At 41.5% G+C, this 53,025-nt stretch overlaps 3 protein-coding genes and 1 long non-coding RNA gene across 10 annotated transcripts; 1 reads left to right on the top strand and 3 right to left on the bottom strand.

Moving 5' to 3' along the window:
- Window positions 1–1,958: 1,958 nt before the first annotated feature.
- Window positions 1,959–12,025, bottom strand: ZNF502 (zinc finger protein 502). 2 transcript variants are annotated; one of them, XM_015102292.3, is made up of 3 exons: window positions 11,928–12,025; window positions 5,687–5,798; window positions 1,959–5,201 (listed from the first exon to the last, which is right to left on the bottom strand). In XM_015102292.3, exons 2-3 carry the CDS (start codon window positions 5,739–5,741, stop codon window positions 3,637–3,639), a joined length of 1,620 nt encoding a protein of 539 aa, XP_014957778.3. In that variant the 5' UTR covers window positions 5,742–5,798; window positions 11,928–12,025; the 3' UTR covers window positions 1,959–3,636. The 2 variants fall into 2 exon arrangements, with proteins under 2 accessions (XP_014957778.3, XP_060258128.1); XM_060402145.1 differs by having other exon boundaries at window positions 5,687–12,025.
- Window positions 12,026–12,059: 34 nt separating this feature from the next.
- LOC132658174 (uncharacterized) lies at window positions 12,060–21,730 on the top strand. Its single transcript, XR_009597398.1, has 4 exons — window positions 12,060–12,268; window positions 12,384–12,470; window positions 13,428–13,512; window positions 13,886–21,730. It is a non-coding gene; the product is annotated as an uncharacterized LOC132658174 (long non-coding RNA).
- Window positions 18,563–31,825, bottom strand: ZNF35 (zinc finger protein 35). Of its 3 annotated transcripts, none has more exons than XM_060402146.1 (4): window positions 31,719–31,825; window positions 29,187–30,360; window positions 28,065–28,209; window positions 18,563–24,785 (listed from the first exon to the last, which is right to left on the bottom strand). In XM_060402146.1, exons 2-4 carry the CDS (start codon window positions 29,376–29,378, stop codon window positions 23,533–23,535), a joined length of 1,590 nt encoding a protein of 529 aa, XP_060258129.1. In that variant the 5' UTR covers window positions 29,379–30,360; window positions 31,719–31,825; the 3' UTR covers window positions 18,563–23,532. The 3 variants fall into 3 exon arrangements, with proteins under 3 accessions (XP_060258129.1, XP_014957780.2, XP_042092486.1); XM_015102294.4 differs by having other exon boundaries at window positions 29,187–29,502; XM_042236552.2 differs by having other exon boundaries at window positions 29,187–29,499.
- A 3,422-nt stretch (window positions 31,826–35,247) lies between these two features.
- On the bottom strand, window positions 35,248–52,513 carry ZNF197 (zinc finger protein 197). 4 transcript variants are annotated; one of them, XM_027958081.3, is made up of 6 exons: window positions 52,389–52,513; window positions 46,978–47,455; window positions 45,623–45,785; window positions 45,165–45,256; window positions 44,756–44,882; window positions 35,248–38,290 (listed from the first exon to the last, which is right to left on the bottom strand). In XM_027958081.3, exons 2-6 carry the CDS (start codon window positions 47,374–47,376, stop codon window positions 35,946–35,948), a joined length of 3,126 nt encoding a protein of 1,041 aa, XP_027813882.2. In that variant the 5' UTR covers window positions 47,377–47,455; window positions 52,389–52,513; the 3' UTR covers window positions 35,248–35,945. The 4 variants fall into 4 exon arrangements, with proteins under 4 accessions (XP_027813882.2, XP_042092483.1, XP_042092484.1 ...); XM_042236549.2 differs by lacking the exon at window positions 52,389–52,513 and adding an exon at window positions 50,107–51,481; XM_042236550.2 differs by lacking the exon at window positions 52,389–52,513 and adding an exon at window positions 45,908–46,040 and having other exon boundaries at window positions 46,978–47,075.
- Between the last annotated feature and the right edge of the window lie 512 nt (window positions 52,514–53,025).

Genomic DNA, 53,025 nt, shown 5'->3' with positions numbered 1-53,025 from the left:
ACATTTAAATGTCTAATTTGTAACAGAACCTTCCCCCCCCCCCCCAGATTTTTTTGCTACATATTACTTTTGCTTACAAGATCCTCTCTGTATCAGAATGGACCACACACTCTGTACCTTGGGGGAAGCTTCAGAATTCTTACTTCTGGCAAACACTTCATGACATACTCTTGTATTCACTGTACCTTTCTGCTAGTAACTGTGGACTTAAGTCACAACCTGCATCTGGGCATGGAGAATTGTTTGACTCAATTTTAGTTGAGCTCAACAGGTATTTACTGAGCACCTACTAAAGGCCAGAGACTGTGGATACAAAGATGAATAAATTTCACATGGCTCCTGCCCTGATGGAGCTGACAGTGGGAAGAGAGATTTGTAAACTAGCCATTATAAACTGAAGTGAAAGTCCCTCAGTCGTGTCTGACTCTTTGCAACCCCATGGACTGTCCAGTCCATGGAATTCTCCAGGCCAGAATATTGAAGTGGGTAGCCAATCCCTTCTCCAGGGGATCTTCCCAACCCAGGAATCGAATGCAAATCTCTTGCACTGCAAGCAGTCTTTGCCAGCTGAGCCACAAGGGAAGCCCAATAATACTGGAGTGGGTAGCCTATCCCTTCTCCAGTGGATCTTCCTGACCCAGGAATTGAACCGGGGTCTCCTGCATTGCAGGTGGATTCTTTACCAACTGAGCTACCAGCTATTATAACCTGATACATAAAATGATGAAGTCAAAAAATACAGAAATACAAACATATGACATCAGGGACAGCTTTGAAGAGTTGTTGCCTGAGTACATTCACAAGTGACAAATGAGAGCCTCCCAAGCAAGCAGAAGCAGGGAAGGGAAGCAGGTGATAGGAAGAGAATGTGCAAAGGTGCCAACCTAGAGTCCAGGAATTTGCACTATGGAATAGAACATGCAAGGAATGCCCTCTGAAATGACGAAGCAGGCACGGGCCAGATGGGGAGACTCAGCTACCCCTGGAGGCTAACACTTTATTCAGAGAGAGAACCACAGAGCTGCCACAGTTGTGTCTTGCAAAGACCATCCAGAAGACATGTGAAAGATGGCCCAGTCGTACAAGAAACTGCAAGACTGGTTGGGAAAATGGGAAAAAAGCCTAGGAAATAAATCAGGGAGCTTGGATAAAGCACTATCAGTGGTGGTGGCTTCCTAGTTTAGGAGTTATAAGTCAACTGGATATGGTGGTTGATTGGATATGATGAGGGAAGGCTGAGGAAGAAGCTAGCTTGAGGCCAAGCTAGAATGACTTGACACATGGTGGGCCAGCAACTGACACAAAGTCAGGAGTAAATATCTGCGTGTGTGAGAATACGGGATGGGGGTAAAGCTGATGAGTTCCTTTTCTTTCTGCTTCTCCAGGAAGTAAAAATGGAACCAGATTCTCTTAGCCTGAGGATTAAAACCTCGGTTTGTCCATTCCATTTTAGAAAATCTTTCTAACAACTGAGGCATCTTTCACCCTTAAGGTTTTCTGACTTCTTCCTCAAGAAAACTCTCCCTTTCCTCTCTAACCTCCAGTCAAGACTCCAAAGACAGTAGCATATAAATATCACTCTAAATGTCAAGAAGTTCCTAAAGTTTTTGGTAAGCAGAGTTTGATTAAAATATATTAACTCAACAAATAAACATTTACTGAGCATTTACTATGTGCTAGCAATGAATTCTTTAGTGTTTGAAAAAATACAGACATTTGCTTTCCATGAGCATAAAATAGTTTTCATAGTGTTATTTTCCCCCCTAAGACATTAATGTACTCAATTATGAACTGCCCTATGGCAGGTTTGAGAACATTATCTTTATAGCTGGAGAGGGAAAAGTATGTTATTTCTGTCATATTCCCATTATTGGTAATTAATAGCTCAAACTAATGCTTGTAAGACAGTTGCTCTGGAAAAAAATATCAATGCTGAATTCCAAATAACCATTCCAGAATTAACTTACTTTAGTTGTGTTTAATGGTCATATTTTTTAAAACTATATGAACTTCAGAGCATAGAAAACTATTTCAAATACCAGTCAAAGGCTATCCTCATATAATCTTCCACAGCTGACTCTCTGGGCAGCAGTTAAGTACAAGAAAGAAAATGGAGACATAAAGGGGAAACATGCCCTTCTTTTCACTCAAAAAATAAAATGCCATCAGTCATGGGAAACCATACTATCTTGATTTTCAGCGTAGAAAAAGAGGTAATTCTCTTCAGAATTCTTTCCAAATGCATCCCATGAGAAGGGTTTCCTTAGATAGCTCTAGTTCACAAAGAATGATAAACATCCTGGAATAAGAAAGTCCCAATAAAAACAAACATCCGACTCTCATGAATCTATGGTTATCTCCAGTGCCGGGACTTCCTGATGGTCCAGTGGTTAAGACTCCACGCTTCCGCTGCAATGGGCACGGGTTCAGTCTTGGTAAGGAAACTCAGATTCCTTGTGCCAAGTGGCACAGTCAAAACAAAGCAAAAAACAAACCTTCAATGCCATGATTACACAAAACCTAGCCTTCTCCAGTACAGTGACTTCATCACTGAAGCTTTCTCTCTTAAGGACTGTCCACCAGTGCCCAAATCCAGCCAACCTGAAAGGGGCTGCCTTCCTTTATCACTAATGCTTTCTCACCCTAAGGGCTAACAAACCCAAGTCCCAAGCTGATCCTAGCGGGCTCCTATCCCCTGGTCCCTGTGAACTAGTCGCCCAGTCAAACTGATAAGGGACAGGAAAATGCCCTAGTCCAGGTCAGGAATATGTGGGTGGCTTGCTCAGTCATGGGCAGACTTTCTGCTCTGAGGGCTCTTACCACTGGTAACCCAGCAAAAACCACTTCCTTTCTGGGTAAGCCAATAATTCCGCAGGGACAGAAGATAGGTCTCCTTCTCTGTGACACTCTGAGCAGATCTGACTTCCTTCCCACAAACTGACAGCATTTGAGAAAAGCTTTGACTTATTTCCTTCTTAGCCCCAAGTGACCCTCCTGCTTTAAAGGATTGGGAAAGATCTCCCTCACCCTGATAAAAAGTCTTCTTCACCATTCCTGTAGCAATCAGCCCAGTTCTTGCCATATATCCCAATACTTGTTGAATAAATAAATGAGTAAGGATTCTGTTTTCATTTGTTTCTGTCTAACCTTCATGGGACCACGTCTACAGATGGGCAGCCTTCCCACAATAGCCACCTCAGTCATTTGGCGGTTATTCAGCACCACCTCAGAAGAGCCGCCACTTTCACATTGAGCATCAGTTTGGAAAAGCAACCCAGCCTAGTGAGCAGTGAACACAGGTGACAAGTTGGGGAGGTAAGGCAGGAGTGTAATAAGGGAAACAGTGTTAACTTAATAAATGGTACCTCCAGCTATTAGAGTGCCCTAGGGAGAGGAATGGCAAGGAGCCAAGATTTCTCTGAAAAGTAGGAACTTCCTTCCTATCCTGTATTCCCAGATGCCCACCTGGAGTAGGCTCTGCATTCTCCAAATTCCCACCTCCATTTCTGGAAATATTCTTCTGAGTATGGTGTCCAAGTCTCCTTTATCCTTCCCTCTAGGAACTGCTCCTGTGCCTCTATCCTGGGCCAGATTCCTAGCACTCTCCCTCGAGAAACCATCACATGAATGCCAGATTTATTCAGCACTGTGAAGTTTCTGATGTCTGAAAAGGACTGAACTATGTCTAAAGAATTTCCCACAGTCAACACACTCATAAGGCTTCTCACCAGTGTGAATCCTGTAATGTTCACTAAGGTGTGCATACTTCCGGAAGGTTTTCTCACACTCACTACATTTATAGAGCTTCTCACCAGTGTGAGTTCTGTGATGTTCAGTAAGAGATGTGTTGTGAGCAAAGGCTTTCCCACATTCTTGACATTTATAAGGCTTCTCTCCAGTATGAATTCTCATATGCTGAGTGAGGCAGGTATTCTGGTTAAAGCCCTTTCCACATTCATTGCATTTATAGGGTTTTTCTCCAGTGTGACTTCTCTGATGCCGAATAAGGCAAATGCTCTGAATGAAAGCTTTACCACATTCACTGCATTTGTAGGGTCTTTCTCCTGTATGAATTCTCTGATGTTTAGTGAGTGGGGTGCTCTGAGCAAAAGCTTTGCCACATTCCTTACATTTATACGGTTTTTCTCCAGTATGAATTCGCTGGTGTTTAATAAGGGATGGGCTCTGACAAAAGGCTTTCCCACATTCCTTACATTTATAGGGTTTCTCTCCAGTATGAATTCTCTGATGCTGAGAGAGGTTTGCCTTTGTATGGAAAGTTTTCCCACACTCATCACATTTATATGGTTTCTCCCCAGTGTGAATTCTCTGATGTTGTGTAAGATTTGAGTGTTTGCGAAAAGAAGAGCCACATTCATTGCATAAATAAGGTTTCTCACCAGTGTGAATTCTCTGATGATGAATGAGGTGTGTGTTCTGACTGAAGGCCTTCCCACATCTATTACATTTGTAAGGTTTTTCTCCAGTATGAGTTCTCTGGTGTTCAGTGAGATGTGAATGATTGCGGAAGGAATTCCCACATTCATTACATTTATACGGTTTCTCTCCAGTGTGGATTCTCTGATGCTGAGTAAGAAATGATCGACATCTAAATGTTTTCCCACACTGCTCACACTCATACGGTTTCACTCCAGTATGAATTCTTTGATGTCGAATAAGGAATGAGCTACGACTAAAAGTTTTCCCACATTCCTCACATGTGTAGGGTCTTGTATGAGTTCTCTGATGCTGGGTAAAGGATGAGCGCTGAGTAAAGGTTTTTCCACATTCACCACATTTCCAAGATTTTTTCTGTGTAGAGAGGGTCAAACATTTACTTTGGCCTGAAATCTCATTGCTGTGTATGCTATTTGTCTCCCATTTATGTAGGCTCTCTTCTGTAGAAACCCTGAGATGCGTAACAAGACTTGAGGTCAAAAGCAAGCTTCTCTCTAAATGATATTGCTGGCTAATCATTTCTGGAGGTGCTTCCTTATGGATAAACGTTATTGCTCCAAAACCTTCTCGGAAAAACCGTGGTCCAGGAGCCTCTCTGGGAGGGTTTTCCTTCATGTTCTCACATATATGTTTTTCTTCAAATGTAGAATCCTGGTATTCATCCTCTTGGGATCTCTTTGATGCTACCCCTGGCGACTCAATATCAGTGCCATCCTGCTCTGAAGCAGACTTGTTCATCCAACCTGAAAAAAACCACTGCAGTGAGTGTCTCTTGTGTAGGGCAGAGTGGAAGTCCCTTAACTTAGAGGGACCTCATTTTGACAGGTCTTAATACTGGCCTATAAGTAAGGGTCAATAAGAGCAAGTGAGCAAGTAATTCAGAATTATAAGCGGTGGAAGAGATCTGCACCAGGGTAAGGCGATCATCATTAATGAGAAATGGGCAGCTGCAGACACCAAGGAAGTGAGGCAATCAGAGGGAGACAAGGGAGATAAAAGGAAAAAGACAAATAACAGACTAAGATTAGGGCAAAACAGTGAGAGAATGTAAACGAGCCAAACAGTAGAAATGTACCAGGGAAAAGCTGGCCCCAAGAGGTGCTCACTCACATTCATCCCAACATCCTAAAAGAGAGAGCAATTTTCTGTTCTGAGCTTCACTGAGTTTCTCTTGTAAAATTTCCAAAGCCCTCCTATTTCTTCCACTGGTGAACACTTGCTCACTCACCTGGACAAATCTCTCTTCCAATCTCTCTCTCTTCAGCTCCTTGCATATTCAACATCCACAAATCTTCTCTTTGCTTTGATTTGTAGAAGACTTCAAGGCTGGAAGTGGAGCCCTGCTCATAGAGGAAAAAAAGGTGGGGGAGGGGATATCACTGTCCCAGTAAACAGAAAAATGAGAAAGAGCGCTTGTCTGAGGACACTATCTGATAACTCACACAAAATCTGTCAGGATAGCAATGTACCTGCATCACCAAGTGTTACGATGGCTTCCAGCTTTCTGGATTCACAAACTCCATCTGTCAGCTGTTCAAGTGACAGCCAGACAGACTAACATATTAGGAAATACTCAAGCACTTGATAAACACATCAGAATGTTATTTATAAAGATAAAAATAACTATGAATGGGAATATCCATGTTAATGAGTCCACTCTTTCCATTATACAATAATCTAAAGAAAAGGCAATTAATATAATCAAAATTTACATGGGGGAAATGGCCTCATAACAAGGCTAATGCATTACGTCTGATCCACCCACCTCCCCTATATGTCAAGGAGCTGGACAGTAGTTAGGGATTCCTCTCTATTTGATACAACCTAGAGATACACTGATTGTCCTTTCTTCAAGGTGTCTTATCAGTGAAAAATTTTTTCTTCGGGCACAGCTCAATATAAAACTGCAGGCTGCAGTTAAAAAAAAACATTCTGTGAAATAATCTTTGACTTACAAAGAGTTGCAAAAATAGTAGAGAGTTTCCGGTTTTTGGAAAGTCAAAATTGTAACTGTTCATCAAAAAATATCTCTCCCTATAAGCCTGAAGTGAGAAGTAAAACTGGAAACATCTCAAGAAAAACAGAAGGCAGAGAGATGGTTTATCATAATCAAGACCTCAGAGAACATGAAAGAATAGGATGTCCGGTGAAGTAATTAATAATAAGACCAGCTCTGTGGCTGTCTCATTAAGGTCTGTGCCTCAGTGTTGAGTTTCAGAGGTTTAGGAGGATTCTAGGTGGGATTTCCTGATCCTCTTCCATAACAGGGACATAAAGTGGACCCACTGCAGAATCCTACAGATATTCATGAGGTAGAGTGGGGTCTGCGTATAATCAGAACTAGACAGCCCTATATATATATAGGGCTTCCCTGGTGGCTCAGAGGTTAAAGCATCTGCCTGGAATGCTGGAGACCCGGGTTCGATCCCTGGGTCGGGAAGATCCCCTGGAGAAGGAAATGGCAGCCCACTCCAGTACTCTTGCCGGAGAATCCCATGGAGGGAGGAGCCTGGTAGGCTACAGTCTGCGGGGTTGCAGAGTCGGACACGACTGAGCGACTTCACTTCACTTCACTTCAGACAGTGGAGAAAAAGTCAGACATGACCCTGCCCACCCAGAGCTTACATCACAGCTCAACAAAGAAATTACACCAGTAGTTATAAATAAGGGAATTAAAAAAGCAGAAATATTGGGCACTGTGGAATGTAGAGCAGAGGGGACTTAATCTAACCTGGGAAAGAAAGCCTCGCTGAAGAAGAGATAAGTAAGGATTAGATGGGTGAAGAGGGAAAAGAAGATATCAAGAGAAATGAAATGGAATATATAAAAGGAATCAAGCCCCATGCTTCAGAAGAATGAACGAGCTCTAGTAGGGCCAAAGTAGGAAATGCTAGAAATAAGCAATGAAGCCTGAGGCAAGCAAATACAATCCTGCAGGTCATTTTAAGGAATTAACCCTAAACTGAGCAGAAGGCCACAAAAAGGACTGGAAAATGTTTGAAAAAAAGATGTGACATGATTAGATCTGCTATTACACACACACATCCTTTTGTCCATAGTACAAGAGAAAGCCCTGGGATTTCTTTGGAAGGAATGATGCTAAAGCTGAAACTCCAGTACTTTGGCCACCTCATGCAGAGTTGACTCACTGGAAAAACTCTGATGCTGGGAGGGATTGGGGGCAGGAGGAGAAGGGGACGACCCAGGATGAGATGGCTGGATGGCATCCCTGACTCGATGGATGTGAGTCTGAGTGAACTCTGGGAGTTGGTGATGGACAGGGAGGCCTGGCGTGCTGCGATTCATGGGGTCGCAAAGAGTTGGACATGACTGAGGGACTGAACTGAACAAGAAAAGTGTGTACAGGGGTGAAAGGTAGGAGGCAAGGTGAAGGGTGGAGTACCCCTGAGAGGTTGTTTCAGCAGTCCAATAAGGAGACTGGGCTGACTAACAGAAAAAACAACAGGACAAGAGGAATATTAGAGGGAGATGTAAGGAGAAAAAGTTAATGACAATTTTCTGGTGTGACGCTTGAGTGATGACAGTAACCTTTAATGAGAGTGGGAACACTGGTTTGGGAGGGAAAAGATATATTCAGTTTGAAATATCAGGCATACATGGATATTAGAGGAGAGAGGTATGGGCAGAAAACTTATATTTAGAATTTTTGTCATAAAGAGAGTAATTGAAATTCTGGGGGTAACAGATAAAATCATCAAGAGTATATAGCTAGGGGATCTCCCCAGCAGTTCAGTGGTTAAGACTCTGCCGTTGCAGTTCAGGGAGTGGGGGTTCGATCCCTGGTGGGGGAACTAAGATTCTGCGTACTGTGTGGCACAGCTTAAAAAAAAAGAGAGAGTGTGTGTAACTAGGAAACCTTAATGGTGAGTTTACACATTCATAAGGAAGTTAAACTCTGGCTTTTGACTTTATAGACTCTTAATCCCCTAAGAGAAACATAATTTAATATATGATAAAAACTGGCATTTCCAATCATAAATAATCGATTTCTCCCAAATTATGCTGAGATTGTTTAACTATCTGGAAAAAACACTTAGTGAGATTCCTATTTCATACCACATACCAAAATAAATCTAAACTGAGTAAAGGTTTAAGAAATGTATTTTTTAAATTTACACATCAAATAAGTAGATGGACCTGATAAATAAAAGGATTCTTATTAATGAGTAAAGAAAAAAGATGAACTGACAGAAAAATGGGTAGTATAACAAATACTCCAAGAATTACAAAAAGCCAATAAACATATCAAAACAAAGCTCCACCTCCATGGTAATCAAACAAATGAGAACTCAAAGAATGAAGAATTAATTTTTATATCAAATTGGAAATTTTCTCTTTAATGCTAAAACTCAAAAACTGGCAAAGGTCAGGAAAAGAGCCTCTCACACACGACTGGTGGGAATGTAATCTGGTACCATCTTTCCAGAGATAATCTAGTTATATATAGTAGGTCTTAAAGTTGTATGCTGAGTGTCAATTGGGACACCATGATCACCATTTTGTAGGTACAGGAACTCAGAACAAAATTCTCAGTCTATACTATATACACCTGCAATGTATCTCAGAAGATCCTCGAATTTATCAGTATGTCATAATTTCAGATACAAATGTAGCATCATATATGTATGTTAAAATATGCATATGAATAAGACCAAAAAAGGAAAATTAATCATCACCATGGGGATATGAATTACAAATGATTTTTCCCCTCTATTTCCCATATTTCCTCAATTATTTATATTCTGCCTTATTTTTAAAAAACTAACTTAAGGAATTCTCTGGTGGTCCAGTGGTTAGTACTTTGCTCTTTCACTGCTTGAGGGCCTGGCTCAATCCCTGGTTGGGAAACTAAGGTCGCACAAGCTGCACAGCATGGTCTAAATAAATAAATAACTTAAATCTCTCAGAATATCTATCAATTTGTTACCCACGTTCATCTCTGAGGAATAAGATTATGGCACACTTTCTTCTTTTTTCTGGCTGCGCCACGTGGCATGCAGGATCTTCTCCAACAGGGATTGAACCTTTGGTCCCTGGGTTGGGAGCACAAGAGTCTTAACCACTGGACCACCAGAAAAGTCTGAAACTTTTGTTGTCTTAAGGCCTTTCTTTTTGTAATGTTTGAAAGTTTTTCTGTAGAAATAAATAAATAACTCTGTAATCACAGAAAAAAGTGAAAAAATGTAATCAGAGATGAGCACAGAGATTTATGTGCAAGGATCACACTATTAGTATAATTTTAAGAAAATACAGGCAAGTAAAAATTGATGGCATACCAATATGACAGATTATGAAATTATTAAGACTCATGTTTTCAAAGAATACTCATGAGAATACAATATGTTAAAACAGGAGACTACAAAACACTAAAAACAAAAAACATGCACATATATACCAGTACTAAAGTAAGCGTTCAATAAACAGAAACAATTATCAACTACACAGATATATACAAAACACACACATACAAAAGGACAGTAGAAGATCCTCCAAAATGTCAACAACTGATCTGTAGGTCATTTAATGGGTTACTTTATCTTGTCCTTTATATTCTTCTACATATTTCATTTTTCCTGCAATAAACATGAATTACTTTTTAAATCCAAACAATATCTTAAAGTGAAAGATCTGGCTCAGAGTTTTAACTGTCCCCCCCTAAAAAAAAAACCTTTTTTTTTTAATGCCACATCTAATGGATATGGTATAGGTTTCCCATTCAGAATAAGATTAAAGTGGCAAAGTGAGCTGTCCTGAAACTCAAGAAACTTTGCTCTGCCATAGCCCACGGGAACAGGCTGTTTATCTGAAAAAGGTGACAAATCAGGTAATGTTCCAAGTCCTTCCGGCTCCAACGCTCTGTGAAACCCTTGACTAATGAGTTAATTCACATAAAGCACTTATAAAAATATATGCCACACAGCAAGCACTCAACATAAATCCAGAAATGTCACATTTGAGAAGGACAAGCCTGTCACATCTACTCTCTAGTTGCGGATCATCTAAGCTGTGTGTCTACATCAAAAGTTAGCAAGCATTGCCTTTGTAGTTTGAAAACAGAACTAGACAATATGTAAACAAGTGAGCTTATTTGTTTCAACAATTTTTTTTTTTTTTTAACAAAACCAGGTGGTAGACCAAAATTTAGCCCATGGGTCACAGTTTGCTGACACCTTGCTTCTAAGTCGGCTGGAATGGAATGCTTACACAAATGAGATAATGTGAAATATCTGTTCATGATTTTAAGATGCTAAAAGGATCAAACTTAATCCAGATTTGGGGAAAACAGGTGTGTGTATATATATATATATATACACACACAACATCATCTTGCTAAAACTTACAGGGACCTAGCATCCTCCTCATGTCTTGTAAGGTTTCTCCCTGCTGCCACTTTGCTACTCCTCTGTAAGTGGCTGATGGATTCTGGGAAGCCAGGTGTTTTTCAAGAACTGAAACCACAATTCCTTACATAACACCACACTTAAATGTACTGTTTTGTGAAGCCCTTCCTGATTTGCTTGTTGGCTCCAAGTAAAGTATTCCTCCAGGCTGCAACAGCACCCTGGACCTACATTTCCTGCAGCGTTGGGTCACTTAATAGCAGGGCGTCCTCGGATAAGTCATCTATTCTCTACGGACCTCGATTTCCTCATTGAAAATTAGATGTTGTTGTGAAGGTTAAACAAATGCACAACTGTTTCAAACAGTGCCTGGTATCCGTTAAGAGACAAATAAACGCGGTTTAAAATATTTATCACAGATCTGCTCACATATGTATCTTCCACTACTACACTGGGAAGCGACTTCCCACTTGGTAAGGCTCCGAGGTCACTCACTCTTGTAGTCCAGCCTCTAAATTCTACGTAATATTTGGCAAGTAATGGGTAGTAAACTTTTGTTGTTAGACATAAACGTTTCAGCGTACATACTGTCAACTGAGCTTTGTAGAGAAAAGAAGGCAGTGACAGTTCAACATTAGAGATCAAGAAATCGGCTCGGTATCCCAGAGAATTACATCTCAGGTCTCCAAACTCTCTCGCTAGTGCGTTTCACACTATTTGCTTTCTCCTCTTAAGTCCCTTCAAATTTTTTAAGTTTGAGCTGCAAGACTGTTGGGGGAAACAGCTGCGCCCAAATGGAGAACTCTGACCCCCAGGATTTCCTTTCCGAACTCGGGTCCTAGGTCTCGGTCACTTATCCGTTACTCAATCATCATTCACTCATTCACGCCATCATCTTCTTAGGTGTATTCTGTGTGCCAGGCCCTGGTGAGTGCAGTGCTGAAGCTGCAAACGGGGATGGGCTGCCAGGAGCTCGGGGCCGTAAGGGTACTCAAATATTCGGGGAGTACGAGGCCCGGGCGGGTTTCCACATAAACCAGGGCTGCCGCCACTGCCGAGAGGCGTGCGGTGTCTGTCTTTCCCTTCCCCTAGGTCCCGCCCGCTCACCGTGACGTCCGGGGGCTCCCCACAGGGCAGCGACCACTGTCCGTGAGGTACACGGAGACCCAGGGGTTAGAGTCACCTGCCGAGGCCGGAAGAACAGCGGCGCGACCGGTAGTGCGTCATCAGAGGCCCGGCGGCTCTTGTCCGGCGCAGCCCTCGGAGGTCTAGGAATTAAGAGGAGCCTCTAGATAGCGGCCTCATAGAAGGCGATCCCCGTCGGTTTCCCTCCAAGCCCAGTGGCATGCCTGATGCCCCATGAAAGACTGCCTTGCTCGGAATACAATGACCACCTCATGCCTCGGGAAAACTGTAGATGGGGGCGTTAGGGTTGGAAAAAGTACTAGGTAGGTGTCAGAACGGGCCATCTCAGCAAGAGAGTAATACATTGCATCCGCTGCAGAATAGCTCTTGGCACTTTCCTACTGGTCCAGTGGCTAAGACTCCGTCCTCCCATTGCAGGAGGTCCAAGTTCCATCCCTGGTTAGGGAACCAGATCCCACATGCTGCAACTGATCCTGTGGCTCAGCTAAGACCTGTGGCAGCCAAGTAAGTAAATAGCTTTTTTTTTTTTTTTTTTCAATGCTGGCCCTACCTTCTCCCCTTCCCTTGGCTTATAGGCAATGGGGACAGCCCATAAATGCTGGCTCCTACCTCAGTATAGTTCCTTGGACTCTCATCTAAACAGATTCTAACTTTTGGGAACTGAGTTATAACTTCACATCTCCCCTCTCTGACCTGTTTCCTCTCAATAGCCAAGACCTTTCTGCTTCTTACTCTTAAGCTTCAAGTAGATTTGGTGTAACTCCCAGCAGCGGTGATGGGAAATCCAGACCAGCTCCAGAGGCAGGACTGAGCCTGACTAAGGGCTTTGCTGGCCCCAGTCTGCCCAGTTGAGGGCTCACCACCACCAGGGGACAAAAAAGAACAGTGGCTTAGCAGCTCCTGCCATTGACGTCTATGCTTGAGGCAGTCAGCTGGCACTGTACTCCATGTTGAACTGTGAAAGTAAAACTGTTTCCCCAGTCAAGTTAGGGTTGGTTTCTCTCATCCACACCTATACACAAGAATGGGCTTCCCTGGTGGGTCAGTGGTAAGGAACCCACCTGCCAATGCAGGAAACACAGGAGACTCGTTTGATTCCTGGGTCCGGAAGATACCCTGGAGAAGGAAATGGCAACCCACTCCAGTATTCTTGCTTGGGAAATCCCACGGATAGAGGAGCCTGGAAGGCTACAGCCCAGGAGTTCCAAGAGTTGGACACCACTGAGCAACTAAACAACAAATCCACAGGACTATGGCAGGCTTCTGCAACCAGGCAGCCTTTAAATAAAGGGTTACAAATCCCTTTCAATCGCCTCATTTCATCCCAACCGCCTAACCCTGAGTGGAAGAGAGGATTTACGTTCAGAGAAGTTAGGGATTTGTCCTGGGTTGGAGGTAAGTGAGCAGCAGGGCCAGAGTAGCATACTCTGAAGAACTTCGGGAAAATAACCTTGTCCACAGTGGCACGTCTGACTTGTTTCCAGCGGCCCGAGGCTAGAGAAGTCAGCTCGGCAGGACCGGAGCCCCAGAGTCTGTCCTTGCGCTGGTACGAGCCCCTCCTTCTCCAACCCATTCCCCTCACCCTCCCAACCTGTCTATTCCTTCTGCTGCCCCACCCCCTTCGCCTCTCTCTGCTCTTCCCCATCCTCATACTTAGTCTTTCCCTTCCTGCCCTGGTCCCATCCCCAGCTCCCAGAACAGCGCCCACTCCCCGATGGCAGCCTCCTCCTCTCCGTAGCTGACCTCAGGCTGCAGCCTCTTCTCCGCTTTCCTTCCCAACCCGCTCCCAGCGCCTGACTATAGCCAGATCCTCCTTTGGCCAAACTGCCGATCCCTCCTTCCCCTCCATCCTCTGCACTCCTGACTCACCCAGCCCCTTCCCGCTCTTCCCTTTTCCCCGTGCAACTGCCCCTCCCCAGGACCCTCACCTCCGGGTCTCCCAGGCGCCAGCCAGTCCAACCCAGATCCCGGACCCTCAGTCACCGTGCGAGCGCGGCTCAGTGAACCGGCCGGGGAGAAAGCGCCAGGCTGCAGGTTCTTGCCCCGCAGCTCCAGGAAGCGAGGACGGGTCACCATCTTTGTAGTTCTCTCGCTCGGTTCCTCCTGCTGGAAACCGGGGAAAAGTGGCCGGCTGTGGGGCCAAGACCCAACTCGTTCCCTACTATAAAATGGATTTCCAGTGAACCTGTCTCAAAGGACTAGGTGAAATCATGGAAGAATGAATCATCTTGAAGAGGGCAAGTCTTTGATCTGACAATAAATGGTAAATATCCAAACAGCAAAGATCACAGTAAAGGGACTGACTGTAAACTGGGGGAAATACTTGCAGCACATATGGCAGATGAGAAGAGTCATTTCTTTACTACAGAATTGGTAGAATAAATTCTTAGGGCTTTCCTTGTGGCTCAGCTGGTAAAGAATCCGCCTACAGTGCAGGGGGCCTGGGTTTGATCCCTGGGTTGGGAAGATCCCCTGGAGAAGGGAAAGACTACCCCCTCCAGTATTCTGGCCTGGAGAATTCCATGGACTGTATAGTCTATGGGGTCGCAAAGAGTCGGACAAGACTGAGCGACTTTTGCTTTCACTGTTCACTTTAGAAATAAATTCTTAAGAGGATCAACAACCCAACAGAAAAAAAAAAAAACAAAAACACGCTTAAAGAACATGTACAGGCAATTCACACACAAAAAGAAATACACATGGCTTTTAAACACAAGATATGATTTTCAGGTTCACTCATAACTGAATGCAAACTAAAATATGACAGCATTTTTCATTTATCAGAGCAGAAAAGACAGCAATTGTATTATAGAGGTTTCTATCTAAATATCAAACGCACATGCCCTTTATCAATTTATCCTGCAGACAAAATTGTATGCATACAACTTTGTCTGCAGGATAAACTGGTAAAGGACAGTATGCTAGGATATTCATCATGGCATTGTTTGTAAAAGCAAAAGATAGCAAAGAACCTACATGACCACCAGTAGGGCACTTGCTCCATGAATCATGGTACATCCATATAACAGAATATCACACAGCAGTGAAAAAGAATGAGATAGATCTTACAGGCAAACAAACCATCTCCAAGACACACTGAGTGAAGAAAAAAAAAGTATTCTAAGCTCGTGTGTGTGTTTGTGTGTGTTGGGGGGAATATATAAGACTATAAATGCATGTCTGGGAGGATCCCCAAGAAATTGACAACAGTTATCTCTGTGATGCACATACTGGGTACTCTGGGCTGGGAGGAACACAACTTCTTTGTTGTCTGCTCTTGTACCACTGAACTTCTTACCACAGGCAAGCACTGTTGTTCCCAATTAAATAAAGCACTTTTAGATGAGGAGAGGAGTTCTTGGAGGCACACTGAGAAGATAGCTTAGGCGAGGGGATAATGGTCTTTAGCCTCAGTTATCTTAATCCTGACTGTGACTGCTGACTATGAAAATGTAGATAATCCACAAAAGTGGGGGCATATGTATACCTATACCTGATTCATTTTGCTGTACAGTAGAAACTAACACAACACTGTAAAGCAACCATGCTCCAATAAAAACATTTCAAAAAAAAAAAAAAAAGAGAATGTAGATAAGAGAACTTCCCTCCTCGGGTGAAGTCTAAATGAGATAAAAAAAACATCTGGCATTTAGCAGAGTGCCTAGCACATAGGAAACCCCTCCAACAGGGCAGTTATAGCTTTGCTATTGGCCCAGCATGGGGACCTGGGTAGCCAAGTAGCCGGCTAGGACTTAGGTTGCCTCCTCATACCCAGGGTGACACAGGGCAGCCCCAGAGAGGCACACAGAAACCAGGACCTCTCGGGTCTCGGCTAGGCCTCAGTGGTCAGAGATCATGTGTCACAGGGTGTGGAGGACTGGATTGATCCTCTGTGCCCCGAAGGCCTGCTCATTCCATCCGTCTCTTCTCCTCTGGCCCCTGCAGCTGCCTGGGTCAGACTCCAGGGTCTCTCCTGGACTCTGACAGAAGTGGTCTGTATGGTCTCCAGAGTCCTTTCTCCCCTCACCAGCCCAGCCTCCACTCTCCACAGCTTTAACTGCATGTCACAAACACTGGGGTTACATATATTCTCCAGCTGAATCCCCTCGCCTGGCATTAGGTCCTTGGTAACTGACCACTGTGTTTCCCCTGACTCTTATTCTGCTGTTCCCCACTACCCATTCCACACCCCACAAGAACATCTTACCACTCCAAACAAGCCAAGATCTTTTTCTTAATTTTTCCCTTCTGATCATGAAAGTAATTTAGGCTCACTGTAGAATATGTAGACAATGCAGGAAAATTTAACCACTGTTAATACCTCAGGTATTTATTTTCTTCCAGTCTTTTCTAGGCATGTATTAATACATTTAAGAAAAATGAAGTATCTATATACACCACTGAGTTTTATACTTTGCATGTTTCATTTAATATTATTGCAAATATTTTATTGTATCACTAAAGATTCCTTAAATAATATTTAGTGGTTGCAGAACATCCCATCACATATAATCATTCTACTATTGTTAGTCAGTTGGACTATTTTCATTTTTTGTAAAATATTAACACTGACAAGTATATAAACCATTGTCAAAATAATTAGTTTTAGTTTTCTAAAAGTGGTACTACTCTATCAAAGGATTATCAACATTCTTTTTTAAATCATTTAGCTTCCAATAAAATAATAATGAGTTAAATGGTTTAAAATATATGAACAACAATGATGGGACAGGGAAACAAATTTCTACAGGATAGAGAATGGATGAAATAGTGGCTTCATCCACAATAAAATTAGATGGAGGGAGCGGCAACTTGAAATACTTGTTGAGGGCAATGCAGTAAAAGGAGGCAGCTATCTACCTGCCAAACTCCAGATGACTTGGGACTTGGAAACCCCTCGTGCAATGAAGGGTAAGGTGGAATAGGGCTAAAAATAAGTGCATCAGGGGTCTAAGAATCCAAGCCTCCACTGCAGGGGGCTAGGTTCACTCCGTGGTGGGGGAACGAAGATCCATGCATGCAGTGCAGTTAAGAGTAAAAAAATAAGAGCATCAACTGAAAACCTGTAGTAACACTTGATCACCTTCTCTCTCACGCTAGAGAATCATTTACATTATCCAAACCCCAGACAAAAACATGAGACGATTTTTTGCCAAAAGATCTTTGCATCCTGGCATTTAGAGTCTTCAGGGAAACAACTTGTTCCTACCAACCACTCAAGAGGGAAGCCTTTTACTGAGCCAAGCCCACTACCTGCCTCCACACCACACAAATATATGTACGTTTATATCTGAGTGTGTAAGAATCACAACATATTTGAGGGAATCCTCGAAAGAGAGTCAACAGGATAAACAACCACAAAAAAAGGACCCAGAGCAGGGGAATGAAGGTGGTGAGGCAATTCAGTGACAGAAGAGACTTTAAGGAAAATCCTTCTAATTAGAATACTCAGATTTAAGAGGCATCTGTAAAATGAGAATAGTATGCTACACAAAAGGAACAAAGTGAGAACAAGAAAAGGCTCTTACAAATTAATTACTGCCAAAATACTCACTAGAAAGGTTGAAAAATAATCAAGGTACTCTCCCAGAAAATGGTATATAAGACAAGGAAATGAAAGTAATATAGTAAGTAGTTGAGGATCAATCCAGAAGTTATATTTGATTGACAGGAATTGCAAAAACAGTGAAAATAGAAAAAAAATATATGGAAAGGGAAAACTGTCACATAAATAACATGAGAAAATTTCCTAGAAGTACTTGAGTCGCTAGATTGAAAAATTTCACTGAGTCCATTAGGGAATGGAATATATCAAGGATAAACAGGAGACTTTAAGAGCTTGAAAGGGGTGGGAAAAGAGATCACAAAACTGTGAGTTCTATTGATTGTCAAAGAATAAGAATTAGCCTGCAATCAGGCATCTAATTAGCAATGTCGGACGCTATACATCAGTGAAGCAATGCCTACAAGCTCTGGGGGTAAATTTTCAACCTAGAATTTCACAGCCAGTCAAACTACCAAGCAAGTGTGAGGGCAGAGAAAGTTGTTTTACATACATAGGCATCCAACATACTCTTGCCTTCCACACATTCTTTTTGGTAAGTGACTTGATGCTCTGCAGTGAAACCAGAGTGGAAACAAAAGGTAGATGTGGAATTTAGGATGCTATGTACCAGCGTAACAAAAGGACAGTAGGCATAAAGAATACCAAGGACTGGGCCTTCCCTGGTGGTCCAGTGGTTAAGACTCTGCATTTCCACTGCTTGGAGGATGGGTTTGATCCCTGGTCAGGGAGCTAAGATCCCACGGGCTGCGTAGTGTGGCTAAAAAATTTTTTTAAATTAAAAACAAACAAACATCCTGGACAGACTAAAACAGGAGGCTGGAGGTCTCTGGAAGGAATATATACAGGAGAAAGGGGGACTCAAAGAACGTCTAATTGGATGGAGAATTTGGGAGTAACGGAGGAGGCATTAAAAGCAACCAGCACAAGGGGAAAAGACAACTAGAAACTTCAATAAAAACAAAATGCTGCTCCAAAAAGGAAACAGAATCACAATAAACTACATCTGCAGTGAACATGTATACAGTCATAGTAACATTCATGCTGTTTATTTCAACTTTCAGAACAAATCAATAAACAAAGCATAAAAGACTATGGTTACAGAACAGAATTTAAGAATTGTCAGACTTGACACTTTCAGAGGCAGAGAGGTGGACAAGGGGAGGAGACAGAGCATCCCGCATTCTACCAAAATTCTACATCCCACATTCTACCAAGTGGAGAATGAGAGATACTATTTATAGTTAATACAATAAAACTAAGTTTGTGATTATAATAAATATTTTTCCTGATTATAAAATTTTTGTTCCTTATAAAAAATATGAAAATTACTTTAAAAAATTTTAATCACCTATAATTCCATTATCCCTAGAACCTGGGTTTGAGCCCAAGCTCTGGAATTTACCATTTGTATGGCTCCAAAAAAGTCACTTAAACATTTATAACTTTTTTATTTCCTTCATGTATTTTACTATACACTTTTAAAGAGTATACAGTGTATGTAACAACATTTTACGAGAGTTGCACTATATACACACAATTTTGAATCCAGATGCTTTTCACTTTAAAGCCCAAAGTAAAACTCTGGATACAAGTATCATGCTCTTCTATACTTGTAAATATACTTCTTGGCCATGGGGAGGTCTAAGGTTTCCCAGAGATGGGCCTGAGCCACATATTAAAAGAAGCCAAATATTACACAAAGCAGAAGGGGGCTGTGGGGTGTGGTGATGAGAGATCACAGGCACCACGAGAGCAAGTTGCCTCCAGGCCGCAGTAAAGGTGCATGAGAAACAAAACCAATAGGCTGGAAAGAGATGATGAAGAGCTTGGTAAATAAATCATGTTAAGGGATCCAGCTTTCCAGTGAGAGACATGAAAAGGGGGAAATGCAAGCCTTGCTTGGTTTGGTACCCCAGGACCTAGCACCATGTCTGCCACAAAGAGAGTGCATAACAACTATTTTTGTCATCAATGCCTGATACACTGGAAGCCAGAAACAGCTCCTGGGTTTCCGGTCTGGGTGTTGGATGATGCCACCATTTGCTGAGGGGGGCGGGGGCGGGGGGAGAATCCAGGAGGAGCAAGATTGAAAAGGTTATGTGTCTGGGCAGCATCCCTAGAGATTCCGTAGTCTGATGTTGATTTTGAAAAATGTCACTGGGAATTCTTTGGCAGTCTAGTGGTTAGGACTCAGCACTTTCACTGCAGGGGCTGGAGTTCAATCCCTGGTCAGGGAACTAAGACCCCACTAAGTCACACACAGCCAAAAAAAATAAAGTTACCATTGTGTAGCAGGTGTGGGTGATTACATAGTAAATCCCCAGGTGTGATTTGAGACCCCAAAGGATTCTTGGATTGGCCTCAGGGAGTTGATATGCCTCCACAAATAAACACAAAACTGAGCATGCAATCTGAGTTTCTCCTAAAGAGGATCCACAACCTCCACCAGATTCTCAAATGGACCGTGACCCCAGAAAGGTTAGGCACACAGGTGGGAAAGTGACAGAAGTGGGAGGACAGCCACCTAGAGGAGAGAGGGGACCCACAGCATGGTGGAAGGGCTAGCTTCCTGAGCCTGGAGGATTCACAGCCAATTGTGTTTGAGAGGGGGCTGTGCTTATGTGCATGTATGCTGATGAGGAATCTCTCCCCCAGGATTCACTTTTGCATCCCTTTGCTGTCTCACTTAAGGGTAAAAACAGACTTCTGCATTCTACCCTTAATGCTCATCATCAGGCCTAGCTCTCTGAGAGCTGAAAGACTGACAGTTAGCAACTTAAAAAATGGGGCTTCAGAGTTCCCATCTACTTCTGGCAAGACCAGCCTAGGAAGAAGGGAGATGAAAGGACTTCCCTGGTGGTGCAGTGGTTAAAACTGTGAGCTTCCACTGCAGGGAGGATTCAATTCTTGGTGGGGGATCTAAGTTTGCACGAGAATAAAAAAGCAGGGCGATGACCCCAAGGAAAAGGACAACCTAACCAACCTAAGTTGTTTGATAACAAAGGGTAGCCACTCTTCTCCTACCAGAAACCCTACTGGAAAAAGTAGGTGGTAATTTATTTTCAGGGTTGGAATTGAATTGGAAGGGAAAGTTGTTATAAGCTGGGGAAGGATCTGGTCTGTTTAGCAACCTACGAGGCTCACATGACTTGTGTAGGATCAGGAGTCCTAAACCTGGGTATTTGTGGAAACCCAGATTTGGAGATGAAATACAAACAAAAATGTAAAGTGTCACTTTGTCGAATGGGGAACAGAAAAGCATGTTATATAGAGCTTGTTTTGCTTATATAAATAAAATTGTTTGGTATATTCACTTGAAACACAAATACAGTGAGTCAGGTCAGACAGAGTCTCAGCAGCCAAAGGTCGTCAGAGGCACAGAAGCTGATGTGGTCAGTGTCCTTTTCTGCTGAAGCAGAACACTGCCTTATACTAGAGTTCCCCTCCACCTCTGATCACACACATCTGTGACCTGCAGGTTTTACTTGCCTGCAGTGGTTCACACCCTTCCAAAGTTTTAAAAAATACTGAGGCCTAAGACAGAAAAAGTTTCAAGTGTCTCAGATAATTCTAACATGCAAATGAGGTTAAAAAACCCCTGTTTTAAAACACTGGGTCAGTGCTCTTCTGAACTCCCTACGAATAGAGGAGATCACAATCAGCCATGACTCAGCGTTCAGTTAGTTACAAGGATAAAAACACAACACGAGGCTCCATTTAACCATCTTAATGGTCACAAAGCACAATTGTGGCCTCTTGGTGTATTAGTGTCACCGATTTACCCTGAATCTTCAGACCTGCTCGCCCTCTCTGAGCCTCTTGATCATTCAGGGAGGAAGATACCTAACTTGTTCCTAATTTCAGCAGAGACATGTGGTGTTATTTTTGGGTCTTTCCACTTCCAGACTGGGAACAGAAAGAGTCACTATCAGGGTCTATGAGGGCAGGAGCACTTTTGGTTCTTACTTGTGGCTTGTATTGATTTTTTGTGTCTATATGATTCAGAGTGAAACTGGGAAGAGAAGTCATACATACTTTGATGAAAGACTGTGGTTAAAGGGGAAAACAAGTTAAGAAGTTAATAAGCTTTTTGTGTATGCCTTTTGTATGGCAGAGTACTCTGTAAACTACAAAACGATATGTAACTAATATTTAGTCCTGTAGAAATGAGACAATAAATGCATGGACTTACGCACAAGAGCTGCCCCCAAGTGCTCTCACCAGGTATAGCATTTACAGTAAATGCTTGCATGCTGAGAGTAGGATGTAGATAGATCCAGAAATCAAGAGAAGAGACTCAAACCCTATCTTAAATTTGCTGTTTGCTGGTCACTCTAAGGCACATCCCCAAATCTGTCAGCTCTGCTATGAGACTATCTACCCCTTTCTCAGACTCTCCCACAGATTCGGGTGGGGTTACATGTGTAAGACAGAATGAACATGGTAGAACAAAGGGAACCTGGATTTAGGACCTGGGTCTGAACACAGGCTTGTTACTTAGTCTTGGCTAAATGACCCCTCTCAGTAAAGGGGACAAACAGCTCTTTCAGTGTAACAGGGATTAAGGTAATGATCTCTGTGAGAACACGATGTAAGTGCCAGGTATTATGACTCTACACAAGAAGGTACACAAGGAATCAGGTTCAGTATAAACACAAGGCAATATTATTACATGACTCCACCTATTGCATAGTTGTAGAAATTGTTTTTCCAGGAATAAAGGCTCAAATGGTAACAAAGTTATCTTACCTCAGCCAGTTTCTTCCTCCTCCTAAAAGTTTTCATATGCCAATACCTCTGAATTTCTTAAAAAAAAAAAAAAAAATTAAGACCTTAGGAATCCCACTCTGCCCCCTCCCTCTCTGTTCATTTTCCTCTTGGGTCCTCTCAGAATTACAAGGGCTCCATTATTTCTTCTAATGACCAGATCATTCAGAAAGTGACAATGATGCCCAAACTGAGCCCTCTGGCTGGCCTGGGCAGAATGAGAACAGACAAAGTGGGCATGCCTCCAGCTTTATTCTGTGACTCCTCTATCTTGGAAGGGGTCTGTTAGCAGCGTCTCACTCAAATGGAATGCAGTGGAAACCACGGTTGTTATTAGAAGACTTGTTGATCTTCTCAAAGGAACACAGCCCAGCAGTCTCGGTGGCTCTGCTGTGCAGTCTGCATCCGTCCTCAAGTGACTGCCATGCAGGCTGGGAAGTGATCAGAAAAGACTCATTAGCAGTCTCCAGAGCTTTACCATTCCAGCTGTGATGAGGTGCAGACCACGAGGGAAACAACCGGTTCCTATTTCCATGCATTTAAGGAGTGGCAGACAGTTTTTTGTTTAATTTTCAAAAAAAACTACCCAGGGAATGGAAATTTTAGCATGTTCACAGGTGAGAGTTGTTGGTGAATTGCTACCCCAAGTGGTTTCCTTCATAAGTCACTGCTTAAACCCAAAATACTAGAACACAAGGTTCAAAGCTCCCGAATCCCATCAGTCAGACACACCAGTAACCTGCATGTTGCCCTGGAAAATTACCAGAGTTTTCAAAAACAAAATTAAGTGAAAAATCCTTTTCCCCAGAAGGATCTTTATCACGGAGCTCTGAATGACCCGTTTCTAAGAAGGCCACATCCCATTTCACACAATATGATCACTTGGAGTACTGTTAAAAACAAAATCCTTGCCTTGAGGCCTTCATTTTCATTTTCTTTAAACTAGCCTCTGAAATGTCTGCATTGTGTTTTGTGCTGCACTCCTGAAAACTGTTGCTTTTTTTCTTTGTTTTTGGCTGCAGAGCATATGGAAATTCCCTGACCAGGGATCAAACCCATGCTCCCTGCATTGGAAGCTGAGTCTTACCCCCTGGACCACCAGGCAAGTCCAAAACCATAACTTTGTAGGACAGAGCAGGCTTCATTTTCACCGAGGAGGAAATAGCCAAGAGGTGTCTATCAAACTTGGGGAGCGGGAGGTTTGGATCGGCACCTGGAGGTCTCCCTTGTACTCTATGTGCTCTCCACGAGGTGGGTTCTGTGGTGGCGCATGAGGTGTGAGTTGGAGATGAAGGCTGCACCGCACTTGGCACACTCATAGGGCTTCTCCCCCGTGTGGGTTCTCTGGTGCACCGTGAGGCTCGACCTCTGCCGGAATGACTTGCCACACTCATTGCATGTGTATGGCTTCTCCCCATTATGGATCCTCTGATGAATAAGCAGGTACGAGCTGCACGTGAAGGCCTTCCCACACTCATTGCACACGTACGGAAGGTCCCCGCTATGAATTCTCTGGTGCACAATAAGGCATGAGAGCTGACTGAAGGCCTTTCCACACTCGCTGCAGTCATAAGGTTTCTCTGCGGTGTGAATTCTCTGGTGCACGATGAGGTGTGAAAAACAACTGAAGGCTTTTCCACACTCTTTGCACTCATATGGCTTCTCCCCAGTATGGCTTCGCTGATGCACGATAAGATTGGCGCTCTGGGTGAAGGCTTTGCCACAGTCATTACAGGCAAACGGCTTCTCCCCGGTGTGGATTCTCTGGTGAACAATCAGGTTGGAGCTCCGAGTAAATGTTTTCCCACACTCGTTACATTCATAGCATTTTTCTGTGATGTGGACTTTCTGGTGCCGGGCAAGCTGTGAGCTATAACTGAAGGCTTTCTCACATTCGTTGCACTTAAAGGTTTTCTCTAAGGAGTGGATTTTCTGATGTACAGTCAGGTTTGAACTCTGGGTGAAGGCTTTCCCACACTTTGAACAAACATAGGGTTTCTGTCCAGTGTGGATTCGCTGATGCACAACAAGGTTTGCACTCTGAATGAAGGCCTTCCCACACTGGTGACATTCAAAGGGTTTCTCCCCAGTGTGGATTCGCTGATGCACCACAAGGTTTGCACTCTGGCTAAAGCCTTTCCCACACACACCACATGTAAAAGGTTTCTGCCCAGGCTGGCTTTTCTGATTTTTAACAGAGCCAGAACTGAGGGTGTATCGCTCCTCAGATTTGGGACACTTCTGGTCTTCCTCTTCTTTGAGGTTTTCAGGGAGGTGACAGTCCTTCACTGTCACCTGTCCAAAATCTTTCTGCTCCCTCTTTATTCTTTGCCTCTTTAACATGTTCCTATTTTCACAGGCTTCTCCTAACTTGGGTCCTTGCGGGTCAACTTTCTGGATTCTTCCTGAAATGATGAAGGGTTTTTCTGCTTCATCACATATTTCAATTTTTGGAACCAATAACTGTGGATTTTTGGTTTCAGCACCTGAAACAAACAAACAAACAAAAACAGAAATGTAAGTTTCAGATTTTTATGACCTAGAAAAAGAATAGGATGGTCAATCCATAAAGATGGGGAAGTATGTTGAATTCAGCTGTGAGCTGCAGGTCATGAGCAACTGCACAGGGGAATCGAGCATCCAGACACCCTACTGGCACAGACCAGGGCCCTCTCCAACCAAGAAGGGAGTGGGTGGCATGGGGATGTTTAAGGCACAGAGCAATACTGGGTAAGGGGACAGTCCAGTTTGGTTTCTGGCTAAGACCATGGTAATGCAACCATGGTAATGAAACTCCAGCCGTCACTCAGGAAGGGCAGTGTCAGAGAAAGAGAATGGCTGAGCTCTGGATACAACAAAGCCCTGACTTTGACAACAACAGAAAACCCTGAAAAGCTAATCTTTTTTTGGTTATATCTATTTCTACTGTTCTGACTTTTTAAAAACTCTACTCCATTTTTCTCCCTGTAGTTTAAAATTGCTCTTATATCTTCTTTTCTTCTTCCTTATCTTACTTTTCTCCTTGTTACCTCTTTCCCCTGCTACCTCTTCACTCTTCCTTTCCTGATTTTTTGGCCACATCACATGGCTTTTGGGATCTTAGTTCCCTGACCAGTGATTGAACCTGGGCCTTCAGCAGTGGAAGTGGGGAGTTCTAACCACTGGACCACCAGGAAATTCCCCCCCTGCTTTAAAAAAAAATTTTTTTTAATATTTTTTTAAATTTATTTTTGGCTGTGCTGGGTCTTCGTTCCTGTTTGGGCTTTTCTCTGGTTGTGGCGAGTGGGGGCTACTCTCCAGTTGTGATGCTCAGGTTTCTCACTGCCATGGCTTGTTTTATTTCAGAACATGGGCTCTAGGGTGCACAGGCTCAGCAGCTGCAGCTCCCGGGATCTAGAGCACAGGCTCAATAGTTATGGTGCATATGGTCCTAGTTGCTCCGTGGCATATGAGATCTTTCTGGATCAGAGATCGAACTTGTGTCTCCTGCATTGGCAGGCGGATTCTTTACCAATGAGCCACCATGGAAGCCCCATCTTCTGAATTTTTCCAGATGTACAAAGGAAATAAAAACAAGAAAAGTTTAAAAACTTGTTTTAAATATATAAACTTTAAGTACTTCCCTGGCAGTCCAGGGGTTAACACTCTGCATTTCCAATGCAGGGTGCGAGGGTTTGATCCCTGGTCAGGGAACTAAGATCCCACATGCTGTGTGGTATGGCTAAAAAATTAAAAAAATTTTTTTTTATTTTAATGTATAAACCTTAATAAATTCAATATTAATGAGTATATACCAAACTTTAAATAAAACTCTCAGACATTCACATCAAAATTTCCAAAGTACTTTCATGTATACTATACAATTTTATTATCAAGATGAAAGTACTTCCCTTCATTTGTATGGGAGCTAAAAAAAGTGCAAGGCTGTTTTCACTCACTGCTATATGTCTAGCACCTGTTACACAGCTGGGCACACACGAAGCAGGTCCTCAACAAATCTTGTATTTACTGAATGAACAGACCCCAGTTCACAGAACAGAGAATGGAGGTTCAGAAAAAGAATGGACTTGCTCAAGGTCAAAGAGTTCTCAGAGACACGGCAGCAACTACACTGGGGTTCCCTTCTCAATTGCTATAAGTCAGTGTTCTCGCCATTACCTGTAATGACAGAAATTGCTGGCAGAAAGGTGAGTCCTGGCTGGGAAAAGCAGGGAAAGAAAACAGTTGTCTGGTTCTCCCTGGTGGTCCAGTGGTTAAGAATCAGTCTTCCAATGCAAAGGACATAAGTTCAATGGGGAACTAAGATCCCACATGCCACAGGGCAATTAAGACTGCACACCACAACTAGAGAGCCTGAATGCTGCAAGTAGAGAAGCCCTCGAGGCAACCACTGAGCCCATACTCTGCAACAAGAAAAGCCCCTGCACCACAGTGAGAAGCTGGTGCACCACAACTAGTGAAAGCCCACAGCCCACTTGCTACAACAAAGACCCAGCACAGCCAAAAAAAAAGATAGAAAACAGTGGCCATTCCTAGTGGATGGGTGCAGCTGTTGGGAGTTCAGACCATGAATGTCTGATAAAGCAGGGAAACAGAAAAGAATTGATATAAGGGGACTGTGCCAGAAGGACTGGAACAGAAAGCAAAGATGGGAAACAGAAGTTACTGAGAGTTTGGGGAATTAAAGAAGACACAGGAATATAAAAGGTGGCCGTCCTAACCTTCCCCACAACACAGGTTTAAGAAAGGGACTTGGTTTGCAAATGCTTGAGGAACTGGCTAGGGAGAAGAGAGGGTTCAGAATATTCAAGCACAGCCCTGGCCAAGCAAGACTCATAGCATGACAGTGCCAGAGGGACCTTGGCAGGCATGCAGGGACTGCTTCCACAGCACAGGACTTATGGTGACCACACACTTGACCCAGTTATATGTCTCTACTTCACAAGCTTCCACCACTGCTAGCCATGCATATCCTGAGTCCCAGCCTGAACCAGGTGGTAAGTCAGCCATCATGACTGACTTTGGACATCATCATGGCCAAGTGTTCAAAATCCTCTAGAAAGTCCCCAAAGACCTATGAAAACGGAACACCTCGAAAAATCACCACAAAAGGTGACCCTTCTTGTCTTAGCTTCTCTTGTAGACTTCTCTTGTAGGCTCAAGCTACAACAAACACGAAGCATAGGGAGAGGACATGTGTCTACATGTGTGCATAGATATGAAACTTGCTGAACAATAAGTGTGGTCAAAAGTTAAATTTGGAGAACTTCCCTGGTGGCTCAGTGGTAAAGAATCTGCCTGCCAAGTAGCTGACACAGGTTTGATCCCCTGATCCGGGAAGATCCCATTTGCTGAGGACCAATTAAGCCTGTGTGCCACAACTACTGAGTCAGTGCTCTAGAGCCCAGGAACCACAACTATCAAAGACCACGCTCCCTAGAGTCTGTGATCTGCAACAGAGAAGCCACTGCATTTGCAGCAAAGAAGACCCAGCACAGCCAAAAATAAATAAATATGTAAGATTATTTTTTTTAAAAAAAAGCTAGATTTGGAGTTTACCTGTGTTTGCCTGGTGTGGTGTCTTGAAACTGTGTGCAAAACAAGCCATTTCCTATGATAAATGCATAGGCATCTTTCAGCATCCCTCTGCCCTTCAACCCCTTCAGTGCTCTCTGTTGCTCAGGCCAGGAGACCAGACCAGCAGCCTCTGAAAAGACTTTGAGAAACCTCAACAATCAGATTCCGAATCAGAGAATTGACCTCACCTAGACAGGCCATGTTCCCATGAGTGTCCAGGAGCTCACTCTTGGCCAGAGTCCCTGGTAATGAAGAGCTGCCTGGGGCTGAAGCAGCAGGTGCCTCTTGTGTTGGTTTCAGGACTACAGCCACGTCCCAGAACATGTTCTGACCCTAGAAACAAGCAGGCACAGGTGGGTTTATGAGGAGACTGTCGGTAGAAGATGGTATGATCATAACTTTGAGGATGAGAACATAAGCACCTATTCTTCAAGGCCATAAAAAAAAAAGAAAGAAAGAAAAACACCAACTATTTTTTAAAAAAGGGAAAAGGAAGCTAGAGAGTCTTCCCTAATCCCTAAGGTGAGTTAGGCAGAGAAGCAAGCCTGCTATCTTTTCCCCTATCACTTTGATTTCATCTCACTGCCCAGAGCTAACTTGTCAGTGAGCGCATGACAAGACAAGAAAGCACATGGGGAGATTTTTCAGAGTAGATCTTCCTAAGACCTAAAGATCAAAGAAGCAAGGTTCTGGTCACGTTATTACAGAGAGGCTTTGGGGTACCTCTGCCCTCATAGGGCTAGTCATGGTGAGGTGTAGGTTTGAAAACTTACAGCCTCACGAGTCAAATCGTGGTCTGTGGACAAGCCGAACCACCATCACTGGGAGTGTGTGAGAACTGCAGTGTCTCTGACCAATAGCCCAGATCTCCTGAATCAGAATCTGCATTTTGACAAGACCTCATCCCCTGACCCCAACCCTTGGTGATTCTTAGGCATATTAGTTTGAGAAGTACAAGTAAGAGTTATCAAATCATGGCTGGATGCACCGGAAGAGCTTTTTGTTTTTCAATCAGAGATCTGGGGCCCACCTCCCCAGAGATTCTGATTTAACTTACATGAGATATGACATAGATATCATGATTTCAAAAAAGCTCCCCAGGTAATTGCAAACTGTAGCACAGTTTGAGAAGCACTGCTTTATAGAAAGTACTGAATGTCAACATCAATATAATAGTATGTTTCAATTAAATTGCAAAAGACTAAAGAGCCCTCACCAGGAAACAAGACTCTAGGTGTGGAAGCAGAGGGACAGGGTCCCTCCTGAAATCATGTGCAATCCTCCCTCCCTTCTCCCCGACCACTGCTTACCTTTTCCTCCTGTTCTGACACAGGGAGGCATGTCTGGGGATCTTCCCCAGGGGCCCAGACTTTGATGTTTTCAGAGCGTATTTGTTGGCTGGATACCTGACCCACAAAGCCTTCCTCCTCTTCTTCCTCTTTTTTCACTGTCACTGGGCCCCAGTGGGCCAGGGCCACAGCTTCTCTCAATTCTGCAGTCATCGTCTCTGCTCAGCAGAATTCCTATGGCTGGGGGTTGCCCAGCAGAAGTCAAGCCCCATCTAATCTTTAAGTTTCAAAAGCTTCTTCCTGAGTTTCCTCCCAGGGACATGATGAGTAGTTTCTACTGGGAAATCAGAAAACACTGTTAGGAGAGCAGAGGTCTGCCTGGATGCCACTAAGACCACAGGTTACCAGTGTCCAGGCAGCAGCCACTGCAGCACAGGGCCTGCTCTACTCCTCAACAGGAGGGAAGGAGCTGGACTGTAAATAAGCAATTTATTCCCATAATGATCGAATTATAAACACATTTATGTAATGTTTATTGATTTCCCCGATTATACAGTTAATTGTAAAAACTTAAAAAATACAGAAAATGATTTTAAAAAATTACCCCTAGCTCATCTCCAGAGAGATAATCACTGTATAATGAAGAATTTAAGATACTTATTTTGAGGGAAAACCTCCAACCATACTGACAATTATGACTTGAACTTTTTAATTTAGGGGATGCATATTTTCACAATTATCACCATGCTTTTTTTTTTTTAAAGAAGAGTCATTACAATGCCAAGTTTTTTGTTTTGTTTGTTTTAAGCACCAAGAACTACAGTATGAACAAAAGACTCTCAAGAAAAAGACTGGCAGTCTAGACAGCAACTGTGCTTCCTAGGTAGCACTAGTGGTAAAGAACCCGCCTGGAAATGCAGGAGGCATAAAAGATGCAGGTTCAATCCCTGGGTCAGGAAGATCCAATGGAGAAGGGCACGACAATCCACTCCAGTATTCTTGCCTGGAGAATCCCATGGACAGAGGAGCCTGGTGGGCTACAGTCCATGGGGTCATAAAGAGTTGGACATGATTGAAGCAACATAGCACTAGACACCAACATGTTTGGAGAGGTTATCTCTGGGTGATGTAATCACAGGTGGTTTTAAGGTCCTCTTCCTTTGATTTTTACATTTTTCTATTTCTTTCAACTTTTCTGTGAAACAAAGCAGCACTCTTAAGATGGTAGATGTTTCAATGTTAAGTACATACAATGCCATCTCCTTCTGGCATGATACTCTAAACATTATATAATATACATAATTTAACTACAATATAAATATTATATATTATATAATACCTGTAATATTATAGGACTTCCCTCATAGCTCAGTTGGTAAAGAATCTGCCTGCAATGCAGGAGACCTGGGTTCGATTCCTGGGTTGGGAAGATTCGCTGGAGAAGGAAATGGCAATCCACTCCAGTATTCCTGCCTGGAAAATCCCATGGACAGAGGAGCCTGGTGGGCTACAGTCCACGGGGTCGCAAAGAGTTGGACATGACTTAGCGACTAAACCACCACCACCATAATATTATAATTTACTAAACCAGCCCCTATTTATTAATCACTGCTTTAGTAAAAGAACTTTATTTCCAGTTTATTTTCTTAACATAATTCTTAAGAGTCTTTTCATGCAAATAGTTTTTTCTGCTGCTGAATTATTCCTTTAGACTAGACGGATTACTAACCAAAGGATTTTATAGGTGACATATATTGTCAAACTGCTTTCTAAAAGGACTGAAATAAATCATATCACCATGAACTAACAGTTCCCCAGTATCACAGGCAAGCCAACAGATTATTTTGTTCTTAACCTGTGAGTAAAATAATCTACCATTATAGCTGATTATGGAGAAACTGAAATTTTCCTATTTCCCTTTAGACGTCTTATTAGGGGAAAAGTGCTAAATTTTATTAAGTTCTCTTTTGCTATTATTGAAGTGATCATATACTTTATTCTGCATTAACTTACTGGCAACTTATTCCACACACTGCATCTCTTGAGTAGTGCAATATTTTAGTACTGCAACAAATCTTAATTCTGGAGAATTCTTCTTTCCATGACTAGTTGAATTTTATCAGGGAGGAAGGTCCTTAATACTAGTTTCACCCGTGTATACACAAGATTGCCTACTATAGGTATTGTCATCAGACTGCTGATACTCTAACTGGCCCCCAGCCCTAGACAGCACAGTCTCCTATTATGGGCTTCCTTTCAACGTCCTTTCCCTATTTCCAATCGTGGCAACCCATCTCCTCCACCTCCAGACGCCACACAGCCCAGTTTCTGGGATAATCCGGGCCCCTGGGGCGGTTAGTGTCCAACCTACCCCGGGGCTAGGCCCCCGGTAGGTAGGCAACAGCGGATTTCCGAAGTGGTGGGGCGCGGAGCCGCCCCGGGACAGACAGACAGTGCTGGGATCCCTGAAGGGAGGACGAGGCAGACATACCCCTGGAATGGACCCTCCCGCGCCCCCGACGTTCGCGCCCAGGCCACGCCACCCCCGCTCACCGTGCGCGGAGCAGAAGCACGGCCGGAGCTCGGGAGCTCTAGAGCAGAAGGCGGGTGGCCTGGACCCCGGCGCCTACCGGCACGAGAACAATGACCGGACAGGAAGTGCCTGGGGATGGGCTTCCGGCTCCCCAAGTCGCCAGACCAGCCTCTCTAGGAATCTCGGAGGTACTGTCTTCTCGTTGGGTGTCCAATTTCGCTACAGATTAGGGATGGAAGAACAAGCTCAGAGGAAGAGTGCAGGTGGATTGGGGACCCTGAACCTCAGGGCAATGGGCATTCCTATGCCTGGCAAGAGCACTGAAGTGAGGCGCGAAGCCGGGAGCCTGAAGCTACAGAGTATCCATCTGTAGAAGGCCCTGATCATTTTGACCCAAATGTTTTATTTTGGAAATATCAAACGTACAGAGAATGGTACAGTGAATGACTGTACTCTACAACTAACACTTCACTCTCTTTGCATTGGGCTTTCCTGGAGGCTTAGTGGTAAAGAAGCTGCCTGCCACTACAGGCGAAAGGATTAGATCTCTGAATCCAAAATATCCCCTGGAGAAGGAAATGGGAACCCGCTCTAGTATTCTTGCCTGGAGAATTCCACGGACAAAGGATCCAGGGGGGCTTCTATAGCCCATGAAGTCACAAGAATCAGACATTACTGAGCAACTAAACAACGTTTGCCGTATCTCTCTATACATACTGAAAAACATTTTTAAAGTTGTAATCATCAAAATACTCATTTCAAATACTTCTATATGTATCTTTTAATAATAATAAGAATCTTGACACTAACAATACCATCATTACAGGTAGGAAAATTAACAAAAATTCCCTAATATCATCTATTATCATTTTCAAATTTCCAACTGTCCTAAAATATAGACTTCACTGTTTTTCCAAGTCAGTTTCACACACTCTATTTGGTATGGCTGTTTAGATTTGCTTTTTAGTATGAATTTACTGATTCACAGGAGTTGTAAAGATAATAACCTTCAACTAGTTTCCACCAATGGGTACATCTTGCATAATTATAATTTAAGATAAAAATCAGGAAACTGACACTGGTACAATGTGTGTGTGTACTTGTCATTTTATCACGTGTGGATTTGTGGAACCACCATCACAATTCAGATACACAATGCTCCGAACACCAAGACCTCTCTTAAGTGCAACCTCTCCCTCTTCTGCTGCTCTGTCCCTCCATCCCCAACCTCTGGCAACCACTAATCTGGTTTTTTATCCCTATACTTCTTATTTTAGAGTATTATGTAAATGTGACCAGACAGTATACAACTTTTTGAGATTGGATTTTTTCACTCAGCATAATTCTCTTGGAATATACTTGAGTCACTGCAGATAAAAATAGGTCATTCAATTTTACTGCAGAGTAATAAGTATTCCATGGTATAGATATATTGCAGTTTTTTTAACCACCTGTTGAAGGATATTTGATGGGTTATTACAAAATACTATTACTAGTAAAACTGCTTTTAACAATCACATACAGGCTTGTGTGTGTGTGTGTAACAGGAGTTTTCATTTTTTTGACATGAATGCTCAGAGTGCAAATACTGGGTCATATGGTAAATGCATATAAGAAACTGCCAAATTATTCCCCATGGTGGCTGTTCTATTTCTCATTCCCAGCAATGTAAATAGATTCAGTTCCTTTGCATCCTTGCCAGCATTTGGCGTTAAAATATTTTAAAGCTCTTCTGATAGCTGTACAGATTTATATCTTGCAATTCCCAGTGGCTAATGATGTTGAATATCTTTTCACTTGTCAATCTATACTTTGGTAAAATACCTGTTCATGTCCTTTGCCCATATTCTAATTGGATCTATTTATTATTGCTGAGTTTTTGAGAATTATCTAGCCTAGATACAAATTCTGTGTTGGATATATGATTTGCAAAATTTTCCCCCAGTGTGTAATGCCTTTTCATTCTCACTCTTTAATATCTTTTAAGCCCCCCTCCCCTCCACTTTTATCTTTCATTATGGAAAATTTCATACATATACAAAAGTAGTACAATAAACTCTCAATACTCACCCAGCATCAACAATTATTATCACCCCCTTCTCTTTTTCATCATCTTTGAAGAATCCAGTGCAGTGTTGTTTTTTTTTTTGGCTGCAACGCCCAGCTTGTAGTATCTTAGTTCCCCAACTGAATTAAGGATCGAATGTTTGCCCTCCGCAGTGAGAGCGGAGGACTCACCACTGGGCCGCCAGGGGATTCCTGCAGTGCAGTTTTCCTAAATATGCCACATTCTGAACTTGTTTCTTATGATGTCTTTTATCTTGTTCCTTTGCCTCCTGTATTTCCTGTAAACTAGCAATCAGGTCTAAGAAGCTTGATAAATTCAGGTTATACTTTTGGCTTATCACATTACATGTGGAGGGAGGCATATGTGAGTTGTCTCAGCAATGTTACATTTTGTTAAACTGATTAAGAGGTAAATGCCAGATCTCTCCATTATTAAAGTACATGTGATTTTCACATAATGGGGGTAATTTTTCTTCAGTATGGACATAAAGCATCTTCATATTCATTACCCCATAAAAACTTCGGGAGGTAGATATTCTTCATTCTGTTTAACAAATGAAGAAATCAAGGCTCTAAGAAATAAAACCATTTGTCCAGGGAAAAGTGGCAGAATCTGACTCTTAAGGCCTTCAGACTTTTAAGTCAGGCCCCTTCCAGTTTTCACTCTTGGTTCTTTCAGTCTAAAAAGGAACCAGCCCTCAAAGAACTTCGGGGTTGAATTCATAACACTTACTATAATCAACACACCACTGCAATGCTGCTAAGTATCAGAAAACAAAATCCCAATATTAAGGCATTTATACTTCAGTGACAGAACTAGCATTCTGAGAATTACAACATAAAATTACCAAACCAAGAATACAAGAATTAAGTTTACAAACGTACAAAAGGGTACAGAATGAATGAATGATTGGTTCACTGGGAGTAAATGGGACTGACAACTCAGAGATGGATTCTGAATTGGTATAATCAGAGATTTGAAGGACTAGGCTGTGTAAAAAAACTTATGTGGTTAAGTTGAGTGCTGGGATAGAATGTTGTTTCTTGAGTAACAAGCCATTTGTATGTCACGAAATATTGATTAGAAGTGAGAATGACAGCAACAGAGATAATCAGCTCTGGGGCTGAGGTTAAGGATTTTTTCCCTGTCAGCAAGGAAAGTGACATAGGAATGTCCTTCTATTTTGACACTACATCCGCTAGGTTTAAAATTCAAAGGTTGAAAAATAAACTGTTTTTTCTTGGCATCAAATTAATGGCAAGACATTATTTAGTAAGCCAGTATTTTTTTTCCATAAAAACAAACTAGGTATATTATATATTATCTCCCTTAAACATTTAAAAAGTTGTTTTTAAAATTTTTTTAGAGTACTAAATTCCAAAGTTAACCATCCACCATACTTCCTCTTACTATAAAAATTAAACTTTTGAGGTTCATGAAGTCCTAATACTTACTTGATGAACAAACACTACATTATGCCATTTTCCAGATTTTGACCATATCTTTTATCCAATTTTATTGATAATTAAATTATCTAATAAAGTACTGTCACATGATCCTTTTACTAAATGCTCAAAACAATTCTATGAAGTAGGGGTTATGCCAGTATTTGACTGACAGAGAAACTGAGACTTAGAGACTGACTTATCACAGAGCTCATAAGTGAAAGAGCCAGAATCCAAACCTAGGTTTTCAGATTCCAAATCCAGTGTACTTAAATTGTCCTCAAAGAGCAGTCCTGCCCACCCAACTTCATGTTTTGTATGTCTTAATCACACTGTCTGTACAGACATTCTCTAGCAGTGATACTATCTTTAAGATGTACCATATATACGTATCTTTTCAAAACATACACTTTTTAATACAAAGATATTTTTGCTATCATTTACAATATCTTCATTATATCTTATAAATCATAATTCAGTTTCTTCAGAATCTTTAAGTGCTTCAAAGTCCTTTTCTAGGTTCATAAGAAATGATTTGGAACAGAGTATCTTTTAACTAGAATTTGCCTTATGTTTTTGTAGTCTTGAAAGTCTAGATTAACTTTCTGCCTCATGCAACACACTTGTCTACAAAAGGGTCAATCATGACTTTTTTTTCCTTATAAAAACCATATGCTTCCATTTATCCAACAGTCACTTACAGAGGCAGGGATGCTATTCCATTTTACACAATACTAGATTTTCTGAATCTTGATCTTGGACTCACTGGCATTTTGGACCCAAGAGAATTTGGACCCAAGAGAATAGGACCCAAAATCCTCCAAAGAATGGATTTTTTGTTGAAGATGAAGGTTTGAAGTCTGAGAGAATTCTTTTTCAGACTCATCACATTCACAGTTTTTTTCATCTGTATGAATTTTCTGATGCACAGTTAGGTTTTTTCTTTGCCTAAAAACTTTACTACAGTCATTACACCCATATGGTTTCTCTCCTGTGTGGATTCTCTGGTGGCCAACTAAATTCCTCTTAGAAGTAAAAGATTTTCTACACTTTTCACATTCATATGGTTTTTCCCCAGTATGCATTCTCTGATGTACAACAAGGTTTTTGTTCTGACTAAAGTCTTTTCCACACTCACTACATTTATAAGGTTTTTCTCCAGTATGGATTCTTTGATGTACCATAAGATTTCTACTAGAGGTAAGCACTTTTCTACATATATGACATTCATAGGTTTTTTCTCCACTGTGAATTCTCTGATGCTCAATAAGATTTCTATTGTAAGTAAAGCCCTTCCCACACTCATTACATGCATAAGGCTTCTCACCAGTGTGGATTCTCTGATGGGCTATAAGGTTTGAACGGTAACTGAAGACTTTCCCACAGTCATTACATTTGTAAGATTTTTCCCTTGTGTGAATCCTCTGATGTCCAATGAGGCTTTTCTTCAGAATGAAGCATTTGCCACACTCATTACACTCATACGGTTTCTCACCACTGTGGATTCTCTTATGTTCAATGAGGTTTCTGTTAGAACTGAAAGCTCTTCCACATTCACTGCATTCAAAGGGCTTTTCCCCGGTGTGGATTCTCCGATGTACGAGCAGGCTTGAATTGTAACTGAAAGCCTTCCCACAATCCTCACATTTGTAGGCCTTTTCTTGTGTATGGAGCTTCTGATGGACCATGAAACTTTTGCTCATAATGAAGGTTTTCCCACACTCTCGACATTCATAGGGCTTCTCCCCATTGTGGAGTCTCTCGTGGTCAATGAGGTTTCTGTTAGAACCAAAGACTTTGCCACAGTCTTTACATTCATAGAGATTCTCTCCAGTGTGGAACCTCTGATGTAAAATGAGGCTCTTTTTCAAAATGAAAACCTTCCCACATTCACTACATTCATAGGGCTTCTCCCCATTGTGGAGTCTCTGATGGTCAAAAAGGTAAGCACTCTGAGTGAAGGCTTTCCCACATTCAGTACATTTATAAGGCTTCTCTCTGCTATGCATCCTCTTATGGTCAATGAGACTTGACTTCGAAGTGAAAATCTTCCCACATTTTTTACAACCAAAAGTCTTCTTTTCTGTGTGAACTCTCTGGTGTAGGAGGAGGCTTTTGCTTCGAATGAAAACTTTTCCACATTCTTTACATTTATATGGGTTCTCTGTACTGTGGAGCCGCTGATGGTCAACCAGGTAAGTGGTCTGGGCAAAAGTTTTTCCACATTCATCACATTTATAGGGTTTTTCCCCAGAGTGGATTCTCTGGTGTAGAATGAGGCTCTTCTTCAGAATGAAAGCTTTCTGACACTTGTTACATTTATAAGGTTCTTCTCCTTTGTGGAGCCTCTGGTGGTCAATGAGGTAAGCATTCTGAGAAAAAACTTTGCCACACTCATTACATTTATAAGGTCTCTCCCCAGAATGGCGTCTTAGATGTATAATAAGGCCTGAGTGCCTATAGAAGCCCTTTCCACACTCCTTACATTTATAAGGTTTCTCCCCAGTGTGGATTCTCTGATGGTTTAGAAGGTAAGCACTCTGAGAGAAGGCTTTCCCACATTCATTACATTTATAAGGTTTCTCACCAGAATGGTTTCGTAAATGCATTAGAAGGCTTGAGCGCTGAATAAAGCCTTTTCCACACTCCTTACATTTATGAGGTTTCTCCCCAGTGTGGATCCTCCGATGATTTATAAGATGGGAGATTTTATTGAAATGTTTACAACATATATCACATTTATACAGCTTCTTTCCTTCAGCACCTATTAAACTTTCAGAAAAAGCTGAATCTGAAGCCAAGCTTTCTTCAAATTCCTTCCACTTTTGGCCTCGTTTTTCTGGTGGAGTCCTTTTTTTCTTGTCTCGTTCACACAGGGAACCTTTCTTCAGTGTATCTCTTTCCTTTGCTTCATTTCCCCACTGACTTGAAAAAACTTGCCATTCACACTCTTCCTCAAAGTCAAGAAGCTGCGGAACACCTCCTTGAAATCTTTTTGATATTCCTCTCTGAGAATCTGCTCTTTGAGATATGTTCAACTTGGATGTCACCTCCTCATTCTCGGTCATGGTCTCCCATTCTGATAAAAGAAATTAAAGATGCAAATATTACCATATCCCTGTGTCAGCAACAACAAGATCTTCAAAAGACTTTAAAACAACTAGAAGGATACTTTTACATAAACACGAAAAAGAAAAGCTTTTCATTAAAAGGGAGTACAAAGCAGAATGCTACACTGACAGAATGTTATAAATGGATTAACACAGAATTCATTCTGAGATACTTCTAAGCTCGTTGCCTTCAGGGAGCAGATGGAAACATAGAAAGGATGTTGAATAAACAGATGCAAGAAGAACTAGAGAAGGATCTTAATACAGGTGGTTCATATATAAGCTCATGAAGCTGGATGGGGCTTATAAAGAACTATCTTTTTTTTTCTTCTTCTTCATGCTAAGAAGATGGGAACTCTCAAAGAAAGAAAATATACCTAAAAACTCTGAAGGCGATCTTTAACTTTTGAAGAATCAAGTGCATCCTCAACATTTTTTAATTACTTGAAAGTAATTAATCTACAGAAAAAAATCTATTAAAAAGCAACGTAACACTTCGAATTCTTCTTTTAAAATTGAGAAATGGAAAATTTAAAATTAATTTCACAAAAATATCAGGTCTACATTAGACTCCATCATGTAGTTATATATAATAAAAGCTGAATGAAAAGAAAAAATATAGAGACATTAAAAACTATGAAAACATCTATAAAATAATGAGGCTAAACTAGTTAACCTCTTTATGACTCTAATATTCTCAAATATTTAAAAATATGAAATGATGTATATTTTAAATGTTTTGGAAACTCATTTTCACCATCCAAATGTGAGAAAAATTATGAACTAGTTTCCCAAATTATCTAATAAATAAAATCATATAAATAATAATAACATTATCTTCTATTTGAGTATAAAAACAGTATTCTTCTACCTAAATACAGAGAAAATACATAGGAAAGGAGTGTTAACAGACTGGTTTTACAATTTAAGCAGAATGCTAGTTGAAAAAAAAGTTTTCTTTCTTTAAGGAAGTAGAAGCATTTTAAGAAATAGAAGTGTTGCAAGTGGTTAAACAGAAATGGAAAATGGTTAAGAAATAAAGGATTCATATATATACTAGCTAATTAGCTGAATAAATGAAATTTTAGTATAGAAATCAGACTATGTGTGGGCCTAATGAGCTCTAAGGGACTTGGGAAAAAAATATCAGAATCATAGAGGGAGCTGATTATTTTCTTCAATCTTTGGTTAAGCAGGCAACCCTACCTCCAATCCTCCCCAGTCCTCTAATCCATGTCCACTCCATTGCTAATTATCTTTCCAATATGTATATTTGATCATATCACTCACCTGCTCAAAACAAACAATGCTTCATTGCCTATAGGATAATGCACAAATGACAAGAACAGCCCAAGAGATGCTATCCTCCACTATCTGCTACTTTTCTGGCTTCACTTCTTATTAGTACCCTTTATGCCTATAGACTCTAGGCATGGAAAACTATGTACAGATGCCCAAACATGTCATGTTTTTGCTTGCTTCCCTATCACCGCCCATGCCCCTTTCTCTTCCTGAATTTGCTCTTCCTCTTCCCAATTTGCTACCTGCCCAAACTTACAGGCTTAAAAACTAAGGACAAAAGTCACCCCCACTGGAATTACCACTGATCTTACAGGAAAAAAAAAAGTTTAAGGGAATACCATGAATGATTCTGTGCCAACTGAACAACTTCTTAAGATGGAATGGTCAAAAAAAAAAAGAAATGGCCAAATTTCTAGAAAGACACAATGTACTAAAATTGACTCGGGATGACACAGAAAATCTGAATAGTTCCATAATAAGCAATGAAATAGAACCAGTAGACAAAAAACTACCTACAAAGAAAAGCCCAGACCCAAACTGTTTCACTGATGAATTCTACCAAACATTAAAAGAATGAATACCAATTCTTCACACACTTTTCTAATAAACAAAAAAGGTGTAAACACTTCTCAACTAATTCTATGAGGCCAGTATTACCTACATACTAAAAGCAGACAAAGATATTACAAAAAACAGACAAAACTACAAACACCCATATCTTTATGAATAGATACATAAGAATCCTCAACAGGGGTTTCCCGGTGGTTCAGTAGTAAAGAATCTGCCTGCCAATACAACAGATATGGGTTCAATCCCTGGTCTGAGAAGATACCACATGCCACAGAAAAACTAAGCCATAGCTACTGAATCCGTGTTCTAGAGTCCAGGAGCCGCAACAACTGAAGCCTGCATACCCTAGATCCTGTGCTTTGCAACAAGAGAAGCCACCACCATAAGAAGCCCGTGTACTGTAACTAGAGAGTAGTTCCTGCTCGCCACAACTAGAAAAGAGCCCACACAGCAATGAGGAACCAGCACAGCCAAATAAGCAAATTAAAGGGAAAAAAAAAAAAAGACTCTCACCAAATATTAGCTGACTCCAGCAATACATAAAAAGAATTCTACACCATGACCAAGTGGGATTTATCACAGGAAAGCAAATATTTGTATAACATCAGATAATCAATTAATATAATACATCATTGTGCTTAGCACCAAAGAATTGATGCTTTTGAACTGTGGTGTTGGAGAAGACTTTTGAGAATCCCTTGGACTGCAAAGAGATCCAACCAGTCCATCCTCAAGGAGATCAGTCCTGAGTGTTCACTGGAAGGGCTGATGCTAAAGCTGAAACTCCAATACGTTGGCCACCTGATGCGAAGAACTGACTCATTGGAAAAGACCCTGATGCTGGGAAAGATTGAAGGCGAGAGGAGAAGGGGATGACAGAGGAGATGGTTGGATGGCATCACCAACTCAATGGACATGAGTCTGGGTAAACTCCAGAAGTTGGTGATGGACAGGGAGGCCTGGCGTGACGCAGTCTATGGGGTCGCAATGAGTTGGACACAACTGAGTGACTGAACTGAACTGAACTGAAAGAAGCAACCAAAAAACTACCCGAACTAAGTAGGTTCAGCAAGGTTGTAGGATAAACATTAATATACAAAAGCAGTGTATTTCTGTACCGTAGCACCGAACAATCAAAAAAGAAAATTAAGAAATCATATTAATAGCATCTGGGATTTCATGGCAGTCCAGTAGTTAGGATTTGGTGTTTTCACTTCTGGGGCTCAGGTTCAACCTCTGGTTGGGGAACTAAGATCCCACAAGTGGTATAGCCCCTTCCCCACAAAAACAGTCACTTCCCTCTGTAAATCTTTCTCTAAACCACCCACCTCTCCTCCTACTCTCCCAGTTCTTTCATCATACCAAGCTCCTATGTGCTCCCACACTCATGCATACTTTTATTATATAGCATTTGTTACACTGTATTGTACTTATTTTTGTAAATGTCAATTCAACTCGAATGTACTTTAAGGCAGGGATTAAGCTTGATGTGTGAGATACTTAATATTTCTTGAATAACTGCCTTTAAATTCTATTTCAATCTCTTAAATGAACATTTATAATTCTTTTATATATTGAAGAAGTATGTGCAAGCTATCTGGGAGTCTGCTCTTTTTTTAAAAAGTCATTTTTTGGCTTTGCTGGGTCTTCACTGCTGCTTGGGCTTTTCTCAAGCTGTAGCAAGCAGGGGCTGCTCTGTTTGCAGTGTGTGGGCTTCTCTTGTTGCAGAACACAGGCTCTAGGGCCTGCGGGCTTCAGTAGCTATGGCTCCCAGGCTCCAGAGCACAGGCTCAATAGTGAAGGCTCACTGCCTTAACTGCTCGGCAGCATATGAGACCTTCCCAGACCAGGAATCAAACCCACGTCTGCTGTGTTGGCAGATGGATCCTTTACCACAGAGCCAACAGGGAAGCCCTGAAGTCTGCTTTTCTACCAGCTTATCAATGCACAGAAACTGAGTACACAAAACTGTCAGATTTGATAGTGTCACAGTCTACTCCCAGGTCAGAACACCATGGGCTACGGAGTACTTTATCTGAGGAAATCTGGTTGTTCCCAAATTTTAATCATTGTCAATTTTTTTGCTGGGACTGTCTTCAGACATATTACTTATTTTCCCTCTTTCTGAACCATTTCCTTAAGGTATCCTCCTCAAATCAGAACTACTAGGTCAAAGAACATAAGTACTTCGGTATCTGCTTGCTCAAAGCCCCAACAACACTGCAGTTAGAGCATATCTTACTTATTAAAGTTGATTCAAACTTCTTTTTCCTCAAAGAGCTAGAATAAATAAGGAATTCTATTTTATTATTTTTTAAGTTTAACCTTTATTTAGACCAATCTGGAATTTATTTTGGCTTACAGCATAAGCTATGGATCCATGGTGAGTGTTTCTCATAAAATTAATTAACCCATTCAAACATGTTTTAAAATTTCTAAAAAGAAAGATGGGTTATATGGTAAATCGCATTAGAACTACTGAAAATCACTTGGATTAAACAAAAAAGTGAGCAAACAAATTTGATTCCTGGGTCATTCTGCATAAATATAAAAATAAAACAAAGAAAATATCTGAATAAAATACATGTGATTTAAAAAATAGTATTTTTATGGAGAAAGACACCATAAAGGAAAATATCGCTGTTTGAAAGATCTTGTAAGACTTAAACTCATAACAAGCACAGAAAGGCAAACAAATGTGAAAATGCACAACATGTGACAAAGGGTTACCAGTTCTAATGAACAAAAATATGTAGAAAGGATGTGAATAAACATAAAATAACAACAAACATAACAGTACTAATAATCAAAGAAATGGAAAAAAAAAACCCAAAGGATAGGATTGTTCATCTAGCTAGCGAAGATTTAAAAGTGACCAAATCACAAGCACATACAGGGGAAACAGGCCCTCTTGGGCTCTTTGTGTGGATGTATAAATTGGTACGTCATTGATAGAAAGCAGTTTAGGAATATATATCAAAATATCAAATCTACAAAATATTTGACCATCACACCACAGCTGAGATACTAACAGACATACTAAAAGACATATCCTCATAAATGTAAAAATATACAGTATAAATTACTATGAACAATAAAAAAATTTACTAAGGTTGCTAAGTACAAAATTAACACAAAAAAATTAAATATTTTCATATATGCAAACTGATCAATTAGAAAATATCAGAAAAGATTCCTATTCCAAAGAGTCAATGTAACCAGAATTATGTAAGATCTACCTGAAGGCACTTTTAAAACAGGCCTGAAACAGACAAAGGCAACATGAACAAATGTAATGATATATAATGTTCTTGAATAAAAATTCAGTATCATAAAGCTGCCAAATGTAAAGAATGATACTTAGACAATGAAATACAAAGCTACCTCCTTCATGGCGTTTTCTTACTCCCAGGAATGATGCTGGTTGCTCTGTCCTCTCCATTTCCATCTCAAGAGACTTATGCCACTCTAATTCCAATTATTTCACTCTGCCTTGCTTATTCTTTCTGTATTCATCTCCCAAATCATGCTACTTAAGGGAAGAATCACATCATTCCCATAATTGCCGATTACATAGCAGCATGTACATGTTTAAATGTTTGTTACAAACATAAATGGCTAACAGGTTTTTAAAAAATACTCTTGTTACTAATCAAAGAAATGCACTTCAGAATATATATTGTAACTTAAAAAACTATATAAACAACAATTTGAAAGAGTGGGTCTACTCAGCATCAATGAAGGCAGAGCCAAAGGAGTGGCTCTTGGGTACAGCTGGTAAGAGCAGAGAGGACTGACATCAATATGGAAAGCAATTTAGAAGTAGGAAGCAAGAGCCTTAAAATAATTAATTTAGGCCTAGTGATTCTACTTCTAAAAAATAATGAGAATTAAAAATAAAAAGAAACATTAGGCATAGAGAAAGATTATTATTACAGTAATTATCTAAAATACAGAAATGGCTAACTGACACAAATTATCCAGCCAATACAGATAATGTTTGCAAAGAATGTGTGATAATACGAGTTGAGGTAAATGCAAAGAAAGCACGCTATAAAACTACATATTCACAGACACACACTCTCAAAACAATGTATAAAAAAAAAAAAAACCTCTCCAATACATAGAAAAAGCCAAAAAGGTAAAATATCAAAATTTTGAGGGTAGTTGTTTGTAAAAAGTCAGTTAAAAATTTTTTTTCCTTCAAGTATTTTTCAAAATAAGTATGCTACACTATGTTCGTAATTAGCGTAGCAAATTGGAGAAGGAAATGGCAGCCCACTCCAGTGTTCTTGCCTGGAGAATCCCAGGGACAGAGTAGCCTGGTGGGCTGCCGTCTCTGGGGTCGCACAGAGTCGGACACGACTGAAGCGACTTAGCAGCAGCAGCAGCAGCAGCATAGCAAAAAGTTCCACAAAAGCTGGGACTTCCCTGGTGGTCCAATGGTTAAGAATCTGCACTTACACTGCAGGGAGTCATAGAGGTGTAAAAAGAAAAAAAAAGAAAAAGAAACAAAAGCTGATGAAGTAAAGGTACAAATTATGGGAAGAAAGGGTCCTTACCTAAGGAAGTCACATTCCCGTAATTCTCCAGCATCACATCCCAGTACAAGGCCCTCTGAACTGGGCTCAAACATGCCCATTCTTCTGAAGTGAAGCATACTGACACCTCCTCAAACATCACCAATTCCTGAAATGACAGGTATGTGTGAGATTATCCATGCCCAGGAAGCTCCCCTACTGAAGGGTTCCTTTCACTTTTGGGGAAGAGACATGTTATGAGGGCATGAGGTGGGATAGCAGAGAGACAACAGGAGATCCCACATGAACTCTGCCTTTCAATAGCAGGGACCTTGATTCAAAGATGGGAGCTGACTGAACACCCAAGCACTAGGATGAGCGAGTGTACGTTTGAGCCACAATTAGGCAGTGCAGATAGGGCCTTAGGAAGAAAAGAGGTAGCAAATTTTACCTGGGGCTGGGCTGTCAAAAGCATGAGAGCCATTAATTGGTTTCTGGGGTTCTCTTCCTGGGAAAGGGCAGAAGCTTCAGGGGCAGGAGAATCTGAAGAAGAAAAAGCTACATATGAGATAACTGTCATTACTGTCCAAATCCAGTAAGTTTATCTTCTATAAAATAGGAGTTCAGAAAGACACATAACTACCAGAACTAGACAATAATGGCTAGAAAATGACACACAAATCTTTTCTGACCCGCATGTGCGGGGCTGGAAAAGTGCAAAAATTAGTAATAAGAATGGATAAAGGGTTAGAGGGACCCAAGCAATGACACGAGGGAGAAAAGAAAAGAGTTTGGTATCCTAAGGGACTCACAGAACTGCAGAAGAGGAAGTAGCTATCTGGGAGTAGGGAGGTGAGACCCAGCAAGAGTCCTGAGGATGTCCAAAGCCAGACCCACAGAGTAAGTTACCATGTTGAGGATCCTGGAGCAAGCCAAACACCACTGGGTCAGTAAGAGAATTTGAGCGAATTTCAGCTGATATGTGGCTGCCAGTGGGTGCATGAGGAAGTTCTATTCCTGGAGTACTCAGACCCTCCTGGAAAGTGTCTTGGTCCTGGACAAAGGCTGGAACCTGGGAACAAGCAGAATGCAATAAGCTGACTCTTCCTGTACCTCCAGCAAATGAACTCACCTAACCACCATGGACCTCTTTCTGCCCATGTAGTCTAGAACTGTGAGATGAGAGTGACCCACCTCAAGTATGGAGCATCAAAACAGCAGGAAAGCTTTGCCTTGAGAACAATGGAGCTGCCCTCTAGCCCCACTCATGGTACTGGTGACCTTTCCCAGAGGAGACTGAACAGAACGGTAGAAACAGAAGCCAGACCTGGGTGTGGGTTAAGGAGGGAATGGGAAGTAACAAGCAATTAAGAGCTTCAGACTTAATCTACAAGTCTTCAGCTTCAGGTTTAATCTAAAACACTGGGTTCTACTTATTCACAACTTTTCTCATCCCCTCCTGCTCCAACAGAAGGAACACTAGAAGTCTAGACATCTGGTTTTGCTGCTAACTAGATGTCTCACAAAGGCAATGCAGTGAACATTTTCCTGCCTCCATTTTTCATCCCTTGAATGAGAACAATGGCTTAGTGATTAGTAATGAAAAACACAGCTCTAAAATTCTTCATTTTCATAATTAAAACAAACAAACAAGCCCATCCTTGATATCCCTCCCAAATTATATTTCAGACTTTTCATATAGAAATGTTTCTAGTGGGCTCCAGATCGAAAGAAAGAGAGCTGACACATACTAGAAACCATGTTAAGATCCCAATTTAATAGCCAAGGATATAAAATCTGATCAGAGGCAAATATCTCAACCCAATCTCTTGTCTCACACAGTCCCCAGCAGAGGAACACAGAGTGGTCTTTCCAGATCTAGAAAGCTTCATTCTTGCTCTCCACAACTTTTCATACTCCAGGTTTACAACACCAATCCAAACAGACTTTACAAACAATATACTTGCTTCTGTTTAGAGGAGCTCTTAGGAACATTATGCCTTCAGATTCTTGAATCAAACTCAGAATTAGCAAGCATCACCCAGGGAGACAAAGCAGAGTCAATGCTCTGTGTTGATTCTGAATTGGTCCAAAGATCCCAACCATAAATCCATTTCTCCAGACAGATATTCTATGGTCTGAAGAGCTCATGAACCTGTTTTAATTAGCATAAGGGTTGCTGCTGTGTTACTGTTAATGAAAATCACAGGATCATTTTCTATCCCAGCCTGTCCTGGGCCTACTCCCCACTTTCCCTTTCTCACTTTTAATGTTGGTCCATCAAGGTCTTTCTGCAGCTCTTCTACCAGGGCCACGGCCTCCTCACCACTCCCAGGCCGATGGATCTGCACCCAGGTCCGTATCTCTCCAGGGAGGATGCTCAGGAATTGCTCCAGCACCAGCAGCTCCAGGATCTGGGCCTTGGTGCGTGCTTCCGGCCTCAGCCACCGGCGACAGAGCTCCCGGAGCCGGCTCAGTGCCTCCTGGGGTCCAGATGTCTCATGATAACGTAACTGTCTAAAGTGCAGGTGGGAGGTCTCCCAAACAGTGGAGCTACTCCCTTGGAAGCTGGTTCCCCACTTCCAGGTATCATCCTTCCCTTTAACAAGGCCCTCTTGTCGCAGAGCACTGTGGGCCCAATTTTCTCTTGTCATTGTTGCCATTTAAGACAGGCTCCTCTCCAGGGTCCCTCAATCCTTGTTTCACTTCTTCCTTAGAGCTTGAGAATATCATCTATAAGATCTAAAGAAATCATTGTTAAAGTTAACCCAGAGACACAATCAGATTTTCCGCACCCCAATTAGCCCCCAGTAATGAAGAAACCTTGCTGAATGCAGAGTTCTAAATTCTGGGCAGTTTCTTCTTTGACAGAAGCCCCAGCCCAAGGCTCTAGGGACATTAATATTCATGTTATCCAGACCATTGCTGATATCAAAAACATGAAATTCCTTTTTTTTTTCCTTCCCACGAGGCATGTGGAATCTGAGTTCTGCAACAAGGGACTGAACTTGCACCCCCTGAATTGGAAGCCCAGAGTCTTAACAACGGGATCACCATGGAAGTCCAATATTAAATATCCTTTAATCATTATTCTTAAGAGTGTATCAATCCATTCATACTTAAGTAATCCACTGCTGTTGGACATTTAATTATTTATAATTTTCTCCTATTACAAATTAAGCTACAATGACCATCTTTGCTAAAGAATTTTTGGTTACATTTCTACTTATTTCTTCAGGAAAAATCCCCAGAAAAGAAATTGTTTAGCAGAAAGGTAGGAATAGTCTACACTTTTAAGGCTGTAACAGTTACATCACTATCAGTGACATATCTGAATGCCCCATTAATTTTATTTAACATGCGGACCCTTAAAAAGTTCATGCTTATAACAGAGCAGAGGAGAGCAAAATAAAATATAATCCCAATACAAAGTACAAGTACAATTAACAGGAGGATAAACAAGCACAGTAAAAATTCATGGAGGTAATTTTGGGTTGGGCTTTAAAGATAAAATAAAAAGATCACTGGAATATTAGGAAAGCTATTCCAGGAAGAAACTGTAATTTCTAAAGCAAGGGAGCTCTGTTAGAAATGTTCTGGGCAAATCAGAGAAAGGAAGAAAACTTTGAGGTAAGGTTGTAGAACTAGAGTGAAGTGGTAGGTAAACAGAAGCAAATTCTAAAGGCTACTAAGAGGCAGCAAGAGGTACCCCAAGTAGCCAGAGTGGCACTGCCATGCCCATTCCACAGGAACTACACTCAGTATCTCAGCATCAAGCCACCATGGACTTAACCTGTGTCTGTGAGCATCTGTGCTTTATCCAGTTTTCCTTTGTACATCTGTTAGCAAGATGTGTCCTAAGGTAACTGCTCCTTTGATTTACATCATCTGAGCTCATGAAGGTTTCATAAGAACACTATTTTCAGATATTAGGGGAAACCTGTAGTCTAAGCAAATAAAGTTCTAAAGTATTAGTAGGGATAGAACACTTGAAAAAAGAAACTGAGCAGTTCTTTGGTCACTGATCTGGCGGTGATGGAAAGGAATTTTTAAAAACTATTTCTATCCCATGCTCACAGCTAGAAAGAGTACTGTCAAAATTCCAGTTCTTCTCAACCTTATCTACTGGGTCAATGCAATTCCAATAACTCACCAAGCTATTTTGTAGATATCAACAAACTGATTCTAAAGTTCACCTGGAGAAGCTACCCAGAATAACTAACACAATACTGAAGGACCTCTCCCTCAGTATCATGAAGTTGAGGGACTGACACTACCCAATACTACCCAGAGTTGAGGGACTGACACTACCTAACATCAAGACTTTCTAAAAAGTTACAGTCATGAAGGCAGTGCCGTATTGGCAAAGTGCAGACAAATCAATGAAACAGAATAGAATGTCCAGAAATAGACTCACATGAATAGAGTCAACTGATTTTTGATAGAATTAAGTTAATACGATGGAATAGATAGTCTTTTCAGCAAATGGTGCTGGTACAACCAGATAGGTCACATGCAAAAAAAAAAAAAATCAATCTAGACACAAACTTTACATATTTCATAAAAATTAACCCAAAATGGATCAGAGACCTAAATATAAAATACATAACTACAAAAATCCTGGACGATAACCTAGGAGAAAACCTAGATGACCTTGGGTATGGCGACAGCTTTTTAGATACATTCAAAAGGCATGATCCTTGAAAGAAATAGTAGGTAGACTTCATTAAAATTCAAAAATTCTGCTCTGGAAAAAGCAACGTCAAGAATGAGAAGACAACCCATAGACTGAAAGAAAATACTTGCAAAAGACACAAATACTTGATAAAAGCCTAATATCCTTCTTTTGTATATTTCATACAAAGAACTCTTAAAACTCAACAATTAAGAAAACAAACAACTCAATTAAAATATGCCCATGTGGGTTAGTCTGGTGATTTAGTGGTTAAGAATCCACCTGCTAATGCAGGGGACACAGGTTCAATTCTTGGTCCAGGAAGATACCATATGCTGAGGAGCAACTAAGCCCTAGCACCACAACTACAGAGGCCATGCACACAGAGCCCCTCCTCCACAACAAGAGAAGCAACCAAAATGAGAAGTCTGCATACCACAATGAAGAGTAGCTCTGACTTGCCTGAACTAGAGAAAGCCTGAGCACAGCAACAAAGACCCAGCACAGTCAAAAATAAATCAATCTTTTTTTTTTTAATGACCCAAAGGGGAATTCCCTGGCAGTCCAGCGATGAGGACTTGTAGCTTCCACTAAAGACCTAAACAAACACTTCGCCGAAGAAGATATACAGATTTCAAAAAACTGCATAAAAATATGCTCTGCATCATATATGTCATCAGGGAAATGCAAGTTAAAACGATGAAATACCATTACATACCTTTTAGAATGGCCAAAATCTAGAACACTGGCAACACCAAACGCAGGTGAAGATGTGGGACAACAGAAATTGTCATTCGTTGGTAGAAATGCAAAATAGTACAGCCACTATGGAAGACAGTTTGGCCCTTTCTTACAAAACTAAACATACTCTTACCATAAATTAGCAATTGTGCTCTTCAGTATTCATCCAAACGAACTGAAGACATATGTCCACACAAAAACCTGCACATGGATGTTTTAGCAGGTTTATTCATAACTGTCAACACCAAGAATCAACCAAGATATCCTTCAATGGGTAAACAGATAAACTGTGGTACATCCAGATAATAGAATATTATTCAGTGTTAAAAAGAAGCTATCAAGCCATGAAAAGATACAAAGGAAACATAAATGTATGTTACTCAGTGAAAGAAGCTAATCTCAAAGTCCAATATACTTTACAATTCCAACTACATGGCTTCTGGAAAAGGCAAAACTATGAGGGATTTTTTAATAGACCCACAGTTGGTATACACGTTAATTTCTACTGTACAGCAAAGTGATTCAATTATACATATACATTTTTTAATATTCTTTTCCATTAAGGTTTATCACAGGATATTGAATACAGTTCCCTAAATTATACAGTAGAACCTTGTTGTTTATCCATCCTATAAATACTAGTTTGCATCTGCTAACCCCAAACTCCCACTCTATCCCTCCAATGGTGGGGGATGTTGATACTGGAGGAGGCTATGCAAGTGTAGAGGCAGGGAACATATGAGAAGTTTCTGTATTTTCTGCTTAATTTTCCTATGGACCTAAAACTGTTCTAAAAAAATAGGGTCTACAAATAAAACTTGGGGGGAAAAGAGACTTCTAAATAATTTTCTACAGTAAATTATCAGAATTTTATTTACTCTTACTTTACAGAGATACAAATAAGAAATCCTTAAGCATATATTATGCTTGTTTCTCACAAAAGATTTGTAAGCACAGGTTAAAAAGAACGAAAGAAGTCTCAGAGGAGCTAAGCGATTCACTCAAGGCCACTCAACTAGTTCAGTTATGGGAGCAAATTCTGATCTCAGGGATTCTAACCCCAAAAGTACAAAATAACTGCATCTAACAAAAGACTTCTGAAACCCAAACAACTATTCTAAAGCAAAGGTTTCCAAACAACAGTTCATTAAAACAATAACCATACACAGTCACTCACAGGTTGATAATGACCTTTCTTGCAAAAGACAGCATTTACTCACATTTGTACTTAATGTGAAAATACATTCTCTGAGGCAATGGTGATATGCGTGGCCTGTTTGCTTCTTAAATACCATTACATTACAAAATTTTAAATGGGACTTGGTGTGGGGGGGATAAATTGGAAGACTGGGAATGACATATACACACTGCTGCTGCTGCTGCTGCTGCTAAGTCACTCCAGTCGTGTCCGACTCTGTGCGACCCCAGAGACTGCACCCCACCAGGTCCCCCGTCCCTGGAATTCTCCAGGGACAAGAACATTAGAGTGGGCTGCCATTTCCTTCTCCAGTGCATGACAGTGAAAAGTGAAAGTGAAGTCGCTCAGTCCTGTCCAACTCTTAGCAACCCCATGGACTGCAGCCTACCAGGCTCCTCCGTCCATAGGATTTTCCAGGCAAGAGTACTGGAGTGGGTTGCCACTGCCTTCTCCATATACACACTACTATATATGAAAAACATAACTATTAAAGACATACTGTATGGCAGAGGTAACTCTAGTCAATACTCTGTAACGGCCTATACAGGAAAAGAATCAAGAGTGGATGTATGTATAACAGACTCACTTGGCTGTACACCTAAAACTAACATAAAACTGAAAACCAAGTATACGCCAATAAAATTACAAAGAAAAATGGGAATCAATCCATCCTTCAAGGGAAAGAAAAAAAAAAAAAAGAATTCTGGGAGTCCCTGCTCCAGGGTAGTCTCAAGCTGTATCCAGCATCAGCCTCAGAGAAGACTGAGAAAAAAGCAGAAAGACGAGCTGAGAACCTGGCTACTCAGGTCACTCTTCTCAAAGGGGCAGCACATTCTATTGACAGCCAATCCACACACACACACACAGAGACAGAGGCGCTGTCTTCAGTATATTCCCCAAGCCGCAGCCTAGGCGTCCATCTCAACCAAGAGGTGGAGGGACCGCCCTGAGGGAGAGGAGCAGAGAGGGGCCGGCCAGGGCTGAGCTGCCCTGCAGAGCTCAAGCCGCAACCCGGGCCGCCCTCCGCGCTTGCCAACCCGACCCGAGCCCACCCCGCTCACCGGGGTCTCCCGCGGCGGCTCCGGCCTTGGGGACCACTATCTTGGCGCCGGGACGCCAGGAGATGACACGAAAACTGGACGCGACGGCACCTGAAGCCCAGAATAATGGCTGACCCGGGGGTATCGAGACATCCGGTGGTTCACCCCACCTCCCAGTTTCGGCTCTCTAGGAAACGACATCTCTATGGTTCCTAGCTTTCCCAGCGGTGGCAGAAAAGGGGGAGCTCCTGGGCTCATTCCTCTCAAGGAAAGAACAGGTGTGGCTGTATTCCAGAACCCAAGGATGCAGCGGTGAATCACGTGGCCCAGGCCCCCAGGACTAGTGTCACCTCCCGAAAAGAATTGGACCTTTCTGTTTTAATTTGAATTGCAGCTGAGCTTTATAGAGTAATTTCTCGAACGTCTGAATGTCTTCGTGAGTGAAATATCCAGTCTATTTGTGAACCAGAGCAGTTCTCACCATAAATAACATACGTTACAACTGACTTCCTTGTGTATTGGCTTGATGTTGTTCAGTTGCTAAGTCGCGTCCAACTCTTTCTGATAGCATGAACGACCCTCTGTTAGGGGAAGCACACTGATTGAAACCACCCACCCTGGCCAGGCACCATAGTAACCATTTGCATGAGTTGTTTTA

This window comes from Ovis aries, chromosome 19, assembly GCF_016772045.2.
Source record: "Ovis aries strain OAR_USU_Benz2616 breed Rambouillet chromosome 19, ARS-UI_Ramb_v3.0, whole genome shotgun sequence".
NCBI lineage: Eukaryota > Metazoa > Chordata > Mammalia > Artiodactyla > Bovidae > Ovis > Ovis aries.
The sequence above is the reverse complement of the archived record's forward strand: the minus strand, read 5'-3'. Positions and strand labels throughout refer to the sequence as shown.

Excerpts from the sequence above, each read along its gene's own strand:
- ZNF197 (XM_027958081.3), bottom strand. The coding sequence starts at position 47,376 with ATGGCAACAATGACAAGAGAAAATTGGGCCCACAGTGCTCTGCGACAA. Across the intron at positions 45,786-46,977 it reads TTGATGGACCAACATTAAAA|GTTCCAGCCTTTGTCCAGGA; the intron begins GTGAGAAAGGGA and ends GCTTGTTCCCAG. Across the intron at positions 45,257-45,622 it reads GCTCCAGGATCCTCAACATG|ATTCTCCTGCCCCTGAAGCT; the intron begins GTAACTTACTCT and ends TTTCTTCTTCAG.
- ZNF502 (XM_060402145.1), bottom strand. The coding sequence starts at position 5,741 with ATGTTGAATATGCAAGGAGCTGAAGAGAGAGAGATTGGAAGAGAGATT. Across the intron at positions 5,202-5,686 it reads TGGAAGAGAGATTTGTCCAG|GTTGGATGAACAAGTCTGCT; the intron begins GTGAGTGAGCAA and ends GGTTTTTTTCAG.
- ZNF35 (XM_060402146.1), bottom strand. The coding sequence starts at position 29,378 with ATGACTGCAGAATTGAGAGAAGCTGTGGCCCTGGCCCACTGGGGCCCA. Across the intron at positions 28,210-29,186 it reads TGTCAGAACAGGAGGAAAAG|GGTCAGAACATGTTCTGGGA; the intron begins GTAAGCAGTGGT and ends GCTTGTTTCTAG. Across the intron at positions 24,786-28,064 it reads TGGGAACATGGCCTGTCTAG|GTGCTGAAACCAAAAATCCA; the intron begins GTGAGGTCAATT and ends TGTTTGTTTCAG.